The sequence below is a fragment of the Triticum aestivum genome, chromosome 2B (assembly GCF_018294505.1).
Source record: "Triticum aestivum cultivar Chinese Spring chromosome 2B, IWGSC CS RefSeq v2.1, whole genome shotgun sequence".
Classification (NCBI taxonomy): Eukaryota; Viridiplantae; Streptophyta; class Magnoliopsida; order Poales; family Poaceae; genus Triticum; species Triticum aestivum.
In genome coordinates, this window is record NC_057798.1 from 410,941,705 (window position 1) to 411,013,793 (window position 72,089).

The window sequence follows — 72,089 nt, forward strand, 5'->3', positions numbered from 1 at the left end:
ACACCCAAGGGCGTGGGCGGTTCCGAGCTTAACAGCTCAGGATCCGGAATATTACCCAATTTCTTTGGCCCAATGTCCGATTCTAAGCCCGGGGTCTGGGTCATGTTTTCCTTTGAGCAGGTTTTCGGCTCGAGGAGTTCGGCAATTCGAACATAATTCATCCTCAAAGTTGAGGGACAATCCGCATGTGGTTCCTCCACTATCGCTACCTCATGGGTGGCCGGCGGGGACCTGATGTCCCTTTGGTCAGGTTTAAGCCCAATCTGGTCATAGTTCGTAGCGTCTCCCAGAGTGGCGATGCGATCCAAGAGCTCATTAAGGGAGGAGAGCTCCATTGGATCCATCTGTTCGGCGAGTTCCGAACTAACGTGAAGGTTATGACTGATGATCCGAGAGGCCATCATCGGCGCCTCCGCCGATGGGGCGGCCATGATAAAGCCGCCGGGTCGGAGCGTCTGGTCTACAGCCAGAGCCCCCTCCGAGGTGATGTCGTCCTTGATGATGAGACGAGACATCGAGCCTTGCGGCAACGTCACAGAGGAACTCTCAATGAAAGCACCAATGTCGGCGTCAAAACCGGTGAATCTCGGGTAGGGGTCCCGATCTGTGCGTCAAGGCTGATGGTAACAAGAAGTAAGGGACACAGATGTTTACCCAGGTTCGGGACCTCTAGATGGAGGTAAAACCCTACTTCCTTCTTGATTAATATTGATGATATGGGTAGTACAAGAGTAGATCTACCACGAGATCGTAGAGGCTAAACCCTAGGAGCTAGCCTATGATGGTATGATTGTAATTGTGATCGGCCTTCTAAGGACCAACTTCTCTGGTTTATATAGGCACCGGAGAGGGCTAGGGTTTATATGGAGTCGGTTACAAGGAAGGAAACATAATATCCGGATCGCCAAGCTTGCCTTCCACATCAAGGAAAGTCCCATCCGGACACGGGCCAAAGTCTTGAGTCTTGTATCTTCACGCTTCAATAGTCCGGACGTTGTACACAGTCCGGCTGTCCGGACACCCCCTTATCCGGGACTCCCTCAGGGGGCGCCGCCCCCTCTCCTTGTCCTATTCGGACTAGGGGGAGGGGCGCGTGGCCCTGCCCTGTCCGCCTCTCCTCTTCTCCACTAAGGCCCACTATGGCCCATTAAGCCCCCGGGGGGTTCCGGTAACCCCTCGGTACTCCGGTAAAATCTTGATTTCACCCGGAACACTTCCGATATCCAAATATAGGCTTCCAATATATCATTCTTCATGTCTCGACCACTTCGAGACTCCTCGTCATGTCCGTGATCACATCCCGGACTCCGAACAACCTTCGGTACATCAAAACTCATAAACTCATAATATAACCATCATTGAAACTTTAAGCGTGCGGACCCTACGTGTTCAAGAACTATGTAGACATGACCGAGACACGTTTCCTGTCAATAACCAATAGCGGAACCTGGATGCTCATATTGGCTCCTACATATTCTACGAAGATCTTTATGGGTCAAACTGCATAACAACATACGTTGTTCCCTTTGTCATCGGTATGTTACTTGCTCGAGATTCGATCATCGGTATCTCAATACGTAGTTCAATCTCGTTACCGGCAAGTCTATTTACTCGTTATGTAATGCATCATTCTGTAAGTAACTCATTATCTACATTGCTTGCAAGGCTTATAGTGATGTGCATTATCGAGAGGGCCCAGAGATACCACTCTGACAATCAGAGTGAAAAAACTTAATCTCGAAATACGCCAACTCAACATGTACCTTTGGAGACACCTGTAGAGCTCCTTTATAATCAACCAGTTACGTTGTGACATTTGGTAGCACACAAAGTGTTCCTCTGGTAAACGGGAGTTGCATAATCTCATAGTTGTAGGAACATGTATAAGTCATGAAGAAAGCAATAGCAACATACTAAACGATCGAGTGCTAAGCTAACGGAATGGGTCAAGTCAATCACATCATTCTCCTAATGATGTGATCCTGTTAATCAAATGATAACTCATGTCTATGGTTAGGAAACATAACCATCTTTGATTAATGAGCTAGTCAAGTAGAGGCATACTAGTGACATTATGTTTGTCTATGTATTCACGCATGTATCATGTTTCTGGTTAATACAATTCTAGCATGAGTAATAAACATTTATCATGATATAAGGAAATAAATAATAACTTTATTATTGCCTCTAGGGCATATTTCCTTCAGTTCTCATACCAAAGGTTAAATATCCTACTTCCCTAACTCAATTTCGTCCAATTAGCTTATGCAATGTCCTGTACAAAATTGCTTCAAAAGTTGTTGCTAACCATCTCAAGGAGATACTGCCAGAGATTATTTCACAAGAGCAGTTAGCTTTTGTGCCAGGGCGCATGATCACGGATAACATTATTATGGCCTATGAGTGCCTCCATTTTATGAAACGAAATAAAGTGTTGAAGCATAGGAGTTGTGCCTTGAAACTAGATATGATGAAAGCATTTGACAGAGTGGAGTGGGATTATTTGGAGGCCATAATGCTCAAGCTGGGTTACTCCGAGTTATGGGTACACAGGGTTATTAGTATGGTAAAATCAGTCTCCTTATCTATTCTTTTTAATGGGAAAAAACTTGAGGAATTTAAACCTACCAGAGGCATTCGGCAGGGAGACCCAATATCGCCCTACCTTTTCTTGTTAGCAGCGGAGGGCCTTTCAGGCCTCCTCAAATCCAGATATCAGTCGTCGCAAGTTGGTGGAATTCAGGTGGCTCCTTCGGCGCCCCCGGTTAACCACCTCTTATTTGCTGATGGTAGCCTGTTGTTTTTCAAGGCAAATGGTGCAGGGGCGAGAGAGGTGTCAAACTTACTGAATTCTTACTATCAAGATTCAGGCCAAAGGATCAACAATAATAAGTCCTTGGTCCTTTTCAGTAAAGGTTGTCCAGAGTCTACTCGGCAGGAGGTCAAAGGTATACTCAATGTGCAAACTAAAACTCTAAATGAAAAGTATCTTGGCATGCCATCGGATATTGGAACTAGTAAAACTAGGGCTTTCAAGTATCTAAAGGATAGGCTTTGGGGCAAGGTGAAGGGGTGGATTGAGAAAGCAATCTCTGCTGCGGGCAAAGAGATTTTGATCAAGTTAGTGGCGCAGGTGGTTCCAGTATTTTCTATGCCATGTTTTAAGCTCCCGAGGGGGTAGTGTGAACACCTAAACAAGCCCATCCGAGAGTTCTTTGGGGGGGGGCAAAGATGGCAAGCGAAAGCCTCACTGGGTCTCTTGGCACACAATGACACAACCAAAGAAGTATGGAGGTTTGGGCTTCAGAGATCTCGAGCTCTTCAACCTTGCGTTATTAGCCCGTCAGGCATGGCGTTTGTTGATTACGCCTGACTATCTATGTGCAAAGTTACTCAAGGCGATTTATTATCCGGAGGCGAGCTTCTTGGATGCCGCTGTGGGCTCTCACCCCTCTCAAGTATGGCGATCTTTAATTGATGGGAGAGATATGCTAACTCAAGGCTTAATAAGAAGGATAGGAGATGGGGGTTCCACGCATATTTGGTTACACAATTGGATTCCCAGAGAAACTTCAATGAAGCCAATTGCCTGCTTGTCACCGAACCCACCAACTTTGGTGGCGGAATTGATTGATATCACAACTATAACATGGCGAGCTGATATGCTTCAGCAATATTTTTTGCCGATTGATGTTGAGGCTATCAAGAATATACTGTTATGCACCATCCCCATGTCAGACTTTTGGGCTTGGCAGTATGAAAAGAAAGGATCTTCCTCAGTGAAATCAGCCTATAAACTGCTCGCAGAAACTAAGAGAAGAGGAGAGGATTTGCTTGGAGGGCGAACGTCAGTTTCAAATATGTCACAAGAGGAGAAGGGATGGAGCTCACTCTGGAATATTAGGATCCCTTCAAAAATCAAAACTTTCCTGTGGAGACTCGCTAGACAATCCTTGCCAACAGAAGATGTGAGAAAGCATAGGCATATGAGTGTTGTTGAGAACTGCCAACTGTGTGGTTGCATTGATTCCTGGAAACATTCATTAACAGAGTGCTCGATGGCACGCTGTGTATGGGCTTTGGCTGATGAGGAGATAGTGGAAGTAATGGTTGATATTTGTGAACCAAGTGCGAAATACTGGTTATTCCATGCTCAGGAATCTCTATCGCAAGCACAATTTGTGGAGTTGGCAGTCACCCCTGTGGGCGATTTGGACAGCCAGGCGCAAGGCAATCCACGAAGATGTCTATCAAAGTCCGATGGCAATGCACAAGTTTGTACAACACTTCTTGACTGAGTTGGAAACAATCAATGAACTGAACCATAGGACGAGGAGGAGACCACTAGTTCGATTGGTTGCGCAGCCGAGGCCGTCTTGGATGCCCCCGCCCAATGGACATATGAAAATCAATGTAGATGTAGGCCTATCTGACATAGGTACAGCAGCAGTAGGAGTTTGCCAAGACCGTACAGGATTGTATTTGGGCTCTTCGGCTCTGGTGTTCTCAGGAGTTGCTGACCCTGCAGTGGTCGAAGCCATAGCTTGCCGCGAAGCACTTGCACTTGCAGAAGACCTCTCGCTTCAGAATTTGGTGGTGGCAAGTGATTGCAAAACGGTAGTTGACGACATACATGAAGGATAGGGCGGTGCTTATATAACAGTCATCAAGGAGATTTCCATGCGTAGATCATCTTTTAATTCTTGTAACTTTATTTTCGAAGGTAGAGCATCGAACTTTGATGCGCACAATCTTGCCAAACACTCTTTATCACTCAATCAGGGTCGCCATCTGTGGCTCATTCACCCCCATGACCCTTCTTGTATCCGGCTTAATTCCTAGCTAGATGAATAAAGTGATGGCAATTCTAAAAAAAACAGACTCAGCCTGCTCGTGACACAAACGACAGGAAAGAGGAAACATGCATCGTGGGACCCACACACAATGTATCCCCACCTTGTCTCTTCCTCCTCTCTCCCTTCCTCCTCCCAATTTCCTCGTTCTGCTCATCCCGATCCCCTGCCACCGCGTCGCTGTGCTCCTCCCGACAACCTTTTTATCCATGGCAAGAGGAGGGCGAGATGTTCTAGGGCGACGACAGGGTGTGCACCCCGAGCAGATGAGGGGGGTGCTGCTAAATAGGCATTGGACGACGGCGCATGGTGAGCGCGAGCGACGCCATGGCCGATAAGTGAGAGCGATGCGGCCGTCGACTATGATGGGTGCGATGGTGCTGCAACCGCAGTTCGCCGGGGCTGCAACCGTGGCCGGGGAAAGCTGGAATCATGGTCTGGCGAGCTGTGAGGCTCCTACATGCTGGAGAGGGCATGTGCTACAACTGCAGCCAAAAAAGCTGGAAGCACTGTCCGGCTGTGCTGGAACCATCGCCCGGTGGAGCTGCAAGGCGATGCCCTTGCTGGCTGCATGCTACAACCATGTTTTGTCAGTGCTAGATCCATAGACTAGCGGAGCTGCAACCACAATCCAGCGAAGCTATGAGGCGACGCCCCATTGGATGGAATGCATCGGTGGAAGAATAAGAGCGTGAGTTGTTTGCAAAAAATTTTGTGTTTTGTTGCTGGAAACAACATTGATTTTTGCTGGAATCAACCAGCTACTCCCTCCGTCCCAAAATAAGTGTCTTGAGCTTAGTACAAATTTGTACTAGAGCTAGTACAAAATTGAGACACTTATTTTGAGATAGAGGGAGTATTTTGTTTCAACCCGTGAGATGGTGCTGGGCAGCGACGGCAATGACCGCGTGATTTTTTGCAGCAATCCTTTTGTGTTTTGCTGGAAATAGCATTTGATTTTGCTGGAACCGGCTAGGCGATTTGCTTCAACCGGTGAGATGTGCTGGGCGGCGATTTTTGCTGGAACCATGGCTTTTGCTGCAACCTTTGTGTTTTTTGCTGGAAATAGCTTTTGATTTTGTTGGAACCAGTGAAAGCAGAGATCTTGCTGCAACTGTCCAGCGGGATCAGCGGCCACGGCGAGCTGCGCCTGCGAGCCGGCGAGCGGCCACAGCGTGCTATGCCTGCGAGTCGAGGGGCGGCGACGGTGTGCCGGCGAGCGGTGCAAAGGGCTCAGGGCGACAATCAAAATACATGGAGTACGCTGGATCTGACACGAGGAAGGAGGAGATGCGCGTGGGGGATAGCTCGCTAATCGGGCGGTTAAGGATGCGCTAATCTTGTGGCTGCGCGGTGACCGGCTGAATTTAAGCCGGTCGACCGGCGCCTATCAGCCGCCTTTCCGCAAGGACATTACCTAAAACTAAAGATGATCCTAATTCCTACCATACTAAAAACACATGATCCATTAAACATGAATGTTTGGGTTTACTACTGGTGCTACCACGTGTTATAATTTTAGGTCTTCTTTGGTTCATAAGGTAGAAATATCATAAGAATGGGAAAATTATGGGAAGCTGGGTCGCATGTACCTCCATTCTTGTATGGAAATAAATGTCATTACATGCATAGAATAGGAATTTTTCCAGGCTAATGTCTTTCTTTTCCTTTGAAATGAGAAGATTGGTTCCTGTCCTAGATAGAAATAGGAACCATTTCTACAAACCAAAGGTCTCCGAAGAAATTTTTTCTTTCAAAATCCTATCATATAGAATTCCTACAAACCAAAGAAGCCTAAACATGTGTGTAAAATCATTAGTATGTCTAGAGAGAGGTAAATAGAATACATGAAAGACTCTTTTCTTACTTTTAAGCAGTGGTGGAGCTACAAAGAATTTGTTGGGCAGGCCATGCTAAAGGAGAAAGCATTAATTGTCAAAATCTAAACCATACTTCTTCAATAGGTTTTAGTGATAAGTTTTCTGAAAGAAAAAAATATGAACCATACAAGTTACATACTTCGTTTTGAACCATACTTCTTCAATAGACTACTCATAACTTAAAAAAACTAATCTGAACCATAGAAGTTACATACTTCAGTAGTCAGTACTTGCAGTTGCAGTTGCTCGTCACTGGCTTCCCACTACTAGCTGTCTGTGCCCTGTACCATGACCATGGAATGGGGGATGGCTCGCCTGGTGGCCTGTCGCTGCTACTCGTTGCGACCGGCTGCCCCATCAGCGCTCAGTGGGCGCTGGGCGCTAGACCTTTGCTACTTCATCGGGAGAGTATAGGGGCAAATCGTGACGTTTTGGTCTAGTGGCCTTTGCTGATGGTCTGCTGTAGACTAGGCTTATGCACCTTGGGCTAGACGTGCTACGGTCATGTTTTGCCCTCGTGTAGTTTCGTCAGTGCTTTAAGGTTTTGGTAACTTTAACCTTTTCTTGGGTAGCTCAAGAACATCCTACACAAGCAAGTCTACAAGAGTATAACAATGAAAGACGCCAATTTGCATATATAAAAAGTAAAGGTTAGGAGCACGCAAACACAGGGAGGCTCGACAAAGATTTTTCCTATAGTTGGGATAGTTGGCTTTATCATACTCCACATCGATGAAGGATTCAAACCACGAAGGTTCTAGGGTCACTTAATTAAGTTTCCGATTGCAAGATCCACGAAGGAGCATCCAACCTATGTCATCGTGGCATACAACGACAAAGCGCTATCCTCACTAGTGGTAGATTGGAAGTGCATCTCCATTCCATCATAATTGTTTTGATGATTTGTGACAAATCTGTGGGGAGGATTAATGTTTTATTCATGTTATTTTAGATATAGTTATTGTATACCTGGCTTCGCTACAAGTGGAAGATCATTTGTCACCCCCACAAACAAATTTCTAGTTGTTGTCCTCCTCGAGCTCTTAGTTTGTAAATTCTACATGTTTTAGGAGTCCAGGATAACCGTATTATGAATAGGGTCACATGAAAATACTTTGGTTTGAATTCCAAGAATAGATCCTAAGCAAAGTTTCCCAAAAATCCACTCCCTAATCAATCTTTGTATGAGCTTCTCCAAGCTACGATACTTCAAAAGAATTTCTTCTAGTACTACTGAGCTAGTTAGAGTTATTCATTCACATAGAACAAGCCATGATTGACGATGCCATGCCCCTAAGGTATAGCCACAAAGGATAGAAGAGGACCAACAACCGAGAAGCTCGCTTTGGCGATATAGGGTGCATCGCCACCTTGGGGGAAAGACAAAGCCTCTACTACATATCTAGCTAGGTCCTATGTATTAGGCATGTAGCAACCAACTTGGGATTGCAAACCTAGCCAAGGCCGACTAGGTAAGGCATTGTACCCCCCCTCCCCTGCTAGACATCTCTATAACATGTCTTAGGATGTAGTCATGTGAAGCAAACACCACTATACGATCTTATGATCACGCACTTGTAGACCAATCTCTTGTAAGTGCATAGGACTATGTAGCACAATTCACGGGAAGTAAGTGTCAAACCCATAGAAAGATGAAGGAAGGCTATATTAACCCTGCAACTACATTTCACATACATAGCTACGTCCGCACACCGTAGTTTGAAAATAATATATCCTAATGGTTGCTAGGAAAACGGTAAACGATGGAACTAAACTAAGTACTACTCCCTCCGCCCGGAAATACTTGTCATAAAAATGGATACAAATGGACGTATCTAGAACTAAAATACATCTAGATACATCCATTCCTCGAACAAGTATTTCCGGACGAAGGGAGTACCAGACATAAAATAGATACTAAGCTAAAAACATTAAATTAAGTGAAGGAGAATTAATGTGATGTTTTATACAAGCAAAGGTGTCATCTAAGCATGGGTTACTAGTACTTCAATGCCGTTGAATGACGTTAATCTATCGACTACCAGTAATAGCTAGATCACTGCCATGTATTTATAGAATCATTAACTTATTTATGGTGAGTGGTTCGTCACATAATATTGTCTCTCAAGTAGTGCCTTGTGGGGACAACTCAATTTTCATGCATCACTATTGTCATATGCAAGGGCGTTTCAACAATTATGGTCGTTAGACCAGAGCAAAGGCATTAATTTCTACGGATAATGGTTACTACTAGGTAACCTATGCTTCCCTCAAGATACTAATGCATGTAACTTCAAAGGTCTATCGGATCGCATAAAATATCTATTGACTCCATGCATGCACGACCTAGGGAGTTACATGTCTCCAAGTGCACCGGTGCATTCGACATCTGCAACCACTAAATTAACACAAGGTAAATAATAACATCAAGAAAGCACACATAAATAAACGACATCTAACAAATAACATGTGTACTATATTACAACACCTGAAAGATCGAGGATGTCGCCTAGAGGGGGTGAATAGGCGCTTTAAAATAATTATGGTTTAGGCTTGAACAAATGCAGAATAAACGTAGCGGTTAATTTGTCAAGCACAAAACCTACAACAACTAGGCTCACCTATGTGCACCAACAACTTATGCTAAGCAAGATAAACTACAAGGTGATAGCAACATATATGACAAGAAACAATATGTCTATCACAAAGTAAAGTGCATAAGTAAAGGGCTCGGGTAAGAGATAACCGAGGCACGCGAAGACGATGATGTATCCCTAAGTTCACACCCTTGTGGATGCTAATCTCTGTTTGGAGCGGTGTGGAGGCACAATGCTCCCCAAGAAGCCACTAGGGCCACCGTAATCTCCTCACGCCCTCGCACAATGCAAGATGCCGTGATTCCACTAAGGGACCCTTGAGGGCGGTCACCAAACCCGTACAAATGGCAACCCTTGGGGGCGGTCACCGAACCTGTACACTTTGGCAACTCTTGGGGGCGGTCACTGGTACCCGTCAAATTGCTCGGGGCGATCTCCACAACCTAATTGGAGACCCCGACGCTTGCCCGGAGCTTTACACCCCAATGATTGAGCTCTGAACACCACCAACTGTCTAGGGCGCCCAAGCACCCAAGAGGAACAAGCTCAAGGGTACCAAGCACCCAAGAGTAATAAGCTTGTCAACTTGTAACTTCCACGTATCACCGTGGAGAACTCAAACCTATGCACCAAATGCAATGGCAAGGGCACACGGAGTGCCCGAGTCCTTCTCTCCCAAATCCCACCAAAGCAACTAATGCTAGGGAGGAAAATGAGAGGAAGAACAAGAAGGAGAACACCAAGAACTTCAAGATCTAGATCCAAGGGGTTTCCCTCACATAGAGGAGAAAGTGATTGGTGGAAATGTGGATCTAGATCTCCTCTCTCCTTTCCCCCGAAAACTAGCAAGAATCCATGGAGGGATTGAGAGATAGCAAGCTCGAAGAAGGTCAACAATGGGGAAGAAGACCCCATTTTATAGGGGGGAGAAAAATCCAACCATTATCCCCATTCTCAGCCCGCAGCGAGCGGTACTACCGCTCTAGGGAGTGGTACTACTGCTGGCCGCAGCGGTACTGCCGCTTGGCCCAGCGGTACTACTGTTGGGACCTTGCACAACGCCTAAGGGAGAAGGAACAGAGGAGAGGGCCACTGAGCGGCACTAGCAGCGATAGTATGGGCGGTACTACCACTCACAAGTGGTACTACCGCTCCTACTGCCGCTGAACCCGACACGAGACACGCAGGTCTCGAGTCGAGGCGGTACTGGCACGGAACCGGAGCTGTACTACCGCTTGTGGCCATGGGCGGTACTACCGCTGTGAAGCAGCGGTACTACCGCTTGTGACTATAAGCGGTACTGCCGCTCTGACCCAGCGGTACTACCGCTGGCGCCTCCCTTAAGTTACTTCCAAGCAAAACAGATGCACAGGAAAACCTGAACTGCCACAATTTCTGCAAATGAGCTTAGAATTTAGCAAACTCAAGCTTGTTGGATAGAAGACGACATATACTATCCAACAGCGAAGATATAATAGAGTAAAAACTCCAACAGAGAAGAACCGGCATAACCTCCAACATCAAAAACATCATAGAAGATGCAAGTGAACTCCGATTTCGATGAACTCGAGCTTGCCATCAAGATGACCATAAGATCAAAGACTCACAAAGAGAAGAACCAAACAAGTACCAATAAATATGATGCAAGGATGCAATGGTTTGAGCTCTCTACGAGCGATACGATCAAGATACTCATCAAGAGCCCCCCTTGATAGTACGGCAATCGATCCTATAACCCGGTCTCCCACAACTACCATGAGACTGGTAAAACCTATCAAGGGAAAACCTTTGCCTTGCATATAGTCCACTTGAGCTAGATGATGATGATCTTGACTCCCTCAAGTTGGACCACCTTTCTTGATTGCGTTGGCTCGATGAAGACTAGTTGATTGCTCCCCCATACTCCACTATGGGTGAGCCACTCTTTGGCACATCTTCACAAGTCCATTGACACCATATGGATGGCAAGCTTCAAGGATGATCTCTTTGTGATGCTCCACTTGAACTTGCACACCACAATCTTGATGACGATCACCACTTGATGTCATCCTCCATGGGTTGTATGAGGTCTTCCTCTTGATGCAAACCCATGGAAACAAACCTAACCCCACATATAACTCACACGTAGATCATGGGTTGGTACACAAAGCATAATGGACAATGCTTACCATACCATGGGATCACTTGATCCTTCTCAGTACATCTTCTATGCTTTTTGTGTTGATCAACTTGATACACTCTTTGACTTAGTCTTGATCAACCTTGAATCTTTCCAACTCTCTTCATTTGGATGATGTCTTGAAGGTAAACATGAATGATCACACACTCTTCTTCTTCAAGACATGTTTGCAATAAGCTCAACACTCACATGACCAATCTTTGGATAATTCCTTAAGGACACCTTGGTCATCACAAACTCTCCTTGAAACCAACAAATGGACTCCATGAAAAGCCTATGGACAAACCATGACCAATCTTTGGATAATTCCTTAATAGCACCTAGGTCATCACAAACTCTCCTTGAAACCAACAAATGGACTCCAAGAAAAGCCTATGGACAAACCCTTCAAATATAACTCAAGGCAATCATTGTCCATAGAGATTATCGTCAATTACCAAAACCAAACATGGGGCACCGCATGTTCTTTCAACACCTATAGCCAACAAATTACTCAAATAACATCAATGATAACGGGGTTCAAGAGTGATTACAATCCATCAGGGAGAACGTGATAGGGAAGGAAGAAGGAGTGGTGGTGATGAAGTTGGTGGCGTGGCAGCGGTGGCAAAGGCTCCTTCGATGGCTTCCTTCCCGATCTTTGAGGTTGCAAAGGATGGAGTTCAAACTTGGTAAATCCCCTTAATGCTTCTTAACATCATGTGAATGATGGGTTGAACTTGTGAGAGATGAGATGCATGATGATGGATGATCGATGATGATGGCCAATGGCTAGAGTTGAAGGGGTATAAATAGCTGCCTCCACGAGTCTCCACCATGGATGTATCTTCTCTCATTTGACCCACGTGATGTAGATGAGCCTAAACCTCTCCCAATACCTTCCTTGATGTCCAAGAATCGCATAGGAACAAACTGGGGTGAAATCCACAAGTAGAGAAACCACAATAGGTTGAGATAATTAGTGGTATCAACCATAAACAGTATGTCGCTGGTAATTTAGCAAAATACCAGCAGCGTGCAGCATAAAGAGGGTGCTACAACTAAGACTCTATTAGTGGTGTCCCTTTTAGGCGGACCGCCACTAGTTTGCGAGACCCTGTTGTCTGAGCGTCCAAGGGTAACTAGCGGCATCTAGGTGAGTCATATGCCACTAGTACTGCTTTCACATAGTCTGGGCCCACCTGTGGGGTCGACATACTAATGGCGTTGGGCATTTCTCCCATGCCACTAGTTTTTTGAGCACTAGTGGCATGTGTTGTTGTTTAGCTAGCGGTGCTAGAGATCCTGGGCCCGACATGCCGATGTTCACTTTTGCTGCCCCTTTATTGGTGGTGTTGGATATAGTGCCACAGCCACAACCGTTTTGACTATTGGTGGCGAAGAATTTTCTTCGGAGGCCACTAATATATAAAATCAACCCGGGCTCACCCAACATGCACAGAGCATCACGTGAGATGGCGCACCAGGGCGGGTCTGAAAACACGAAAGAAGGTGACCCGGGTCACGATTGTGGCGCATGCGTCATGGAACTCGGGAGAAAGCGGCCGGGCGCGGATGGGCAACGCAGATTGGATGGTCGGGAGCGTGCTAGGGATCCATCGGCACGAGGAGCATGGAAATAGATGACACGGAGGGCACTCTCACATGCTAAAGCCCCTAGTAGGTGGGTACTTAATATGTCTCCAACGTATCTATAATTTTTGATTGCTTCGTGCTATTATATTACCAATCTTGGATGCTTTATATGCATTTTTATGCTATTTTATATCATTTTGGGAACTAACCTATTAACCCAATGCCTAGTGCCAGTTGTTGTTTTCTGCTTGTTTTTGGTTTTCCAGATAATCAGTACCAAATGGAGTCCAAACGCTACGAAACTTTTTGACGATGTTTTTTCTGGACATAAGAGACCCTAGAAGTTTCAAGAGGATACCAGAGGACGAACGAGGAGATGACAAGGCAATAGGGCGCGCCCTATTACCTTGAGGGCCCCTCAAGGCCACATCTAACCTAATTCCACTTCTATAAATTCTCAAATATTGGGAAACCCCCAGAGAGCCACCTGAAACACTTTTTCCGCTGCCGCTAGCTTATGTTCTTCCACGATCCCATCTGGAGGCCTTTTCAGGTACTCTGCCAAAGGGGGGGGGTCAATAACGGAAGGCTTCTACATCATCCTTGCTGCCTTCTGATGATGCGTGGGTAGTGAACCACACACCTACGGGTCCACAGCTAGTAGCTAGATGGCTTCTTCTCTCTCTTTGGTCTTCAACACCATGTTCTGCTTGATCGTCTTGGAGTTCTATCCAATGTAATATTCTTTTGCGGTGTGTTTGTTGGGGTTCGATGAACTGTGGGTTTATGATCAGATTATTCATTGAAAGTAATTGAGTCTTTTCTGAACTTTATTATTCATGATTGTTATAGCTTTGTATTTCTCTCCGATCTATCCATTTCGGTTTGGCCAACTAGATTGATTTATCTTCAGTGGGAGAGGTGCTTTGTAATGGTTTCAATCTTGTGGTGCTCTATATCCTAGTGACATAATAGGGGACAAGACATGTATTTGTATTCTTGCCATTAAGGATAAAACGAGGGGCTTATTCATATTGATTGGGTTTACTTTTTCTACATCAAGTCATCTTGCTTAAGGCGTTACTCCATTTTTCATGAACTTAATACCATAGATGCATGATCTATAGCAGTCGGTTGGTGGAGTAGTAGTAGTAGATCCACGCAGGAGTTGGTCTACTTGTCTCGGATATGATGCCTATATACATGATCATTTCCATGAATACGTCATAACTATGTGCTTCTCTATCAATTTCCCAATAGTAATTTGTTCACCAAGCGTATGCTATGTGTTCGAGAGAGCAGTCTCTAGTGAAAACTCTGGCCCCCGGGTCTACTTTAATCATATTATAAAAAACAAAAATACTTTGCTGCAATTTATTTACTTTTATTTTACTTTGCCATATACCCATCTACCTATACAAGATTTATTCCTTGCAAGTAACGAGTTCAAGGGGATTGACAACCCTCTTGCCCGCGTTGGGTGCAAGTATTTGCTTTTGTGTGTGCAGGTGCTAAAGACAGTAATTTGTGTGGTTCTCCTATTGGTTCGACAACCTTGGTTCTCACCGAGGAAATACTTATCTCTACTATGTTGCATCTCGTATCTTCTTCGGGGAAAATCCCAACGCAACTCACAAGCAGTAGTACTCTAGCATCAAATGAAAACAACTGTCGGACACCATCGGTCTCCTGCCACCCTTGCTTACTTTGAGCATGTAATAATAGATGTCTGGGTAAAAAATGCATGGACCGCTCACACCTGCCAGAAGGAGTATCGAGAAGAATCTCATGGAACCCCTTCCATTCGAGGGGAGCGAAGCGAGAGGAAGCTGGTGTGCTTTGGCAAGAACAAAAGGATATGGCAGACAGTACCAAATAGCCGATCACATGACACACTTTTATGTAAGCACCAGGATGGGGAACCAACATTACATGTCCCATCTCAAGTCATCCCACTGAGCACAGAGTGAACAACCAGCCATCCGATCACACTCAGTGCAAAAAAATGCCCTCCTCAGCCATCAGAACTGGCCGCCCAAAATTCCCCTAGCAGACGCATGGTCGTGTTGGAAATATGACCTACAAGCAATAATAAATTGGTTATTATCATATTTCCCGTTCATGATAAATTTTTATTATTCATGCTAGAATTGTATCGACCAGAAACTTAAATACATGTGTGAATACATAAACTACACCGTGTCCCTAGTAAGCCTCTACTAGACTAGCTCGTTGATCAAAGATGGTTACGGTTTTCTGATCATAGACATGAGTTGTCATTTGATAACGGGATCACATCATTAGGAGAATGATCTGATGGACAGACCCAACCGTAAGCTTAGCATCAGATTGTTTAGTTATTTATTATAGCTTCCTTCATGTCAAGTATCTATTCCTTCAACCATGAGATCATTCTACTCCCGGATATTGGAGGAATGCCTTGTGTGCTATCAAATGTCACTTCATAACTAGGTGATCATAAAGGTGCTCTACAGGTATTTCCGAAGGTGTCTGTTGAGTTGCATGGATCGAGACTGGGATTTGTCACTCCATGTGATAGAGAGATATCTTTGGGACCTCTCAGTAATACAACATCATAAGAAGCTTCATGTGACTAATGGGTTTAGTCATGGGATCTTGTATTACGAAACGAGTAAAGAGACTAGATATGGAGATACCGATGATCGAATCTCGGGCAAGTAACATATCGCCGGACAAAGGGAATTGAATACGGGATTGACTGAATCCTTGACAACGTGGTTCAACCGATGAAGATCTTCATAGAATATGTAGGAACCAATATGAGCATCCAGGTTCCGCTGTTGGTTATTGGCCAGAGAGGAGTCTCGGTCATGTCTGCATAGTTCTCGAACCCGCAGGGTCGCACGCTAAAGGTTTGATGTCGCTAGGGTAGTATTGAGATCATAATAGTGGAAAATCCGAAGGTTGTTCAAAGTCCCCGATGGGCTCCGGGACATCACGAGGAGCTCCAGAATGGTCCATAGGTAAATATTTATATATGGAAAGTCCTATTTTGGGTTCAAGAAAAAGATCGTTTTTTCGGTATTGTACCGAGAAGGTTCTAGAAGGTTCCGGGGGTTCCACCGCGGGGCCTAACGACCTAGGAAGGGATCACATGGACCGAGGGGTGGGGCTACAGCCCACATAGACTGGCTGCCCCATTCCCCAAGGAACATGTTGTTTAAATCTAGAGATAAGGTCTTATTTCTAAATATAAAGGGTTGAATCTAGAGATAAGATGTTATCTCCATGTTTAAAGGGATTTTAACCTTGTGGTAGGCCCTAGATGGGTTCTGGAAGCCCTCCCCTACCCCCTATATAGATGGGGGATGCGCATGGGGGAAACCACCCCTTCACCCTGTCCCGTTCCCGCTCCCAATTCCTCACACGTCCCTCAGGTACGCGCTTGGCGAAGCCCTGCCGGAATTCCGCTGCCACCACCTCGCCATTGGCTAGTTCCAATCTCATCTACACCTCTCCTTCGCTTGCTAGATCAAGAAGGAGAGGATGCTACCGAGCCGTACGTGTGCTAAGCTCGAAGGTGTCGTTCGTTCGGTGCAGATCGGTTTGGATCGTGATTGGATCGCGAAGAGTACGACTACATCAACCACGTTATATACGCTTCCGCTTTCAGTCTACAAGGGTATGTAGACACACTCACCACTCGTAGCTATGTATCTCCTAGATAGGATCTTGGGTGTTTTGTAGGAGTTTTTTTTGATTTTCATGCTTCGTTCGCCATCAGTGGCATTATGAGCTAGGTCTATGCGTAGATGTATATGCACAAGTAGAACACAAAGTAGTTGTGGGCGTTAACATTCAAATTTCTTACCTCCCTTGTCTTATTTGGATTCGGAAGTACTGTGGGATGAAGCATCACGGACCAACCTTGAAGGAAATATGCCCTAGAGGCAATAATAAAGTTATTATTTATTTCCTTATATCATGATAAATGTTTATTATTCATGCTAGAATTTTATTAACCGGAAACATAATACATGTGTGAATACATAGACAAACATAGTGTCACTAGTATGCCTCTACTTGACTAGCTCGTTAATCAAAGATGGTTAAGTTTCCTAACCATAGACATGAGTTGTCATTTGATTAACGGGATCACATCATTAGGAGAATAATGTGATTGACTTGACCCATTCCGTTAGCTTAGCACTTGATCGTTTAGTATGTTGCTATTGCTTTCTTCATGACTTATACATGTTCCTATGACTATGAGATTATGCAACTCCCGTTTACCGAAGGAACACTTTGTGGGCTACCAAACATCACAACGTAACTGGGTGATTATAAAGGAGCTCTACAGGTGTCTCCGAAGGTACATGTTGGGTTGGCGTATTTTGAGATTGGGATTTGTCACTCCGATTGTCGGAGAGGTATATCTGGGCCCTCTCACTAATGCACATCACTATAAGCCTTGCAAGCAATGTAGCTAATGAGTTAGTTACAGAATGATGCATTACGTAACGAGTAAAGAGACTTGCCGGTAACGAGATTGAACTAGGTATTGGATACCGACGATCGAATCTCGGGCAAGTAACATACCGATGACAAAGGGAACAACGTATGTTGTTATGCGGTTTGATCAATAAAGATCTTCGTAGATTATGTGGGAGCCATTATAAGCATCCAAGTTCCGCTATTGGTTATTGAACGGAAACGTGTCTCGGTCATGTCTACATTGTTCTCGAACCCGTAGGGTCCGCACGCTTAAGGTTTCGATGACAGTTATATTATGAGTTTATGAGTTTTGATGTACCGAAGGAGTTCGGAGTCTCGGATGAGATCGGGGACATGACGAGGAGTCTCGAAATGGTCGAGACGTAAAGATCGATATATTGGACGACTATATTCGGAGTTCGGAAAGGTTCCGAGTGATTCGGGTATTTTTCGGAGTACCGGAGAGTTACGGGAATTTGCCGGGGAGTATATGGACCTTATTGGGCCATACAGGAATAGAGGAGAGAGGCCAAAAGGAAGGAGGCATGCGCCCCCCCCCTCTGGTCCGAATTGGACAAGGGGCGCAACCCTCTTTTCCTTCTTCCTCTCCCCCTCTTTCCCCTTCTCCTACTCCAACAAGGAAGGAAGGAGTCCTACTCCCGGTGGGAGTAGGACTCCCCTTGGCGCGCCACCTCCTAGGACGGCCGCCCCCTCCCCCCTTACTCCTTTATATACGGGGGTAGGGGCACCTCTAGAGATAACAACAATTGATCCCTTGGATCTCTTAGCCATGTGCGGTGCCCCCCTCCACCATAATCCACCTCGATAATATCATAGCAGTGATTAGGCGAAGCCCTGCGTCGGTAGAACATCAAGATCATCAACACGTCGTCGTGCTGACGGAACTCTCCCTCGACACTCGGCTGGATCGGAGTTCGAGGGACGTCATCGAGCTGAACATGTGCTAGAACTCGGAGGTGCCGTAGTTTCGGTGCTTGATCGGTCGGGCCGTGAAGACGTACGACTACATCAACCGTGTTGTTCTAACGCTTCCGCTTTCGGTCTACGAGGGTACGTGGACACACTCTCCCCTCTCGTTGCTATGCATCACCATGATCTTGCGTGTACGTAGGAATTTTTTTAAAATTACTACATTTCCCAACAGTGGCATCCGAGCCTAGGTTTTATGCGTAGATGTTATATGCACAAGTAGAACACAAGTGAGTTGTGGGCGATACAACTCATACTGCTTACCAGCATGTCATACTTTGGTTCTGCGATATTGTTGGATGAAGCGGCCCGGACCGACATTACGCGTACGCTTATGCGAGACTGGTTCTACCGACGTGCTTTGCACACAGGTGGCTGGCGGGTGTCTGTTTCTCCAACTTTAGTTGAATCGAGTGTGGCTACGCCCGGTTCTTGCGAAGGTTAAAACAACACTAACTTGACGAACTATCGTTGTGGTTTTGATGCGTAGGTAAGAACGGTTCTTGCTCAGCCCGTAGCAGCCACGTAAAATTTGCAACAACAAAGTAGAGGACGTCTAACTTGTTTTTGCAGGGCATGTTGTGATGTGATATGGTCAAGACATGATGCTATATTTTATTGTATGAGATGATCATGTTTTGTACCCGAAGTTATCGGCAACTGGCAGGAGCCATATGGTTGTCGCTTTATTGTATGAAATGCAAACGCCCTGTAATTTCTTTACTTTATCACTAAGCGGTAGCGATAGTCGTAGAAGCAATAGATGGTGTAACGACGACGATGCTACGATGGAGATCAAGGTGTCGTGCTGGTGACAATGGTGATCACGATGGTGCTTCGGAGATGGAGATCACAAGCACATGATGATGATGGCCATATCATATCACTTATATTGATTGCATGTGATGTTTATCCTTTATGCATCTTATCTTGCTTTGATTGACGGTAGCATTTTAAGATGATCTGTCACTAAATTATCAAGAAGTGTTCTCCCTGAGTATGCACCGTTGCGAAACTTCTTCGTGCTAAGACACCACGTGATGATCGGGTGTGATAGGCTCTACGTTCAAATACAACGGGTGCAAAACAGTTGCACACGCGGAATACTCAGGTTAAACTTGACGAGCCTAGCATATACAGATATGGCCTCGGAACACGGAGACCGAAAGGTCGAACGTGAATCATATAGTAGATATGATCAACATAGTGATGTTCACCATTGAAAACTACTCCATCTCACGTGATGATCGGACATGGTTTAGTTGATTTGGATCACGTGATCACTTAGATGACTAGAGAGATGTCTGTCTAAGTGGGAGTTCTTAAGTAATATGATTAATTGAACTTAAATTTATCATGAACTTAGTCCTGGTTGTATTTTGCAAATTATGTTGTAGATCAATAGCTCGCGTTATTGCTTTCATATGTTTATTTTGATATGTTCCTAGAGAAATTTGTGTTGAAAGATGTTAGTAGCAATGATGCGGATTGGATCCGTGATCTAAGGTTTATCCTCATTGCTGCACAGAAGAATTGTGTTCTTGATGCACCGCTAGGTGACAGACCTATTGCAGGAGCAGATGCAGACGTTATGAACGTTTGGCTAGCTCAATATGATGACTACTTGATAGTTTAGTGCACCATGCTTAACGGCTTAGAATCGGGACTTCAAAGATGTTTTGAACGTCATGGACCATATGAGATGTTCCAGGAGTTGAATATAATATTTCAAGAAAATACCCGAGTTGAGAGTTATGAAGTCTCCAACAAGTTCTATAGCTAAAAGATGGAGTAGAATCGCTCAACTAGTGAGCATGTGCTCAGATTGTCTGGGTACTTCAATCGCTTGAATCAAGTGGGAGTAGATAAGATAGTGATTGACAGAATTCTCTAGTCACCATCACTAAGTTACTAGAACTTTGTGATGAACTATAGTATGCAAGGGATGACAAAAACGATTCCTGAGCTCTTCGTGATGTTGAAATCGACGAAGATAGAAATCAAGAAAGAGCATCAAGTGTTGATGATTGACAAGACCGCTAGTTTCAAAAGAGGGGCAAAGGGAAAGAAAGGGAACTTCAACTGGAAAGACAAGTAAGTTGTCACTCCCACGAAGAAGCCCAAAGCTGGACCAAAGCCTGAAACTGAGTGCTTACACTACAAAGGAAATGGTCACTGGAAGCGGAAATGCCCTGAATATTTAATGGATAAGAAGGATGGCAAAGTGAACAAGGGTATATTTGATATACAGGTTATTGATGTGTACCTTACTAGTGTTTATAGTGGCCCCTGAGTCTTTGATACTTGTTCGGTTGCTAAAAATTAGTAACACGAAACATGAGTTACAGAATAAACAGAGACTAGTTGAAGGGGAAGTGACGATGAGTGTTGGAAGTGGTTCCAAGATTGATATGATCATCATCGCACACTCCCTATACTTTCGGGATTAGTGTTGAACCTAAATAAATGTTATTTGGCATTTGCGTTGAGCATGAATATGATTTGATCATGTTTATTGCAATACAGTTATTCATTTAAAATCAGAGAATAATTGTTGTTCTATTTAAATGAATAAAACCTTTGATGGTCATACACCCAATGAAAATAGTTTGTTGGATCTTGATCGTAGTGATACACATATTCATAATATTGATTCCAAAAGATGCAAAGTTGATAATGATAGTGCAACTTATTTGTGGCACTGCCATTTGGGTCATGTCGGTGTCAAAACCGGCGGATCTCGGGTAGGGGGTCCCGAACTGTGCGTCTAGGCGGATGGTAACAGGAGACAAGGGACACAATGTTTTTACCCAGGTTCGGGCCCTCTTGATGGAGGTAAAACCCTACTCCTGCTTGATTAATATTGATGATATGGGTAGTACAAGAGTAGATCTACCACGAGATCAAAGAGGCTAAACCCTAGAAGCTAGCCTATGGTATGATTGTTGTTCGTCCTACGGACTAAAACCCTCCGGTTTATATAGACACCGAAGAGGGTTAGGGTTACACAGAGTCGGTTACAATGGTAGGAGATCTACATATCCGTATTGCCAAGCTTGCCTTCCATGCCAAGGAAAGTCCCATCCGGACACGAGACGAAGTCTTCAATCTTGTATCTTCATAGTCTAGGAGTCCGACCAATGGTGATAGTCCGGCCATCCGGACACCCCCTAATCCAGGACTCCCTCAGTAGCCCCTGAACTAGGCTTCAACGACGATGAGTCCGGTGCGCTTATTGTCTTCGGCATTGCAAGGCGGGTTCCTCCTCCGAATACTTCGTAGAAGATTTTGAACACAAGGATAGTGTCCGGCTGTAACACCCACGATGCGGCTATATCTCCCACGTGTCGAAGCAGGACTTAGAGGCATAATCGCCTGACTCCCATCATTGCGTTCCGGATTCTGACGTGTTGGCGGAGCCATCCTGAAGAGGGTGACATCCGTTAGCATCTTGATAGACAGATAGACAAGTTGAATCAACGGATAGAAATTGCAACATATAGTCTTCACAATAAACATTTGAATAAGGATGAACGAATGAATTCCAAAGTAAACATCACACGTCCATTAAGGTGAGAAGCCACTTGATAAGAGATTGATGAATGAAATAAACAAGGTACAACTGGAACAAATAAGTGGTAAGGATTACCCAATCACAAACCAAATATCTGCGGAAGAAATGCTAGAGCTACTTGAATACCACCTATAAACTCCCGAAACTTTCCGGTTATGCAATCAGGTGTTGGGGATACAGGGGAAGCAATATATCTCACCCAAACTAACAATCCCTACATCCAGCTGTATCCATCCGTCAACACATAACCAAGAAACCTTCGGAAATCATGTACCTCAACCTTCGAAAAGCATCCATTATACGAGTTATGGCAATACTCCCGAGCTCGCCCCAGTACTGGGTTATCGGGGTTATCTCACCAACAACTGTACAAAAGAGATTTTCGATGTCGGCAAAGCTCAGGTATTCCAGAACTACAACGATAAAATTGTGACGACAACACCTCGGAGCTCAACTCCCCGGGACACTGGCACAACCCCTAAATGTCAGGAGGCACCAAGAACAATGTTCTCATCACAAAACCATCGGAACGATTCCAAGATACCCGCGTGATCCTAAATTTTTTTAGTGAAATTTGAGAAGAGGAAAGTCAAAACATCTGTGTCAGGAGACCTCACCAGAGCGACGAAGGGACTGAGGAGTAAAAAGAATCCTACTCTCCGATATATATAATCCTAAGACTCAAAACATTTTTGTTCTAGACTCAACATCGCCAGCAAACAATCAAGCAGGGGGCTCCTAAGTCGGGGATGGCTCTGATTACCAACTTGTAACACCCACGATGCGGCTATATCTCCCACGTGTCGAAGCACGACTTAGAGGCATAACCGCATGGTGGTTTTGTCGCAAGAAGGGTCATCTTCACACAATCCCATGTAATGAACAAGAATGGGATAAAGAGAGTTGGCTTACAATCGCCACTTCACACAATACATAATTAAGATCATACATCATTCAAATACACTCATAGACCGGCTACGGTCAAATTCAAATGAAAACAAGACAACCCCAATGCTAGATCCCCGATCGCCCCGACTGGGCTCCACTACTGATCATCTGGAAACGATACATAGTAACGACCAAGGGCCTCATCAAATTCCCACTTCAGCTCAGTTGCGCCATCTGCGCTGGTATCCTTGGCACCTGCATCTGTTTTGGTAGAATCTGTGAGCCACGGGGACTCAGCAATCTCACACCCGTGAGATCAAGACTATTTAAGCTCATAGGTAGGAAAAGGGGTAATATGGTGGAGCTGCGGCAAGCACTAAGCATATATGGTGGCTAACATACGCAAGTGAGAGCGAGAAGAGAAGCAACACAACGGTCGAGAAGCTAGAAGTGATCAAGAAGTGATCCTGAAACTACTTACATCAAGCATAACTCAAACCGTGTTCACTTCCCGGACTCCGCCGAGAAGAGACCATCACGGCTACACACACGGTTGATGCATTTTAATGAAGTCAAGTGTCAAGTTATCTACAACCGGACATTAACAAATTCCCATCTGCCTCATAACCGCGGGCACGGCTTCCGAAAGATAATATACCCTGCAGGGGTGTCCCAACTTAGCCCATCATAAGCTCTCACGGTCAACGAAGGATAAACCTTCTCCCGGGAAGACCCGATCAGTCTCGGAATCCTGGTTCACAAAACATTTCGACAATGGTAAAACAAGACCAGCAAAGCCGCCCGAAGTGCCGACAAATCCCGATAGGAGCTGCACATATCTCGTTCTCAGGGCACACCGGATGAGCCAGACGTCGGGTTGGCATAGACCCTGGTTGCCCAAGGGGCGCCGAACATCGCTCAGGTTGGACCAACACTCGAAGGAGCACTGGCCTGGGAGGGGGGGGGTAAATAATGATGACCCTTGGGCTCGCGAAAACCCAAGGGAAAAGGGCTTAGGTGGCAACTGGTAAAACCAAGTTTGGTACCATGCTGGAGGAGTTTTATTCAAAGCGAACTATTGAGGGGGTCCCATAAATCACCCAACCGTGTAAGGAATGCAAAAACAAGGAAGATAACACCGGTATGCCGGAAACTAGGGCGGCAAGAGTGGAACAAGTCACCAGGCATAAGGCCGAGCCTTCCACCCTTTACCAAGTATATAAGGTGCATTAATTAAACAGGAGATATTGTGATATCCCAAAATATCCATGTTCCGACCAGGAACAAACTTCATCTTCACCTGCAACTAACAATGCTATAAGAGGGGCTGAGCAAAAGCAGTGACATAGCCAATCAACGGTTGCTAGGACAGGATGGTTAGAGGTTTGACATAGCAATAGGTAGGCATGGTAAACAATGGCATGTAGAGCTAACATAGCGATAGAGCGAGTACTAGCAAGCAGAGATAGAAGTGATATCGAAGGTATGATCATCTTGCCTGCAAGGTTCTCAGAGTTGTCGAAGGCTTGATCCTCGTAAGCGTTCTCAACAGGTTCCTCGTGCACGTACTCGTCTCCCGGCTCTACCAAAAGCAAGAACACAAGCAAAGGAACCACAATAAATCACGGTGCAATGCACAAGCAACATGATGCAATACATGTCATGATATGCGAGATGTGATATGCAATGCATATGCGTGCTTCGGGAGGAAAAAGGATGAACAAGGCATCAACTTGGCAAACCAAGTATGCCGCTGGAAAGATGAGATGATTTCGGTTGAAATCGATATAAAGATCATCGGGAACGGATGCACGGTTTGCAAATGGCAAGCAAAACAAGAATGGCACAAAGCTGCGATTAACAGCACAATGCTACTTAGCATGCAACAAGAAACTATGCTACAGCACCCCAACATAAAAACAAAACATATGGCAGTGATCTACAGGAGATTCTTAACAAAAAAAGGAACACTGAGCTACGGCTAAATCACATCATAACAGGTTCAAACAAGCATGGTGAAAGTGCAAAAAAATATCAGGTTGGACATGGCATAAACAGCATCACGAAGCAATGTTCAGAGCAGGTTATCAACATGCTACAGGAACTTATAATAGAAAAATACAGGAATCTACTCAAAGAATAGATCAAAAGTCCCTTACTGACCATAAGCCAAAAAGGATCAGAAAATATGATGGCACCCACGTAAACATAGCAAGTTTTGTTAACAGATTCAGCAAACAAAGCATGGCATTGACATAATTATGAAGGCACCTTCGTGTGCTCGATGCACTCACTACAGAGCATCTCATGATAAACTAAGCATACATCCATCAAGAAGACATGGCATAGAAGCTATACATGGAAAGAACAACATCATAGCATACCCGGATCAACTACAACAACCTTGGTCAAATTGAATAACATGTAAACAATCTGCCAGGAAACATTTTGAAGCAAAAGTAGAGCTCGAAAATGACATGCTAGACTACTCCATAATTGCAACCAGGACCATGGATGGATAGAGCATAACCATATGTTCAAAACACCCTTACTGAAGTATCTCAAATTATGCATGGATTCTCTGTACCAACATGTTTACATGGCATCAAAATTACAACAGAACAGGGACTAAAATCAGCAATATCACGAAGACTAATTTGCATGCTTGTGCTAGTCACCATATTAATCACAAAAATACATGGTAAGCACCTCTGTAAAGAAGACATAGTATAGTTCAAAACACATTTAGGGATCAAGTCCATAGGATGCACACATCAATCATGGCAAAAATGACAAAAGTGCTCGTTCTGATAAGATTCTGAAACTAAGATTATGAAGCCCTCTTCCAACAGCATTTCGGGCATCAAGATGAGCTCAAATGAAAATGATGCAATGAGATGAAATGATGTACTCTTCGAGGCGAACGATTCGGTATGCTACACGCCCAAAACGGAGCAACGGCTGCAAAGTTGTGGGGTGATAAACATGCGACAAAATTATGACAGATTAAGGACTTAGTGGAAAACCGGGGCTCGGGGAAAGTCAACCTTCCGCGATTTTAGATCTCAGATCCCGCGAGATCACCGGAGCTCGTCGCCGGAGCTCAAGAGGGGGAGGGCGCCGGCCGGAGGAGGGCGCCGGAGAGGGAGAGGCCGACCGGATCTGGGCGCGCCGGCCTGGGTCCGGAGGAGGAGGGCGCGGGCGGCGACGGGAACGGGCGGCGGCCTACGCGGCGCGGCGGCGGAGCCCGCCAGAGGACGGCGCCGGCGATGGAGGGTGGCGGCAGAGGACGGTGGCGGCGCGCCGGGCGCGCGGGCGCTGGCTCGGGGACGGGGCGGCGACGGGCTTGGGAGGGCCCCGCACGGGCCTCGCGGGCCCGCGGGGTCGGCGGTGATCTGGGGACCGGCCCGGGGCACGTGGCGGCCGCTGATTGGCCGCGCGGTCAGCGGCGGACGTGTACGGCGCCGGCGGACGATGTCCGGCGCGCGGAGAGGGGATTTTTCTAGGGTTAGGGTGGAGTGATTCGAAAATTTCGGGGGAGGGGTGTTTTTATAGGTAGAAGGAGCTAGGAGTGTCCAAATGAGGTGCGGTTTTCGCCCACACGATCGTGATCCGACGGCGGAGAGCATGGAAGTGACTTAGATGGGTTATTGGGCTGTTTTGGAGGGGTGTTGGGCTGCAACTCAAAAGAGGCCTTTGCGGTTATGCGGATACCCGTTGGAGTATCAAACGAGCTCCAAATGACCCGAAACTTGATAGGTGGTCGACCGGTGCTATACCAGGGCCACTTGGCAAGCCTCGTCCCATTCCGAGAATGTTTTAACACCCGCACACGAAAAGAGACAAGACGGGTGCGCCGGTGCACGTGGAAGTGTCGGATTGCGAAACGGACAACGGGGAAAATGCTCGGATGCATGAGACGAACACGTATGCAAATGAGATGCACATCATGACATGATATGATATGCATGACATGAATAAAATGCAAAACAAAAGACAAAACCCAACCACGGAGGGAATATCATAACACATGGCCGATAATGGCAAGAGTTGGAGATACAAAGATGGAAAGTTACATCCAGGGTGTTACACCGGCTCTGCAAAATAAGTTCCACATACCACCATAGAGAGAATAATATTTACACAAGTTCAATCTGCTGACGTATTCCGTGGCGTGACATCACACCACGGCCAGGTCTTTATTCGAATCGTTTTTACTGTTCCACCTTAGCGCGTTTAGCGAAGCGGTTTTCTTGGCACGTCTTGTCAAAGCAGAGATCGTGTCCCCTTATTCCGGGATCCTCATCAATACGGGCGTGGGTAACCCAACCGTGCCTGTTGGCACGCCCCCTCTATCGAAGGCGAGTCCCAAACGGCCACGGGGAGGGCTCTTGGTATTCAACCTCTTTATAACGAGGCCAAGGCCTGCTCCTTTCTTTCAATCTCATTCGAATCCGCCCCTCGCCTCGAGTTCCAACACCCAAAGCTCCAGATTCAGGCGCTTCGGACCTTCGACGATGTCCGGCTCCGACCTGCAAGGCCAGTGGATTCCTTCTTCCGTCATGGAAGAAGACGTGCTAAAGCTGAGAGACGCCAGGTATCTAACCGGCGAAATTTCGCATAGGCTGCCTGCCCAAGGGCAGGTTATTCCTACTCCCGAGCCTGGTGAGAGCGTGGTGTTTGTGTCTCACTTCCTTCGGGGTTTAGGCTTCCCGACGGACCCCTTCATGCGGGGGCTCATGTTTTATTATGGGCTGGAATTCCACGACTTGGATCCGGAGTCCATCCTCCACATCTCATCGTTCATTGTCGTATGCGAAGCCTTCCTCCGCATTACCCCTCACTTCAGATTGTGGCTCAAGACCTTCAAAGTGGAGCCGAAGATGAACAAGGGGCAGCAGACAAAGTGCGGAGGGGCTGTTATAAGAAAAAATGCTGACGCTCCATCGCCCGAGGGCTCTTTTCAAGAGGTGCTCGGTTTATGGCAACAAGAGTGGTTTTACATCACCGCTCCCAGGGGCACCAAATGGGTGGTGCCACCTGCCTTCTGCCCGGGTCCTCCACAGCGGCTGGCGTCATGGGTCAACAAAGGGCTCGACTGGGGGCCGTCCAAGGACGTTCCTCTGTTGCAGGGCCGTATTCGAGACCTCCAAGAGAGAGAGATCAATCTGGTCATAGTGGCGCAGGTCATGCTGATTTGGCGCCTTCTGCCCTGCAAACGTCACCCCCTTCGCCTGTGGGAATTTAATCCGGAGGGACCATGAGCTCTCCAACACTTCATGGGCGCGACGCCCATGGAGATGTATAGACTGTTCTTTGGATCACAAGAGATGTGTCCGGACTTGACCGAGGACGCAAGTCTGAGCTGCATCGCCCGGATACTCAAGTAAGTAGTCCTGTGCCCGGACACACTATCCGTACATTTATCATAAACTTGCCCTTCAAAGAGATGTCCCTTGAACAGGAGTGGATAGCGAAAGCAAAACTAATAAGGTGTCCGGCCCCCCTCTCTGAGACCATGCCGGATCCTGTGTTAACCAAGATGCTGGAGGCTGCGCCTTTGGAAGAGGGCAAAGGGGGGAACAGGGAAGCTACTGCCTCCGCGAAGGAGGCTTTCAAGGAAGGGGGGATCGAGAATCCCTCCCTCCAGGGGGAGAAGAGGACCGCTTCTGAAGATCCAGAGGCCAAGGCCTCAAAGCGGGGGAAGAAATCTTCACCAGAGGGTCCTGCGCCAGGAGAAGCCCTGGCCGCACTATTTCCCCAAGGGAATCAGCCCTCTAGCGAGCCGTAAGTAGAAAGGGGAGTTTTGTAATAAGGGACATCCCTGTTTTTATTTCAAAAGATAACTGAAGTTTTACCTTATAGTTCGGATCTCAGCCCTTCTCAGCAGAGCTCATCTTTGGGGGATCTTCGTCCAGAGATGATGGAGAGGGAAACACCTCCATCTGCCATACCGTCCTGTGGGGCGGATGACCCTGAGGTGTCGTCGTGGAGGGTTTCCCTAAGTTCGGCGGGGCCGGGAGGTCCGGCACCAACTGGTGTACGGTCGGAGGAGCTGAAGGATCTGCTCGGGCGAGTGTCTATCTCAGAAGATCACCGTGCATTAATGGGTACGGTGATTGAAAGGATTTCATCCGCTGAGAGCGGATTGCATGATGCCGTCAGAAGTTTACTGACGGGGTTTGAGGTACGCGAACATGATATACCTTCTGACAGTTTTGCATATAGAATGCGCCCTGTATAGATAGTAGCCCCTGAGACTCGGTACGTTGTCGAAAGTGACAGCGCGCCGAGGATCATAATGTCAGTTGTAAGATGTCGCCTGTCCTATATATGTGGCGGAGCGTCCGGTGGCTAGCCGGACTGATCAATTTGCCGAACTGAAGCGGCAACTTGACGTGGCGGATGCGGACATCGCGCTTGTCAATAAGCGGCTTGACGAGTCACAAGGTATGCAACTTTTCCGCGGACACCTTGTAAGGGAGCTTGACGCCCATGCCTTAAAACATGTATGCTTTATGCAGATGGTGCCGCTGCTATGGAGAACCTTCGGGCGGAGCTAGCCCGAGTCAAGGAGCAAGCCAAAAAAAGTGATGCGGCTGCCTTGAGGGTGGCCGAGGAGCAAAAAGCCGAACAGGCTGCACACTGCCGAAGCAGGGAGGAAATGGCCGAGATGGCCGGGAAGTTGAAGAATGCTACCGACCGCTGCGAGTTTCTTGAAAAAGAACGCCGAGAGGAGCAAGAGGACCTGAAGAAGGCCACCGCCAAAGCCAAGGATGCCCGCTCCGCGATGAGAGTGATAAAGGAGGAGCTACATCAAGCCGGGGATATCGCGGCTGGAAAGTCCTTTCTGCTGCGGAGGAAGTTCACGGATCCGAAGTATGCTCAGTTGGGCCAGCTGTGGGTTGTGGAGGATGCTTATCTGGATTTGGCGGCGAGTGCCGCAGACGCGGTCGCACACTTCCGAGGCCAAAAGGATCACGGAATGGAAGAGCTTTTTTGGTCGCAGTTCCATAGTCCAGAGCGTCTGCTTTCATTGACCGATCGTTTGGCCGAATGGGCTGAGCTAAATAGGTTGCCCGGACTTGCCATGAAGGATGTCGTGACTCATTTGTGGCTGAAAAGGCCCAAGCCGAAGAGTTATTTTGGCTTGGTGCAACAGTTCCTTGGTGCGGTGCCGCATATCGATGCAATGAAGCGGTCGGCATGCATAGAGGGTGCGCGGATGGCTCTTGCCCGTGTCAGAACATACTGGGCAGAGATGAAGGCCACCGACATTGCATCCCAGGATTCGGACAGAAGCCGAGTACCTGCCGAGCACTATTTTGAGGAAGTCCTGCAGGGCGCTCGTTTAATAGAGATGCAGTGCTCGAAGGATATTATGTTCTAATGACATGTATGATTTGTGAAACGATGTTTCAATATAATATAAGGGCTTTTTATACTTGTGCGTTCAAGTATTGAAATACCTCCTGTGCGTCCGTTAATGTATATGTGTATATAACCTGAAAGATGGCAGTCTTTGGCTTCAGCCCCCACGCACATAGCGGGGGTGTTTGCAAAAAAAGCGCATTTTCACACTTAATCCAACGTCTTGGTCCTGTGAAGGAGGTAATAGCATAGCAAACTAGGCAACCGGACTATAATGCTTTATCACTTTCACTTAGCCATAGGAGTTCGATGGTGGGGCTACTATATAGCCCCTAGGGGCACCGCGCTCTCCAAATTCGGGGCGCGTATGTGCCTGACCGGGAAACGGTCCTTCGTTAATGCGGAGGAAGTCTAAACATTCCGGTGGGTCATCGAGTGGTTGACCAGTCTCACGCTATATCATGACAGTCAGTTTTCGGCTTTCTCTACTGAGGTGCTCACCAGGCCGAACCGGGGCACAATCGTAGTAGTTCTCCTGGTGTCGCATTAGCCGATAGAGCGGAATGTAAGGCAGCAAAACACAGGAGCCGGGCAAACCCAACATTTGACCAAAGACATGATTCGGAGCTGATGCATATAAGACCTAACTCGAGACGCCGAACACTCCCTAAGGTATTCAGTCTTTATGAAAACAGGCAGAACAATGCCCTAAGCCCCTAGTGTCCAGGTACGCGCAAAAATTTCTGACGCGGCCGATGCCAAAACGCCAGCCTCCTCCTCGGTTATAGCAAGAAACCGGGGGATGTGTATCAACAAGAGACAGTAAAAAAGGTTTACGCAGGGTCTTAATCTGAAAAGAATCCTTGCAACGGGTCCCTACTGCACGTCTGCGCCTGTGTCTACGTTGTGCCGTATCCTGGACGGGTGTAGCACGGTGTTCATTTGTAAAAGAGAAGAACTTAGTTGGAAAAAAAAGATCGTGCGAAAAATGTATTTTAAAATAAACAGAGTATGATTCAAAAATGAATAAAATTAAGCTTTATTGTCTCTTGTTGTACATGCGTGGAGCACCTTGTAAGGGGGTACGCGGCTAGTAAGCCCCTTGTTTATTTATGCCGGACTCGCCTAACCGTGTCCGGGGTCTGAATGACCTGTTTAGGTGCTTTGATTAGCAAAGCTGGATTAGTGTGTGGCTGTCAAGGCAGTCTCACGTTCTTCCGTATTCAAGGAACACTCGAAGTTTCCCTTTAATGTGATGATGTCGCGTGGACCGGGCATTTTAAGTGTAAGAGATGCGTAATGCGGTATTGCGTTAAAGCGGGCGAAAGCTTCACGTCCCAATAGTGCTTGATAGCTACTTTTAAATGGGGCGATGTGGAAGACTAACTGATGCGGAGCATCCTACGGACATCACCATGTCAAGAGTCCATTTGGCAAGTGACACGTGCGACATCTACTTCACATACACAAAGGTGAATCATCTCCTTTACACGTGCTCACTTGACACTCTCGAGGATGGTATACTACTTGACACTTCTCCCGTGTGCATGCATAGGTATTGTCGGAACCTCACGGATGTCGAGGAGGAGTGCAAGCACAAGTGTATGTCTACACCATCCGCGAGGGAAGCATGGAAGAGAAGACGAAAGAAAGGAGAAGAAGATGGAGCAGCGGCTGAAGCTAGCCTGGACATCCGGACCGCCGTCCGGATCATCCGGACCCAGCCGGATCATCCGGGTCCCCCTTCGGATCATCCGGATAACCGCGCTGAGGATACCCGAAGGTTTCTCCTGAAGCCGGATCATCCGGGCCACCTCCCGGATCATCTGGACGACGGCCGGATCATCCGGACCCCCATCCGGATCATCCGGGCCTTGCCTGCGTGCAACGTTTCAGGCCGAGGCCCATGTACCCATCCGCCCCCTCACTTACCCCTTCGCCCACTAGACTATAAATAGACCTCCTCCTCCCCAATTTTAGGGTTAGCAAATATGATAGCTCATTCTTAGGTGAGCTTTGCTCCTACCTCTACTCTTGAGAGAGAGAGAGACTACCACTCCCATGGAGTTCAAGACCTCCATGTGAGAAGATCCTGCGGGATATCATCAAGACCCCCTTGTGGGAAGATCCATCTAGGATATCATCAAGACCTCCTCTTGGAGATGAACCTTACCTTGTATCTTTCCCTTTGTTGTTCATGTACCTTGTGATCTTGTGTGTTTGATTGTCTAGTGGATGTGTGATTTGGACTTGTTCTTGAGTGTTCCCCCTTGTGATTTCTCCCCGTTCTTCCCCGTGTTCATCGTGTTCTTCGAGGGATCCCACTCCAAACGTGAAAGATCGTCGCTATAGGGTTCCACCCTACATCATCATGGTATCATGAGCCACGTTGATCACGTTTTTGGAGCCCCTACCCCGTTTTTTCTAGCTTGATTTTGTTGTTTTCGTCCTAAATCCGAAAATCCCCACCAAAAATAGCCCCAAAATTTTTTGTGATTTGTTGGTTTGATGATGTTTTGTTGATTTTGATCTGTGGATTTGCTTGGTTTCAAGTGGATCTAGCATTTCCCCAAGTTTCCCCACCTTCCATCCACGAAATCCCTCAAATTTTGCCCCGAAAATCATCCATTTCCGCCCAAAAATTCGTCCCCGAGAGGAAATCCCGAGCAGTTTGACCTGCCCGGATCATCCGGACCTTCTCCCGGATCATCCGGACATCTCCCGGATCAGCTGGACCCTCTCCCGGACGTCCGGATACCCCATGCACCCAGAAAACAGAACCGGAGCTGACGAACCCGGATCATCCGGATGTACACCCGGATCATCCGGACCTAGCCCGGATCATCCGGACCTCCTCCCGGATGTCCGGTTAACCCTGACACTGACTCGGCTGAAATTTTGTTTTGGTCATAATTAATTCATCCGGAGTCCGATTTTGACATTCTTTAGCTCGTTTTGAAGCTATTGACATCCCCCATCCCACAAAAATACCACCAACATCATTTGACTCCATCATATTTTCTGAAATTTGGCAACTTTGCCTAGGCCCTCCACCATACCATCTGCATTACCACCACCAACTTCCGCAACCTAACCCATTTTGTTCCCCATTGCATATGTGGTTGTTTGAGTTGTGGCTTGTGTCTCCTAAGGTGTTTCGGCTACTTAGGGACGGCAAATTCAACTCCGACTCGTGTATAGCCCATCATTCCACTTCCGCATTGCCTAGTGCAACACCACCACCGCTTTCCGCTACCACCATTTGACATTTGTCATTTGAGATTTTGAGTTTGCGGTTTTTCCGTTTCCTAAGGTGTTTTGGCTACTTAGGGACGAGTCTCCATCATCTTGGTATCTACACCAAGAACACCGACACTCATCATCGCAAAGGACGGTAACCTCGACGACACCTTTGTATATTCCCTTGCAATTGCATTGTTAACCCCTAGCCCATTTTGCGTTACTTGCCTATCGAGACTAGCCATTTGAGTATTGCCGGCAACGTGACTTGTGCACATTAGCGGTCTACACCATCCATTGCATACATACCATATCATCTTGGTATCATACCATCCATTGAGCCTCAAGTTTGTTCTCGCATATACACAATTGCTATCTTGGTTTGTGCATTGTGCAAAAGTGGCCATAGAAAAAAAAGAGAATAAAGCTTTTAAGCAAAAGAAAGAGACCAAAGAGCTTGTAAGCAATAGCCATAGCATCACAATATATCATACGGTATCATATTTGATCATCTTGGATCATTGTGTGAGAAACACCGGGAACCATACATATATAGCATACTTGGGATAGAAAGTTTATCCATTTTGCATCTTATAGGTTGTGCACAAGTGTCGTATCCGCCTATTGAGCAATCGTGCTAGCGTCTCTCTTGAGTTGTGCAACACGAGCGTTTTCCGTGGATTCCACATTTTGTGCTCATTCCTTGGTTGCACGACCCCATTTATCTATCCGTGTGTGTGTTTCCGTGAGCCACATATTGCTATTGGTCTACTTGTTTCGCTTGCGAATTTGTGAATCTCTTTCAACATTATTGACTCTTGCTAACATTTTGCATCAAATTTTTGTGCCACTATCCTCACCGAGCTCTACCATAAGCTTTACTTGATAGGTGTGAGTGAACAAGTCCGGTACCAATTCCACTATTCTTTCATCTCACATTGAGTGAAACGAGATACATCCTCAACTTTGGGAAAAGGTAACTTGGTATTGTTTATCTCATTTCCTACTCACCTCTACTCGAGTCTTGTGATGGATAGGCAAGGCATTTCACCTTCGGTCTACAACAACAACGGCGAGTTCGATGCCACGAACAACAACTCCGACGCCAAGATGCAAGCTCAAATGGAGGAGATCAAAGCCCTCATCAAGTCCTACAAGCGATCTTCCTCATCTTCGAGAAGACGCTCAAGAGCACATGCTTCCGAGCTACCATCTCCGGCAAGATCACATCGGCATCGACACCATCACCACCAAGAATGTGAAGGTCAAGAGCTCAACACCAACAACCGCTCAACGACTTCACCATCTCCCTTGGCATCTTGGCCAAGCGACTTCAAGGCATCTTCGCCTACGGACATATGGCATCTTCGCCAACAAAAACCCCAAGACTACACTCAAGAGAAGCTCCCCAAGCTCAAGTCCGCGACTTCCACGAGCTACTACGACCTCGACACCGACAATGAGATTCCTTTCTATGGGACTCAAGAACCCGAGGAGTATCTCGAGTGGGAGCGTTTGATGGACGACTACCTCAAGCTACATCAAGTTCCTCCTGAAGATCAAGTGAAGTGCGCCACAAGAAACTTCCATGACTACGCCTTGTCTTGGTGGCTTCACACACCTTCGGAGTACTACGACATGAGTTGGCCCAAGACGAAGAGAGCTTTGCGGCAAGAGTTTGTGCCTCCAACCTACACGGAACAACTTCGACGCCAATTGGAGAACACCATCCAAGGATCCAAGTCCATCGACAAGTACTTCAAGGAGATGATGATTGCCTTGCGACGAGCCGGCGTGGACGACCCCATTTCGATGAAGTTCCACTTCATGATGGGATTACACAACGACATCTCAAAGACCATCTTCCTCGAGAACTACAAGTCCATCGACGACTACTACATTGGTGCTCTCAAGGCGGAACAAGAACTCATGAAGGCCAAGGCTTCTCTCCCCCAAGCAAACTTCGCGGCGACCAAGCTCTACGACAAGCATGAGGCTAGTACCACCAAGATGTCCAAGCCCGACGAGCTCCAAGACGATGCTCCCAAGTTTGACTTCACCGCCATCCCTCTTTGTGGCATTGATGGTGCCGAGTCTACTTCGACTCTTTTTCAAGACGGTGCGGCGACGAGTACGACTACGGAGACCCTCAAGGACCAAGCTTTGGAGGCGAGCGACAAGGTGGCGAGCAAGGATGATGCTTCCATCTTTGGAGGCGAGAGTGATGATGTGCCATCTTCGGCCTTCATCTACGGCGACGGTGACGAGATGATCGAGCATGGGATTTTCCCTTCGGTCATGGAGGAGAGTGATGATGTGCCATCTTCGGCCTTCATCCACGGCGACGATGATGAGATGGTTGAGCATGGGATCTTCCCTTCGACCACGGCGACGTATGATGACTTGAGTGACTTGTGCCACCATATTGAGAGTGAGAGTGACTTCACCACTAGCCCCATATATGATGAGTTACCACAATTCCCATGTGAGGAGAGCCACAACCCCCACCACTTGAGTGAGATGAGTGACTCCACCATACGTGAGTTTGAGTGCACCTATTTTGAGGGAGTGAGTGAACCACCACATAGAGAGAGTGAGATAGTTGATAGGTCTCGTGAGGCCATTTGCATTTCTAACAACTTGACCTCTACCTCTATTGTGTCTTCTCGTTTGGTGCTAGGTCCCATTTATGATGACGCGCCGATCCTCAACGACTTCGTCCTCCCTTTGGACAAGACGATGGCCATGGTGGATTATGATGCACCGCCCACATGGTTCCATCAATATGATGATGATGACCACCATTTGGTCTTTCCCACCTCACCTACACCACTTGAGTGGAATGACAAAGGTAACAAAGGTGACGGTGATGCTCTAGTCCCACTAGTGGACATTCTTGACATTGATTGCTTGCATGATGTTGATCCACCTATTGCCATGCTTCATGCTAGTATGATTTCCCCATGCGATGATTTGCCCATTTATGATGAGTATGATGATTCTATTGTGGAGTCTATTAGTTGTGATGCCATGTTACATAGGATTTCTTGTGACAATTCTTTAGGTCACATCATGTTTGATAATCCGCTTGACTTGTCATATGCTATGCATGAGATCAACCATATGTCTTATTTGCAATCTCTTCATAGTGACTATGCATATGCCATTAAAATAAACCCAATTTGCACATATGGCATAGATGACAAGCCCATGGTTATTGGCATTTGTTTCTCTTGTGATCATATTGATATGCTCCCTTTACATCATTTATCTCATATGCCATGCCATGACCACCTAGCTTCGGATATGCATTGTTTTGGATGTTGTCCCTTTTCTCCATATGATGTTTCCGATATTGCTCATGAGGAGACCCCCATAGTTTCCTCATACATTTTAGGAGATTTTGACCCATCCCATCCATTACATGATCCCAATACTTGTGTGCACCATATGCTCCCCATGAATAAACATGCTTTTGATGTGCCATATACTTGTTTGCTCAATTTGTGTCCCCATCGTGTCATACATAATAACTATTCTTTCATGATGGATGACATGTTCTTATACCATGCATCAAATTTCTTTGAGCGATGCTTATCTTGTGCTAACTCACACGTGCACATACACATCATGATGGATGATGTGTACATTTACCACACACACAATTTCTTTCGTTTGTGTCTCTTTTGTGTAGGTACCCATGAATACTTGTCAACTTCGCAATCCCACGAGTTGACAAAACGAGCTCTTGAGAGCAATGACGATTTGGGATCCCGTGGACTATCCTTACCACCGTTCCCTTCGCGCAAGGACTACGCGCAACTCCTCTACTTGGCTCTCACACGGCTATGGGCCATTTACCACTTCTCACATTATGCTCATTTTACCGTGTTCACTTTGCATGCTATGCTTGCTTCTATGCCTTTGCCATGCAATTGTGACCCTTGTTTGCATCTACCCATGATTCTCCATTATGATATTCCTATGTGTATTTGCATGCTTGGTGGAGATCCTTGTTGCTTTTGCCATGTTTATCATGTGCCCCATTCTATTGATGCTTGTTGTGTTGGGAGAGTCATGATGACCCATTGCTATTCACATATGGCCTCTCGCCAATACATTCATGATATTGTACTCATATCTTGCTTTCATGCTTGTGCTATGACTTGTGAATTATTCATGCCCACTATTTGCACCAATGACATGTTTTCCATGATTCCTCCTAGTATGTTGCATCTTCGCACTACTAGATTGCTTGATTTGATAGCTATGAATGCTCGCTATATTGCATCACCCATGTTCCACTACTTGCTTTCTTGGGTTGATGACATATATGCTCATGCCTCTCACATGATATATCTTGATCATTGTCTCTTGTGTTATAAGTGCTCATCTCATGCGGTTGATGACAACCATCTATATGCTTTGCACATGATTCATATTGCTTCGTGTCATATATCTCCATGTGTTGCCTCTCTCATGCTAGATTTGCCATGTATTGAGTGCAACAATGATTCTCTTCTTGCTCATGAGATTGCCCCCATAGCATTCTTGCATATATTTGGAGATTTTGACATAATTCTTGTGAAGCATGCTTGTCTTACTTCTTTGCACCATATACCTAGTGCCATGAATATTGCCATTGTTGCATCATATTATTCATGCACTTGTGCTTCTAATGGTTATGTGCAAAAGATGAGAACCATCATGATGGATGATGTGTTTATCTACCATGTGCATACGTTCTTTCTTTTGTTTTGTGCATGTGTAGGATACTTGGACTTCGTGTCGACTTCCACTTCACGTGAGTTGACCATTCGAGCTCTTGAGAGCGAGCCTCATACACTCGATCACGACACGCTTCTACACCATACTTCCTACCACTTCAAGGACATTGTGAAGAATGCACAAGGACATGCCTTCAAGGTGACATCTTTCTTGAGCATGGATATTGCGGATAATACTACTTGTGTTGCTTGCACCGTGAGACTTATTGGTCATCTTGGACCACTTGATTGCGCACTTGCTAGAGATCTTGCTTTGACTTGCCATTATCACATTCCCATGCATCATGATATATATGCCTTGTGTGTTGCATCCAATTCTTGGACTACTTGCTACTATCATATGGTTGGTTGCACCAATATCATTTCTTCACATATGTCATGTCCCTTTGCATGTCACATGCTTGACTTGATTGCCTCACACATGATGAACAATTGCTCTTTCTATTGTGTTGAGTGCCACACTATATTCACTACACCTTATGCACATTATGTTTCGATTGTCTTGCACTTGACCCATGTGTTTAGACATCTTATCTTATTTGGTGTTGTGAATGATTCCTATGCCTACCATAGACCTTTCATTGAGCGCTTTGCCCATGTTTGCTATGAACTTGAGGTGGATGCTTATGCTCTTGTCACACATATTTGCATCTCTACCTCACATTTACATGCTTGTCCCCATGATATCTTTCCTTGTGCTCAATTTATGTGCTTACATGCCATGTCACAATCCTTTGTCAAACAATACGCTATGCTTGATGACAACACTTGTTTGGTGAGTCACCTCTTGAATGCTTGGTTTTGCACTAACGCTAACCACATTTGTTTTTCCAAGTGTTTGTTGTTCTTGATCATTTTGAAGGAATCCCAAGACGGTGCGACATTGGAGAGTGCCCATTGCGAGCTTGAAGATGACGAGTACTTGGTGAACGTCCACTTCCTCACGGCGAAGCCATCTCTTTCCCATGGTGATTTGGTTTTCGATCCGAGGTCGGATCTTTCCCAAGGGGGAGGGGATGATGCGGAGCATCCTACGGACATCACCATGTCAAGAGTCCATTTGGCAAGTGACACGTGCGACATCTACTTCACATACACAAAGGTGAATCATCTCCTTTACACGTGCTCACTTGACACTCTCGAGGATGGTATACTACTTGACACTTCTCCCGTGTGCATGCATAGGTATTGTCGGAACCTCACGGATGTCGAGGAGGAGTGCGAGCGCAAGTGTACGTCTACACCATCCGCGAGGGAAGCATGGAAGAGAAGACGAAAGAAAGGAGAAGAAGACGGAGCAGCGGCTGAAGCTAGCCCGGACATCCGGACCGCCGTCCGGATCATCCGGACCCAGCTGGATCATCCGGGTCCCCCTCCGGATCATCCGGATAACCGCGCTGAGGATACCCGAAGGTTTCTCCTGAAGCCGGATCATCCGGGCCACCTCCCGGATCATCTGGACGACGACCGGATCATCCGAACCCCCATCCGGATCATCCGGGCCTTGCCTGCGTGCAACGTTTCGGGCCGAGGCCCATGTACCCATTCGCCCCCTCACTTACCCCTTCGCCCACTAGACTATAAATAGACCTCCTCCTCCCCATTTTTAGGGTTAGCAAATATGATAGCTCATTCTTAGGTGAGCTTTGCTCCTACCTCTACTCTTGAGAGAGAGAGACTACCACTTACATGGAGTTCAAGACCTCCATTTGAGAAGATCCTACGGGATATCATCAAGACCCCCTTGTGGGAAGATCCATCTAGGATATCATCAAGACCTCCTCTTGGAGATGAACCTTACCTTGTATCTTTCCCTTTGTTGTTCATGTACCTTGTGATCTTGTGTGTTTGATTGTCTAGTGGATGTGTGATGTGGACTTGTTCTTGAGTGTTTCCCCTTGTGATTTCTCCCCGTTCTTCCCCGTGTTCATCGTGTTCTTCGAGGGATCCCACTCCAAACGTGAAAGATCGTCGCTATAGGGTTCCACCCTACATCACTAACTTTTTGCGACGAAAGTTGTCGAATGAGCCGAACACAACTTCTAGTGGTAGAGAGCCCGTGTCATGGGCATATGGGCCTGGCATCACTCCTTTAAAGGAAGTGTTGCTATGGCGAATTTTGGCTGGGTCTATCCCCATTCTGCGGATTGTGTCCTGATATAGCAGGTTTAGATCACTGCCGCCTTCCATTAGGACTTGTGTAAATTATAGTCCGTCGATTATAGGATCTAATATCAAAGCAGTCCATCCTGCGTTCCGGATACTTCTGGAGTAATCCTGATGGTCGAAGGTGATTGGTTTTGACATCCAGTGTCGGGACTCCGCTGGGGTGGACCGTGCGGCGCGTATTTCAGTCGGCGCCACTCTGTTTTTCCCTTTTGTCACTTGAAGTGAGTTTACTGTTTTGACCTCTTGTGGGAAATTCTTTTGTTTTCCGGTCCTCTACTTGTGGGGTTCGTCGTCGTCCTCACTTGGTGTGTCGAGCCCCTTGTGTTCGGCGTTAAGTCGGCCGGACTGCTTGAAGACCCAACAATCTCTGTGGGTATGGTTTGCAGGCTTCCCGGGAGTACTGTGGATTTGGCATATCTTGTCCAAGATTTTGTTTAGGTTGGATAGCTCGTCGCTGTTGTCCTTAAGAGGCAGTTTTTTATTGTTCTGCCGAGAGGTTTTGAATCCAGCGTTGACTGTCGTGCTCTTCGGACTGTTTCCCCTGGTCCGGCACTGGTCCTTGTTGCCGTGGTTTCCCATTTCCATCCCTGACCTCGGATGTACTTGGGTCGCTGGTGCTGCATCTTGCCAGCCAGCTATCCTCTCCCGCGCAAAAGCGGGTCATGAGGCTTGTTAGTGCGGCCATTGTTCTCGGCTTTTCTTGGCCAAGGTGTCTGGCGAGCCATTCGTCTCGGACGTTGTGTTTGAAAGCTGCTAAGGCTTCGGCATCCGGACAGTCGACTATTTGGTTCTTTTTGGTGAGGAACCTGTTCCAGAACTTGCGGGCTGACTCTCCGGGCTGTTGAGTTATGTGACTTAAATCGTCTGCATCCGGAGGGCGGACATAAGTCCCCTGAAAATTTGCCCGAAACGCATCCTCGAGCTCTTCCCAACTTCCAATGGTATTTTCTGGGAGGCTTCTGAGCCAATGCCGAGCTGGCCCTTTGAGCTTGAGGGGTAAGTATTTTATGGTGTGGAGGTCATCTCCTCTAGCCATGTGTATGTGCAGGATATAATCCTCAATCCAGACTCCAGGGTCTGTTGTTCCGTCGTATGCTTCTATGTTTACGGGCTTGAATCCCACTGGAAATTCATGATCCAGCACCTCATCGGTGAAACATAGGGGGTGTGAGGCGCCCCTGTATTTGGGTGTGCCGTGGTGTTCGAATACTCGACGTGTTGCATTGCTTTCTAGAGCTTGCTTTCTTGGCCCATAGATAGACCTGACTCGGCCATCCTTTTGGTGCGGATCCTTATGCGGATCGCGTGCCGGCTTGTGTGCGGCGCCGCTTGCCGCTCTATGTTTTCCATGTGGTCGTCTATCCGACCGGGCGGCCTCTTTATTCTTTGATTGTGGGGGCTCTACGGCCTCCTCGTCAAATTCGGGCAGTAGTTTGCGCTTCGGGTAGCTCTTTGTTTGGCGACTATCGCCGTATTTGTCTGCGGAGTTGAGTACTTTGCTCCATCTCATTTTGAGTGCGTCTTCCGCTGTTTTGAGCTTCCGCTTCTACTTTTTCAGGCTACGTGCAGTGGCGACGAGCCTTTTGTGGAGGTTCTTCTGCTCCAACGATGTGTCCAGCGTGAGATCGTCCGGACTGTTATCTTCGCCGGGGACGGATTGTTTATCCAAGTTATCCTGTTCGGATGGTTACTCGATGGCATGTTCGTCGTCCACCGGTTCGCCCTGCTCTATGGCTGGGTCTGTATGGGTGCTGTCTTTGTCGAGGCGGGACTTTGAGCGGCGCTTATGTCACTGTTTTGACTGCTTTTCGATGGAATTATCCTTCGCAGCGTCCCGTTGTTCCTCGTTATCGCTTCCTTTAGGTGTATCCACCATATATACATCGTGAGTTGAGGTGGCCTTCAAGTGCCCTGTAGGCGCTGGTTCTTGGTCGTTTCTGGCATTGTCGTCCATACCTTCGATGTCTTCGGAGTTAAAGTCGGGCATGTTGGTTAAATCATCGACAGCGGCGACAAAGTGGGTGGTGGGTGGGTGTAGAATTTCTTCGTCGTCCGCATCCCAACCTTCCTGACCATAGTCCGGCCAGGGCTCTTCTGATAAAGAGAGAGACTTTAGTGAATTTAGGATGTCACCAAAGAGCAAGTGCTAAAAGATGTCTGCAGCAATGAACTCCACAACCGGTGCCCAATCGGATTTGATAGGCAGGGGCACGGGAGGTTCGGAGTCCGGAGAGGAGTCCGGCGCCTCGGAGTCACGGGCTTTGCGAAGGACAGGGATGGTGTTCGGCTCAATCGCCATAGAGATCATAGCCCCCGAGGCGGTGTCCAGCCACTCGTCCTCGACCGGCAAAGTCGGCTCCGAGCTAGGGGTCGGAGCGGACGCTGGTGCGGCCTCCAGGGTACTGTTCGGCGGCAGAGCTAGATCATACCCATCGAGACAGTGCGGCACGCTTGGCTGTGGCTCGAATCCGTCGAAGATCAAGTCTCCACGAATGTCAGCCGTGTAGTTCAAACTCCCAAATCTGACCTGATGGCCAGGGGCGTAGCTTTCAATCTGCTCCAGGTGGCCAAGTGAATTGGCCCGCAGTGCAAAGACGCCGAATACGAAGATATGTCCGGGGAGAAAAGTCTCACCCTGGACCGCGTCGTTGTTGATGATCGAAGGAGCCATCGGGCCTAAAGGTGACGACACAGAGGAACTCTCAATGAAAGCACCAATATCGGTGTCAAAACCGGCGGATCTCGGGTAGGGGGTCCCGAACTGTGCGTCTAGGCGGATGGTAACAGGAGACAAGGGACATGATGCTTTTATCTAGGTTCGGGCCCTCTCGATGGAGGTAAAACCCTACTCCTGCTTGATTAATATTGATGATATGGGTAGTACAAGAGTAGATCTACCACGAGATCAAAGAGGTTAAACCCTAGAAGCTAGCCTATGGTATGATTGTTGTTCGTCCTACGGACTAAAACCCTCCGGTTTATATAGACACCAAAGAGGGTTAGGGTTACACAGAGTCGGTTACAATGGTAGGAGATCTACATATCCGTATTGCCAAGCTTGCCTTCCACGCCAAGGAAAGTCCCATCCGGACACAGGACGAAGTCTTCAATCTTGTATCTTCATAGTCTAGGAGTCCGGCCAATGGTGATAGTCCGGCCATCCGGACACCCCCTAATCCAGGACTCCCTCAGGTCATATCGGTGTAAAGCGCATGAAGAGACTCCATAAAGATGGATTTTCGGAATCACTTTGTTATGAATCATTTGATGCTTGCGAACCGTGCCTTTTGGGCAAGATGACTAAAACTCCATTCTCCGGAACAATGGAACGAGCTACTAACTTATTGGAAATAATACATACCGATGCATGTGATCCAATGAGTGTTGATGCTCGTGGCAAGTATCGTTATTTTTTCTGACCTTCACAAAATGATTTGAGCAGATATGGGTATATCTACTTGATGAAACATAAGTATGAAATAATTGAAAGGTTCAAAGAATTTCAGAGTGAAGTGGAAAAATCATCATAACAAGAAAATAAAGTTTATGTGATCTGATCGCGGAGACGAATATTTGAGTTATGAGTTTGGTCTTCAATTAAAACAATGTGGAATAGTTTCACAGCTCACGCCACCTGGAACACCACAACGTTATGGTGTGTCCGAACTTCATAAACGCACTTTATTGGATATGGTGCGATCTATGATGTCTCTTATTGATTTACCATTATCGTTTTGGGGTTATGCATTAGAGACAGCTGCATTCACGTTAAAAGGGCACCATCTAAATCCGTTGAGACGACACCATATGAACTGTGGTTTAGCAAGAAACCCAAGTTGTCATTTCTTAAAGTTTGGGGCTACGATGCTTATGTGAAAAGGTTTCATCCTGATAAGCTCAAACCCAAATCAGAGAAGTGCGTCTTCATAGAATACCCAAAGGAAACTATTGGGTACACCTTCTATCACAGATCCGAAGGCAAGATATTCATTGCTAAAAATGGATCCTTTCTAGAGAAGGAGTTTCTCTCAAAAGAAGTGAGTGGGAGGAAAGTAGAACTTGATGAGGTAACTGTACCTTCTCCCAAATTTGAAAATAGTTCATCACTGAAATCAGTTCCAGTGATTCCTACAGCAATTAGTGAGGAAGCTAATGATGATGATCATGAAACTTCAGATCAAGTTACTATAGAACCTCATAGGTCTTCCAGAGTAAGATCCGCACCAGAGTGGTACGGTAATCCTGTTCTAGAAGTCATGTTACTAGACCATGATGAACCTACGAACTATGAGGAAGCGATGATGAGCCCAGATTCCGCGAAATAGCTGGAGGCCATGAAATCTAAGATGGGACCCATGTATGAAAACAAAGTGTGGACTTTGATTAACTTGCCCGATGATCAGCAAGCCATTGAAAATAAATGGATCTTCAAGAGGAAGACGGACACTGATAGTAGTGTTACTATCTACAAAGCTCGACTTGTTGTGAAAGGTTTTTCGACAAGTTCAAGGTGTTGAATATGATGAGATTTTCTCACTCGTAACGATGCTCGAGTCTATCCAAATCATGTTAGCAATTGCCACATTTTATGAAATCTGGCAAATGGATATCAAAACTGTGTTCTTGAATGATTTCTGGAAGAAGAGTTGTATATGATGCAACCAGAAGGTTTTGTCAATCCTAAAGGTGCTGACAAAGTGTGCAAGCTCCAGCGATCCATTTATGGACTGGTGCAAGCCTCTTGGAGTTGGAATATACGCTTTGATGAGTTGATCAAAGCATATGGTTTTATACAGACTTTTTGAGAAGCCTGTATTTACAAGAAAGTGAGTGGGAGCTCTGTAGCATTTCTAATATTATATGTGAATGACATATTGTTGATTGGAAATGATATAGAAATTCTGGATAGCATGAAAGGATACTTGAATGAGAGTTTTTTAAAGAAAGACCTCGGTGAAGCTGCTTACACATTGAGCATCAAGATCTATATAGATAGATCAAGACGCTTGATAAGATTTTTCAATGAGTACATACCTTGATAAATTTTTGAAATAGTTCAAAATGGAACAATCAAAGAAGGAGTTCTTGCCTGTGTTGCAAGGTGTGAAGTTGAGTAAGACTCCAGACCCGATCATGGCAGAAAATAGAAAGAGAATGAAAAGTCATTCCCTATGCCTCAGTCATAGGTTCTATAAAGTATGCTATGCTGTGAACCAGACATATTGTATACCTTGCTCTGAGTTTGGCAAAGGAATACAATTTTGATCTAATAGTAGATCACTGGACAGCGGTCAAGAATATCCTTAGTGAGGACTAAGGAGATGTTTCTCGATTATGGAGGTGATAAAAGAGTTCGTTGTAAAAGTTACATCGGTGCAAACTTTTACACTGATCCAGATGAATCTAAGTATCAATCTGGATACATATTGAAAGTGAGAGCAATTAGCTAGAGTAGCTCCGCACAGAGCATTGTAAACATAGAATATTTGCAAAATACATACGGCTCTGAATGTGACAGACCCGTTGATTAAACTTCTCTCACGAGCAAAACATGATCATACTCTAGTAAACCCTTTGGGTGTTGATCACATGACGATGTGAACTATGGGTATTAATCACATACAGATGTGAATATTGGTGTTAAATCACATGGTGATGTGAACTAGATTATTGACTCTAGTGCAAGTGGGAGACTGAAGGAAATATGCCCTAGAGGCAATAATAAAGTTATTATTTATTTCCTTATATCATGATAAATGTTTATTATTCATGCTAGAATTGTATTAACCGGAAACATAATACATGTGTGAATACATAGACCAACATAGTGTCACTAGTATGCCTCTACTTGACTAGCTCGTTAATCAAAGATGGTTAAGTTTCCTAACCATAGACATGAGTTATCATGTGATTAACGGGATCACATCATTTTGAGAATAATGTGATTGACTTGACCCATTCCGTTAGCTTAGCACTTGATCGTTTAGTATGTTGCTATTGCTTTCTTCATGACTTATACATGTTCCTATGACTATGAGATTATGCAACTCCCGTTTACCGGAGGAACACTTTGTGTGCTACCAAACATCACAACGTAACTGGGTGATTATAAAGGAGCTCTACAGGTGTCTCCGAAGGTACATGTTGGGTTGGCGTATTTCGAGATTAGGATTTGTCACTCCGATTGTCGGAGAGGTATCTCTGGGCCCTCTCGGTAATGCACATCACTATAAGCCTTGCAAGCAATGTAGCTAATGAGTTAGTTACGGAATGATGCATTACATAACGAGTAAAGATACTTGCCGGTAACGAGATTGAACTAGGTATTGGATACCGATGATTGAATCTCGGGCAAGTAACATACCGATGACAAAGGGGACAACGTATGTTGTTATGCGGTTTGACCGATAAAGATCTTCGTAGAATATGTGGGAGCCAATATGAGCATCCAGGTTCCGCTATTGGTTATTGACCAGAAACGTGTCTTGGTCATGTCTACATTGTTCTCGAACCCGTAGGGTCCGCACGCTTAAGGTTTCGATGACAGTTATATTATGAGTTTATGAGTTTTGATGTACCGAAGGAGTTCGGAGTCCCGGATGAGATCGGGGACATGACGAGGAGTCTCGAAATGGTCGAGACGTAAAGATCGATATATTCGACGACTATATTTGGAGTTCGGAAAGGTTCCGAGTGATTCGGGTATTTTTCGGAGTACCGGAGAGTTACGTGAATTCGCCGGGGAGTATATGGGCCTTATTGGGCCATACGGGAATAGAGGAGAGAGGCCAAAAGGAAGGAGGCCTGCGCCCCCCCTCTGGTCCGAATTGGACAAGGGGCGCAGCCCTCTTTTCCTTCTTCCTATCCCCCTCTTTCCCCTTCTCCTACTCCAACAAGGAAGGAGGGAGTCCTACTCCCGGTGGGAGTAGGACTCCCCTTGGTGCGCCACCTCCTAGGCCGGCCGCCCCCTCCCCCCTTACTTCTTTATATACGGGGGCAGCGGGCACCTCTAGAGATAACAATAATTGATCCCTTGGATCTCTTAGCCATGTGCGGTGCCCCCCGCCACCATAATCCACCTCGATAATATCGTAGCGGTGCTTAGACGAAGCCCTGCGTCGGTAGAACATCAAGATCGTCAACACGCCGTCGTGCTGACGGAACTCTCCTTTGACACTCGGATGGATCGGAGTTCAAGGGACGTCATCGAGCTGAACGTGTGCTAGAACTCGGAGGTGCCATAGTTTCGGTGCTTGATCGGTCGGGCCGTGAAGACGTATGGCTACATCAATCGCGTTGTTCTAATGCTTCCGCTTTCGGTCTACGAGGGTACGTGGACACACTCTCCCCTCTCGTTTCTATGCATCACCATGATCTTGCGTGTACGTAGGAATTTTTTTAAAATTACTACGTTTCCCAACAAACCTTACATGTCCTCACACATGTGACCGGTTCGCCCGACTAAAATGCAACTTGTATTGCATAAGGTGGCTGGCGGGTGTCTGTCTCTCCTACTTTATTTGGATCTGATTTAACAAAGGCGGTCCTTGTTGAAGGTTAAAAGGCAACTTGATTATCACCGTTGTGGCTTTGCGTAGGTAAGAATGGTTCTTGCTAGTTGCCCATAGCAGCCACGACGTCGTCTGATCCCCGGGCACGCCGTGACCAACGTCAAGTTCTCCGTGAACGGCTCAAGGAGGACGCTCGGACCACCATCGAGCGACGATGAGAAGCACATCATCAATCCGATAGGCATGCAGGGCCCATCACGTACAGGCCTGTGCCGAGGGATGCTGGTAACTTGCCTTACGCAATGACCTGTCCAGCATTCACCCGTGAGTTGCGGCAGTTTGAGTGGCCCACAACCCGCAAGCTCAAACCAAAGGTCCCAGAGAAGTACGATGGCAAGACCCATCCGTCTGAGTTCCTGAGCATTTACACCATTGTGATGCAAGTCGCCGGGGCTCGGGATAGCAAGGTGCTCGCCAACTATTTCCCGTTGGTGCTCAAGCCCAACGTCAGGTCATGGCTGATGCACCTGCCAATAGATTCCATCTCCTCTTGGTCGGATTTGTGCTACGAGTTCGTTGGCGCCTTTACTGGTGGCCATGTAGCTCCTGTCCACGCAAGTGATTTGCATGTGATCCATCAGAGGGACGGTGACTGCCTGCGCAAATACATAAAAAGGTTCAGCCGTGTGCAATACAACATCCCCGATGTTCATCCCGCCGCCATCATCAGCGCGTTCCATCAGAACATGCACAACCGTAAGATGCGTGAAGAACTGGCGATGAACAAGGTTGCGGATGTTGCCGGAGTATACGTTCTGGCCGAAAGGTGTGCGCGAGCTAGGGAAGGAAGGAAGTACCCCGGCAAAGACACCCATGCAGGAAGTGACTTTGAAGATGAAGATGTCGCCGCCCCAGCAAAGAAGGGCCGATGATGCAACGGGAAGCGTAAGGGCAAGACCGTGCTTGCCGTCGAGGAATCCGGTGACCCCAGTACTGCTAAGAAGGCCAAGGTTGACAACCCCGGCAAGGAGATTGCCAGGTGTGATGCCTCCCGGGCCTTGGCGGCTGCCGGCAAGCCAGAGGGCTCCGACAAGCAGTATTGCAAGATTCACTGTACCAAAGGCTATGACCTCCAAAACAGCCATCAAGTCGAGCAGCTGATGGAGAAGCAGAGGGCTGAGTACGAGATACGAGACACGGATAAGGACCAAGATGGCACTGAGGGATCCGGCAAGAAGCGCGGCGGCCGGGGAGGTCGCCGCGACAAGGAGAAGCAACAAGAGAGGCCTGCTCGAGGCTATGATAGGAAAGAGGAAGATGACGATCATGATGATGATGACGAGTCCACCAAGCATGAGTTTCAGAAAGCGACGGAGGTCATGTGTGTTGATGGAGGTGCCTCGTTGCATTCTTCGCAGTGCCAACTTAAACAGTGGGCATGTGAGATTAATGCAATGAAACTGATGGTCGACGCCCAGAAGCCACTGAAATGGTCCAACACGCCTATCATTTTTGACACCGAGGATCACCCTGATCGCACAACCGCAGTCGGGTGTTTGCCATTGTTGGTCTCACCAACAATACGCAACCTCAAGGTGACGAAAATGCTAGTTAACGGTGGGGTCGGTCTGAACCTGATCTCGCCCAACGTGATCAAGAGGTTTTTTTGACTGGGAACTGTAGGGCTAAACCCCCACAACGTATCAAAAGCTTTATTAAAGACAGGAAACAGTTACAAGTGGAGGATTACAAGGGGTAATCTAGCTAAACTAAAGAAAAGAAAAAAGGAAACAAAAAGACCTCAAGGAGGCAGAAAAGAAATCCATCTTAGGAGTTCATCCTTTTAGGCAGCTTTCACTCTGTATTGCATAAGGCCTATATCATGAATGAAAGCACATATCCACTTATTAAACCTAGCTCTCTCATGCCTGAACACTTTTTCATTTCTGATGATCCAAATATTCCAACAGGCAATAAACACCACTTCAATGAAGAAGGGTTTCCCAAAGATTCTCTTAGCATGCAAAACCAAATCAGACATGGAATCACCAGAAGACCAATCAATTTGCAAATAATTCCAAACTCTGATACTAAAATCGTAGTTGAAAAAGAAGTGGTCTCTGGTTTCCCTAGTCTGCAAAGGGAAAAGAACATAGTTGACTCCATCATCCAAATTCTATTGCCTCCTCTCCACCATGTCCTTAGTGTTCAATCTGTCCATGATGAGCATCCAGGCAAACATCTTGAATTTCATGGTACAAGAGGACTTCCAAATCCAAGAGGTCAAAGGGTTAAAGGACTCAGATGCAAAAGCATGGGAGTAGAACATCTTTGGTTTGTACCCTTTTGAAGTGCCTTGCCAAAACCAAATATCCTTGGACCTAGGGTTTCTATGTTGGCTCTCCATCAGGATCTGCAGAAGGACCATATAATCAAAAGCTTGGGCAGACAATGGGAGATGGAAGTGATGGAACAAGTCTTGGGAATCAAAGAACTCTTTGACAATGATCCAAGGGTCCTTGGCATAAGAGAACAGCCTGGGAAATCTGGTTTGAAGAGAAGAAGCTTCTTGGCCAAGCTGCCAGTTGTCAGACCACATAAGAACTGTGTCACCTTCATTTATCTGAACCCAAGTGCAATCTCTGAAGCTGAGCATAACCTTGCAAATTTCTTTCCACCAAAAGGAACCACAAACAAAGGTTCCCTGGGGCACTCTATCATGATAATAAGTATCCCAGATGAAGGAGACCCAAGGAAGATCTTTCTTATTAAGAAAGTTGTTTGCATGCTTGAGTAGTAGAGCCACATTTTGCACACCAAGGTTAAGAATGCCAAGGCCTCCCCTGTTTTTAGGTCTGCAAATAAGATCCCAAGCAGGAAGGGAACAAGGAGGCTCATCTCTATGTTTCCTCCAGAGGCATTGCCTCTGAATTCTTTCCAACTGCTTTACGATTCCTACAGGAACAGCCAAACTGCAAAGGAAGAAAATGGGCATTGATGACAGGGCAGAGTTTAAAAACTATAATCTTTCTCCCTGGTTTAAGAAGGAGGAGCTAGCAGTCATTCTCCTCTCCATACAGTCCACCAAAGGCATGAAATCAATCATTTTTGGCCTTGTAGTTCCTACAGGCAGCCCCAGATAAGTAAATGGCATTTTCCCAATTTGGCATCCAAAATCAGCAGCTAAATCAATCATATGAGCAGAGTCCACATTGATTGGTATAATAAAAGATTTATGATAGTTCACATCCAGACTAGTGGACATGGAAAAAACCCTCAACATGTCCTTCAGGGCAACAAGTTGGTCCCTATTAGCAGGTAGAATGATGAGTGTATCATCAGCATACTGAATGAGAGGGTAATCCTGATCATGGCATGGAATAGGCAAATGAAGGATGCCTTTTCTGAACATGCCATTAATGACAGTCTGAAGCAGGTCAGCAGCCAAGACAAACAGGAGAGGCGAGGTTGTAGATCCCGACGAAGATCTCGAAGAAATAGGTACGTTCCAAGGGATCAATCCAGGGAGAAGCCAACCCAAGGGAAAGGTCACGTTACCTGACACATTTGGTGGCTGAAAGCACAAGTGCTCCCTAGGTGATTTTGGTAATTAATGTCAACATATCTCTTGTTGGACTAACACTTTTACCTAGTATGTTTCAGATGAGTTCAACAATGAAGTGGCATGGACTAGAGGATGTGGAACCCCTTCAAGATGCTACGGACAAAAGGATTGGCTCAAGCTCAAAGCTCAAGACTCTACATTTTCTATTTTAGTGATCCAAGATCATATTGAGTCTATAGGAAGAGCCAATACTATCAAGAGGGGATGAGGTGTTGCTTAATGGCATGCTTTCTCAATGTGCTTAGTGATATGCTCCAAAGCCCTCAACTACTTTCTCACATCCACATACGACCTAAACCAAAAGTCCAACTCGACCTCACCGATTCTTTCTATCCGGCGCCACCGAGTTCAGATGTCATAGCCACTGCCACAAACCCTAGGCAAATCGGTCTCACCGAGATGGGATTGTAATCTCTCTGTATGTATCTATTACCAAAATCGGTCTCACCGAGTTTGCGTAATCGGTCCTACCGAGATTGCAATGTAAACTCTCTGTCTCCTTTTCGTAACATTCCGGTCTCACCAAGATGAGCGAATCGGCCCCACTGAGTTTACCTGACCAACTCTCTGGTTAGCTTATTACCAAAATTGGTCTCACCGAGTTTGTGTAATCGGTCTCACCGAGATTATGTTATGCCCTAACCCTAACCATATCGGTCCTACCGAGTTGCATGTCGGTCCCACCGAAAATCCTAACGATCTCTAGATTTGCTGAATCGGTCCGACCGAGTTTCTCAATTCGGTCCCACCGAGATTGGCAAGTTGTGTGTAATGGTTCGATTTTGTGTGGAGGCTATATATACCCCTCCACCTCCTCTTCATTCATGGAGAGAGCCATCAGAACGTGCCTACACTTCCAGCATACATTTTCTGAGAGAGAACCACCTACACTTGTGTTGAGGCCAAGATATTCCATTCCTACGATATGAATCTTGATATCTAGCCTTTCCCTAAGTTTCTTTCCACTCAAATCTTCTTTCCACCAAATCCAAATCCTGTGAGAGAGAGTTGAGTGTTGGGGAGACTATCATTTGAAGCACAAGAGCAAGGAGTTTATCATCCACACACCATTTGTTACTTCTTGGAGAGTGGTGTCTCCTAGATTTGCTAGGTGTCACTTGGGAGCCTCCAACAAGACTGTGGAGTTGAACCAAGGAGTTTGTAAGGGCAAGGAGATCGCTTACTTCGTGAAGATCTACCGCTAGTGAGGCAAGTCCTTCGTGGGCGATGGCCATGGTGGGATAGACAAGGTTGCCTCTTCGTGGACCCTTCGTGGGTGGAGCCCTCCGTGGACTCGCGCAACCGTTACCCTTCGTGGGTTGAAGTCTCCATCAACGTGGATGTACGATAGCACCACCTATCGGAACCATGACAAAAACATCCGTGTCTCCAATCGCGTTTGCACACTCCAATCCCATCCCTTTACATTCTTGCAAGTTGCATGCTTTACTTTCCGCTGCTCATATACTCTTTGCATGCTTGCTTATTATGTATTGTGAGTGTTAAACTTGTGCCAAAACTCCACTTAAACTTAAAGAAGTTAAAAACTGCAACTTTTGGTACTTAGTGTCTAATCACCCCCCTCTAGACACCTCTTCTCGATCCTTTCAATTGGTATCAGAGCTCTAGTCTCCATTGCTTTGGTTTAAACCCCATTGGAGGAAGATGGATGAGTCTACTATTGGGAGTATTAGACATAGAGTGCCTATACTTGATGGAGAGTATTTTCATGAGTGGAAAAATGATATGCTGGTGATTTTCAATGAATATCATTTGAACCAGTACAATGCTAGCCCTTGTGCACCTCATGTTGATCTTATGCATCCTACCCTTGATGAGTCAATTGACATGATTCACAATCTTAGAACTGTTGAACTTATCACTAGAGGCTTGCCTAGAAACTTGATTGGATGTTTGCCTACTCTTAAGTGTGCCTACACCATATGGAAATTTCTTGAGGAACGTTTTCCAAATTATTCCTTGAAAAATCTAGATGAAATTATCCATAAGTGTATTGCCTTGAGTAAGATGAATTCCAATGATCCTATGTTTGGTGATTGTCTATTTGAGCTTACATACCTTATGCGTGCCAAAGGAGATGTTGGAATTATTAGTGATATTATTTCCGAAGCTATAAAAATTCATAAAGAAGATCATTGTCAAACTCACTCTAACGAATCACCCTCTCTAGGATTTGATCCACCACATGACGATGTTGAACATGGATACTATGACGAGGATGATGATAGTGACTTTGATCTTCATGATGCAATGAGACACTTTGGTCTTATGGCAAATCTTCGGGGATATATGGCAGGAGGAAAGGAATGGGTTCTTGATAGTGGATGTACCGATCACATGACCGGAGATAAAGATATGTTTTGTGAGCTTGCTAAAAACGATGGTCCTCGAAAGTATGTCACTTTCGGTGACAACTCAAAGGGTAAGGTGGTTGGCCTCAGTAAGGTGGCCATATCACATGATAGCTCCATACAAAATGTCATGCTCGTTGAATCTCTTGGCTACAACTTACTTTCAATATTTAGACTTGCTGATTTTGGTTTCAGTGTCCTATTTACTGAAGTAGATTGCCAAGTGTTTCATAGAGATAATCATAAAATGGTCTTTACCGGTGTACGTAGAGGTGATCTATACATTGTTGATTTCACTAAAAAGGCTCAACCTAGAACTTGCTTTATTGCTAAATCTTCTAAAGGTTGGTTGTGGCATAGACAATTAGGTCATGTTGGCATGCGAAACCTTGACAAGCTTATTGAATGAAATCATATCCTTGGCGTTAACGATGTCATATTTGATAAGGATAGACTTTGCAGTGCTAGTCAAGCAGGTAAACAGGTTGGAGGAAGGCATCCCGTGAAGAACATCATGACCACAAGGAGGCCACTCGAGCTACTTCACATGGATCTTTTTGGTCCCAATGCCTACAAAAGTCTTGGTGGAAATTCTTTTGGTCTAGTCATAGTTGATGATTTTTCAAGATTTACGTGGGTGTTCTTTCTCGATGATAAATCGCAGGTCCAAAAGATCTTCAAAAACTTCGCTAGGAAGGCCCAAAATCAATTTGAAGTGAAGATCAAGAAGGTTCGCAATGACAACGGAACGGAGTTCAAGAACGCAAATGTGGATACATTTCTTGAAGAAGAAGGTATTTCACATGAGTTCTCGGCTACGTACACACCTCAACAAAATGGAGTTGTTGAGAGGAAGAACCAGACGCTCATCAAAATGGCGAGAACGATGCTTGATGAGTACAAGACGCCGAAGCACTTTTGGGCGGAAGCGGTTGAGACAACTTGTCATGCAACAAATCGCTTGTATCTTCACAAGCTACTCGGCAAGACGGCATACGAGCTCCTCACCGTTAACAAACCCCAAGTTGGATACTTTCGAGTATTCGGCTCAAAGTGCTACATTCTTGATAAGCATCATTGTTCTAAATTTGCTCCTAAGTCTCATGAAGGTTTCCTACTTGGTTATGGCTCAAACTCTCACACATACCGTGTCTACAACAATTTCACCCGAAAGGTTGAAGAAACGGTAGATGTGAAGTTTGATGAATCTAATGGCTCGCAAGTAGAGAAATTGCCAATTGATGTAGGAGACAAAGACCCCTCAGAAGCAATCCAAGACTTGTCTATTGGCAATATTCGTCCAACGGAGGTGAAGGAGAGTACCTCGTCCGTCCAAGTGGAAGCTTCTACCTCACGACAAGGTGAACCAAGAGTTGATACGGAAGCATCCACAAGTGGGACACACCAAGATGAAGAAAACAAGGAAGTGCACCAAGATGAACGCCAACAACCTCCTTCTCCACCATGACAAGAGAACGACAACGTCAACAATGAAGACAACCAAGAAGAAGAAGAAGATGAAGAAGATGTTCAACCAAGACCCAAGCAAAAGCTTTCACGAGTTCGAGCAAGAATTGCTAAAGACCATCCCGCCGAGCAAATCTACAATGATATCCAAACCGGGAGAATCACTCGCTCTAAAACTCGTTTATCTAACTTTTGTGAACACTGTTCATTCATCTCTAGCATTGAACCTATGAAGTTTGAAGAAGCATTGGAAGATCCAAATTGGATAAACGCTATGCATGAAGAGCTACACAACTTTAAGAGAAATCAAGTGTGGACATTGGTCGAGAAGCCCGATAACAACCACAACATCATCGGTACCAAATGGGTGTTTCGCAACAAGCAAGATGAAGATGGACAAGTAGTTCGCAACAAAGCACATCTCGTCGCCCAAGGCTACACACAAGTTGAAGGTATGGACTATGGTGAGACTTATGCTCCCGTTGCTAGACTTGAGTCCATTCACATCTTACTTGCCTATGCTAATCACCATGATATCACCTTATACCAAATGGACATTAAAAGTGCTTTTCTAAATGGTGAAATAGAGGAGGAAGTTTATGTTAAGCAACCTCCTGGCTTTGTTAATCCTAAGAAACCTGATCATGTTTACAAACTTCACAAAGCTCTTTATGGTCTTAAACAAGCTCCTAGAGCATGGTATAAATGTTTGACCAAGTTCCTTATTGAAAAAGGCTTTGAAATTGGAAAAATAGATTCTACTCTTTTTACTAAAAGGGTTAATGGAGAACTATTTGTATGCCAAATCTATGTTGATGATATTATATTTGGATCAACTAACCCTCATTTTAGTGAAAAGTTTGGAAAGCTAATGTCGGAGAAGTTCGAGATGTCTATGATGAGTGAACTCAAATTCTTTCTTGGTTTGCAAATCAAGCAAACTAAGGAAGGTACCTTTGTCTCTCGAACGAATTACACCAAGGACTTATTCAAGAAGTTCAATATGCAAGAATGCAAAGGTATGACTACACCCATGCCTACTAGTGGAGATCTTGATTTGACCAAAGATGGTGAACCGGTTGATCAAAAGGTTTATCGCTCTATGACTGGTTCACTGTTATATCTATGTGCTTCACGTCCCGATATTATGCTAAGTGTGTGCATGTGTGCACAATATCAAGCTGCTCCTAAAGAAGCTCATCTTAAGGCCGTGAAAAGGATAGTGAGATACTTAATCCATACACCAAACTTTGGTATTTGGTATCCAAAGAGGGCTTCTTTCAATCTTGTTAGCTACTCCGACTCGGACTATGTCGGTGACAAGGTTGATAGAAAGTCCACTTCGGGTACTTGTCAATTTCTTGGTAGATCTCTTGTATCCTGGTCTTCCAAGAAACAAAACTCGGTATCCTTATCCACCGCCGAAGCGGAATACATTGCCGCTGGTCCATGTTGTGCTCAATTACATTGGATGACCCAAACTCTTAAAGATTATGGGATATATGTGAAACATGTTCCATTAGTTTGTGACAATGAAAGTGCTATCAAGATTGCTCACAATCCCGTGCAACATTCTCGAACTAAGCATATTGAAGTTCATCATCATTTCATTCGAGATCATGTTGCCAAAGGGGACATTAATCTTAAGCATGTTCGCACTGAAAAGCAATTAGCTGATATATTCACTAAACCACTTGATGAAAAAGTGTTTTGCAGATTAAGAGGTGAATTGAACATCATTGATGCCTCAAACTTGGAGTAGGAACTCCATTTGATACATGCAAGGCATGAGCCTATGACCAACCCTTGATATTTCTCTTATGAAGACTATCTTATGTCTTGGGTACATTTGCACCTTGCATGTTATCTAACCCTTGTAGGTATTTGGATGAACCAAAATCTATGAGATTGCACCTCATTCATATCTTGAGCAATCTCTACATCACCAAGTCCCTACACAATGGTGGTTGAAGACAAGGAAGCACGAAACCATTCAAACATATCCTTTGACAAATTCTATGTTGAGTTTCATGATTGTCATTTTGGATACACAAGTGCTCTTCCTTGCAAGAACTAACCCATGTAGGTAGATGAACTCAAATTCCAAGTGGTGCTCCCAACTCTTGATGAGCTACATCAACCTTGAGCAACCCACACGAGTTCAACTACATGATCATGATCAACACCACCACCCAAGGTATGTTATTCCATCTTAGAGAAGCTTTACTCCAAGTCATGAGTCAAAGCAACTCGACAAGATGTGAATACGTCAATATGCTTAAACGAAAAATGGTAACCCCATTTTGAGCTTAAACGATGAGTTTGACCTATGATCAAGTGATCTCACTTGACTCCTAAGTCAATATACTCTAACATAGGTGACTTTGTCGCCGACCAATTCTAGATGAAGTCCTCTTGTGTTCTTTTCTGTGCTCTTGCATTTGTGTCATGCACATTTGTTTCCCCTTTATTTAAAAAAAATTCGTCTAGATTTCTTTTCTTTTCTATTTGCTCTGCATTTCTTGCATCCAATTCATTGCAAATCTTTCAGTTAATTCCTTGCAAATCCTTGTGAGATCTTACTTGTCTAGTGAGCGGTGACAAGTGTTTTCCTTGTGATGAACTTGGTCACACTGGACTGTTGTTTTCGACCTAACCAAATCCTTTCGGTACAACCGAAACATAGAATTCAGTGCCGCCCGATGTCACTACAGGAAAGACATTTTGCCACTTGTTCCTGCATTTCTTTTGATCCAGCTCCACTCAATGAATCTTGTCCTCTACCAGCATCACATTTAACTTGCTGCTTTCTTCTATGACTCAAGGACCAAACCCATCGTGACAAATATCCAGAAGAACCCTTCTTGGAAATTGATGTCAAAGGGGGAGAGAGAGATCACATCAAAGCTTAATCATATCTATAGGGGGAGAGAATACTCAAGGGGAGAGAGAGTAATCATCAAGGACCCCAGATGCTTGATGTTCAAGAGGAGAGAAGTCACATGACTTTAAGAGGGGAAAGACATGTTCATATTTGTTTGCATTAGCTCTGTTTATTTTCTTTGAGCTCTGATTTTGCTCTGATTTTTTGTTCCCTATCTTCTCCCAATATCCCATGCTAGATTCAGGGGGAGCAAGACATCTAAGGGAAGGAAATCCTAGAATTCATTGCACATCTTTACCTTTGGGGACATGTCTGTATCCAATGTGGTACTCAGTACTCACTCCCTACATGTCATCCCAGTCTTGGTACTCTTGTGGTTTCTTGTGTTTGCTCTGGCCAGTAGGTGTATGTGTGTTATCTAACCTTGTTTACGCAGGTTCATTCCATCCTAAGCCAACTCAAGACCACAAGGTAAGTATATGCATCACAGTCATGTGTATGAGAAATTCTTGATTATGTACATACTGTTTGCAAGAAGGACTCATGAGCATGAAGGTACATTTCCCATATTTACATCTTTTGCCCTGATCCATATAGCCAAGATACATGTAACACATTTCTTACTCTGTCATGTTTATGCATTCACATGCTCCTATATTCCATATTCACATGATTGCATACATGTACGGGGAGCCTATGCATGTTACATGCACTACTAAGGAAAACCCTAGCAGTAGCGCATGTTTTGTGCCCACTAGTAGCGCGGGTGGCCGCGCTACTAATAAGGCGCTACAGCTATTGCTTAGCAGTAACGCGTGCCAGCACGCGCTACTGCTAGGACAAATAGCTGTAGCGTTTGTTCAATACCACGCTACTGCTAAGGTATCTACTTGCAGCGTGTTTTCTTTCCATCGCTACTAGTATTTTTTTAGTGTATTTATGCGCCATCATACAAATATTGGTACAATACCAGCTACTATGAGGTTTACATCATTATGTCCATAACAGTGTATTAAATGAAGGTGGATTAGGTTCAAGTGGAGGCAATATGTGCTGCATGTCAAAAGTATACTACTAATCCAAACTTGATCTAGTTTGGACTAGTAGTACTTTCGATGTGCACCACATGTTGCCTCCACTTGAATCTAATCCGCCAGCACAAGCTATTTAATCATCATCATAGTCATTACCACCAACAGTATTTATTTAATCAGCACTAACACTTGTTGGGGAACGTTGTAGAAAATTAAAAATTTTCCTACGGTTTCACCAAGATCCATCTATGAGTTCATCTAGCAACGAGTCATGGGAGAGTGATTGCATCTACATACCACTTGTAGATCGCGTGCGGAAGCGTTCAATGGAACGGGGTTGATGGAGTCGTACTCGCCGTGATTCAGATCACCGATGACCTAGTGCCGAACGGACAGCACCTCCGTGTTCAACGCACGTATGGAGCGCATGACGTCTCCTCCTTCTTGATCCAGCAAGGGGGAAGGAGAGGTTGATGAAGATCCAGCAGCACGACGGCGTGGTGGTGGATGCAGCAGAACTCCGGCAGGGCTTCACTAAGCAACTACGGGAGGAGGAGGAGGTGTTGCAGGGAGGAGGGAGGCGCCAGGGCTTATGGTTGCGGCCACCCCTCCCTCCCCTCCCTTTATATAGGCTCATGAGAGGGGGGAGGGCGCAGCCTTCCCCCTTCCTCCAAGGAAGGGGTGCGGCCAAGAGGGGGGGAGGAGTCCATCCTCCCCAAGGCACCTCGGAGGTGCCTTCCCCTCTTTGGACTCTCCACTCTCCAAGTCTTCTTGGCGCATGGGCCTCTTGGGGCTGGTGCCCTTGGCCCATATAGGCCAAGGCGCACCCCCTACAGCCCATGTGGCCCCCCGGGGCAGGTGGACCCCCCCCCGGTGGACCCCCGGACCCCTTTCGGCACTCCCGGTACAATACTGATAAAGTGCGAAACTTTTCCGGCGACCAAAATAAGACTTCCTATATATAAATATTTACCTCCGGACCATTCCGGAACTCCTCGTGATGTCCGGGATCTCATCCGGGACTCCGAACACCATTCGGTATGCTGCATACTCATATTCATACAACCCTAGCGTCACCGAGCCTTAAGTGTGTAGACCCTATGGGTTCGGGAGACACGTAGACATGACCGAGACGGCTCTCGGGCAATAACCAACAGCGGGATCTGGATACCCATGTTGGCTCCCACATGCTCCTCGATGATGTCATCGAATGAACCACGATGTCGAGGATTCGATCAAACCCCGTATACAATTCCCTTTGTCAATCGGTACGTTACATGCCCAAGACTCGATCGTCGGTATCCCAATACCTCGTTCAGTCTTGTTACCGGCAAGTCACTTTACTCGTACCGTAATGCATGATCCCGTGACCAAACACTTGGTCACTTTGAGCTCATTATGATGATGCATTACCGAGTGGGCCCAGAGATACCTCTCCGTCATACGGAGTGACAAATCCCAGTCTCGAGCCGTGTCAACCCAACAGACACTTTCGGAGATACCTGTAGTGCACCTTTATAGTCACCCAGTTACGTTGTGACGTTTGGTACACCCAAAGCACTCTTACGGTATCCGGGAGTTACACGATCTCATGGTCTAAGGAAGAGATACTTGACATTGAAAAAGCTCTAGCAAAATGAACTACACGATCTTGTGCTATGCTAAAGATTGGGTCTTGTCCATCACATCATTCTCCTAATGATGTGATCCCGTTGTCAATGACATCTAATGTCCATAGTCAGGAAACCATGACTATGTGTTGACCAACGAGCTAGTCAAATAAAGGCTCACTAGGGACATGCTATGGTCTATGTATTCACATGTGTATTACGATTTCCGGATAATACAATTATAGCATGAATAAAAGATAATTATCATGAACAAGGAAATATAATAATAATGCTTTTATTATTGCCTCTAGGGCATATTTCCAACAGTCTCCCACTTGCACTAGAGTCAATAATCTAGTTACATTGTGATGAATCGAACACCCATAGAGTTCTGGTGTTGATCATGTTTTGCTCGCGAGAGAGGTTTAGTCAACGGATCTGCGACATTCAGATCCGTATGTACTTTGCAAATATCTATGTCTCCATCTTGAACATTTTCACGGATGGAGTTGAAACGACGCTTGATGTGCCTGGTCTTCTTGTGAAACCTGGGCTCCTTGGCAAGGGCAATAGCTCTAGTGTTGTCACAGAAGAGTTTGATCGGCCCCGACGCATTGGGTATGACTCCTAGGTCGGTGATGAACTCCTTCACCCAAATTGCTTCATGCGCTGCCTCCGAGGCTTCCATGTATTCTGCTTCACATGTAGATCCCGCCACGATGCTCTGCTTGCAGCTGCACCAGCTTACTGCTCCACCATTCAACATATACACGTATCCGGTTTGTGACTTAGAGTCATCCAGATCTGTGTCGAAGCTAGCGTCGACGTAACCCTTTACGACGAGCTCTTCGTCACCTCCATAAACGAGAAACATGTCCTTTGTCCTTTTCAGGTACTTTAGGATATTCTTGACCGCTGTCCAGTGTTCCTTGCCGGGATTACTTTGGTATCTTCCTACCAAACTTACGGCAAGGTTTACATCAGGTCTGGTACACAGCATGGCATACATAATAGATCCTATGCTGAGGCATAGGGGATGACGCTCATCTCTTCTTTATCTTTTGCCGTGGTCGGGCATTGAGCCGAGCTCAATCTCACACCTTGCAATACAGGCAAGAACCCCTTCTTGGACTGATCCATTTTGAACTTCTTCAAAATCTTATCAAGGTATGTGCTTTGTGAAAGACCTATGAGGCGTCTTGATCTATCTCTATAGATCTTGATGCCTAATATATAAGCAGCTTCTCCAAGGTCCTTCATTGAAAAACACTTATTCAAGTAGGCCTTAATGCTGTCCAAGAATTCTATATCATTTCCCATCAAAAGTATGTCATCTACATATAATATGAGAAATGCTACAGAGCTCCCACTCACTTTCTTGTAAACGCAGGCTTCTCCATAAGTCTGCATAAACCCAAACGCTTTGATCATTTCATCAAAGCGAATGTTCCAACTCCGAGATGCTTGCACCAGCCCATAAATGGATCGCTGGAGCTTGCATACTTTGTTAGCATTCTTAGGATCGACAAAACCCTCCGGCTGCATCATATACAGTTCTTCCTTAAGATGCCCGTTAAGGAATGTCGTTTTGACGTCCATCTGCCATATCTCATAATCATAGTATGCGGCAATTGCTAACATGATTCGGACGGACTTCAGCTTCGCTACGGGAGAGAAAGTCTCATCATAGTCAATCCCTTGAACTTGCCGATAACCCTTAGCGACAAGTCGAGCTTTATAGATGGTGACATTACCATCCGCGTCCGTCTTCTTCTTAAAGATCCATTTGTTATCTATCGCTCGCCGATCATTGGGCAAGTCAGTCAAAGTCCATACTTTGTTTTCATACATGGATTCTATCTCGGATTTCATGGCTTCTAGCCATTTGTTGGAATCTGGGCCCGCCATCGCTTCTTCATAGTTCGAAGGTTCACCGTTGTCTAACAACATGATTTCCAAGACAGGGTTGCCGTACCACTCTGGTGGGGAACGTGTCCTTGTGGACCTACGAAGTTCAATAGCAACTTGATCCGAAGTATCTTGATCATCATCATTATTTTCCTCTTCAGTTGGTGTAGGCATCACAGGAACATTTTCTTGAGCTGCACTACCATCCTGTTCAAGAGGTAGTACTTCATCGAGTTCTACTTTCCTCCCACTTACTTCTTTCGAGAGAAACTCCTTTTTCCAGAAAGGATCCGTTCTTGGCAACAAAGATCTTGCCCTCGGATCTTAAGTAGAAGGTATACCCAATGGTTTCCTTGGGGTATCCTATGAAGACGCATTTTTCCGACTTGGGTTCGAGCTTTTCAGGTTGAAGTTTCTTGACATAAGCATCACATCCCCAAACTTTTAAAAACGACAGCTTAGGTTTCTTCCCAAACCATAATTCATACGGTGTCGTCTCAACGGATTTAGATGGTGCCCTATTTAAAGTGAATGTAGCTGTCTCTAGAGCGTATCCCCAAAATGATAGCGGTAAATCGGTAAGAGACATCATAGATCGCACCATATCCAATAGAGTGTGATTACGACGTTCGGACACACCGTTTCGCTGAAGTGTTCCAGGCGGCGTGAGTTGTGAAACGATTCCACATTTCCTTAAGTGTGTACCAAATTCGTGACTTAAATATTCTCCTCCATGATCCGATCGTAAGAATTTTATCTTTCGGTCACGTTGATTCTCTACTTCATTCTGAAATTCCTTGAACTTTTCAAAGGTCTCAGACTTGTGTTTCATCAAGTAGACATACCCATATCTACTCAAGTCATCTGTGAGAGTGAGAACATAACGATATCCTCCGCGAGCCTCAACACTCATTGGACCGCACACATCGGTATGTATGATTTCCAACAAGTTGGTTGCTCGCTCCATTGTTCCGGAGAACGGAGTCTTGGTCATTTTTCCCATGAGGCATGGTTCGCATGTGTCAAATGATTCATAATCGAGAGACTCTAAAAGTCCATCAGCATGGAGCTTCTTCATGCGCTTGACACCAATGTGACCAAGGCGGCAGTGCCACAAGTATGTGGGACTATCGTTATCAACTTTACATCTTTTGGTATTCACGCTATGAATATGTGTAACACTACGTTCGAGATTCATTAAGAATAAACCATTGACCATCGGGGCATGACCATAAAACATATCTCTCATATAAATAGAACAACCATTATTCTCGGATTTAAATGAGTAGCCATCTCGTATTAAACGAGATCCAGATACAATGTTCATGCTCAAACTTGGCACTAAATAACAATTATTGAGGTTCAAAACTAATCCCGTAGGTAAATGTAGAGGTAGCGTGCCGACGGCGATCACATCGACCCTGAAACCATTCCCGACGCGCATTGTCACCTCGTCCTTCGCCAGTCTCCGCTTATTCCGCAGCTCCTGCTGTGAGTTACAAATATGAGCAACGGCACCGGTATCAAATACCCAGGAGTTACTACGAGTACTGGTAAGGTACACATCAATTACATGTATATCAAATATACCTTTAGTGTTGCCGGCCTTCTTATCCGTTAAGTATTTGGGGCAGTTCCGCTTCCAATGACCCTTCCCCTTGCAATAAAAGCACTCAGTCTCAGGCTTGGGTCTATTCTTTGACTTCTTCCCGGTAACTGGCTTACCAGGTGCGGCAACCTCCTTGCCGTCCTTCTTGAAGTTCTTCTTACCGTTGCCCTTCTTGAACTTAGTGGACTTATTGACCATCAACACTTGATGTTCTTTCTTGATTTCAACCTCTGCTGACTTCAGCATAGAAAATACTTCAGGAATGGTCTTTACCATCCCCCGCATATTGTAGTTCATCACAAAGCTCTTGTAGCTTGTTGGGAGCGACTGAAGGATTCTGTCAATGACCGCCTCATCAGGGAGGTTAATATTCAGCTGGGTCATACGGTTGTGCAACCCAGACATCTTGAGTACGTGCTCACTGACAGAACTATTTTCCTCCATCTTACAACTATAGAACTTGTCGGAGATGTCATATCTCTCGACCCGGGCGTGAGCTTGGAAAACTAGTTTCAGCTCATCGAACATCTCATATGCTCCGTGATGCTCAAAACGCTTTTGGAGCCCCGGTTCTAAGCTCTAAAGCATGCCGCACTGAACGACGGAGTAATCATCAGCACGTGTCTGCCAAACGTTCAAATCGTCTTGCAGTGCTGGGAGAGCAGGTGGGTCACCTAACGATGCTTCAAGGACATATGCTTTCTTGGCAACTATGAGGATGATCCTAAGGTTCCGGACCCAGTCTGTATAGTTGTTGCCATCATCTTTCAGGTTGGTTTTCTCTAGGAACGCGTTGAAGTTCATGTTGACATGAGCGTTGGCCATTTGATCTACAAGACATATTTTGCAAAGATTTTAGACTAAGTTCATGATAATTAAGTTCATCTAATCAAATTATTTAATGAACTCCCACTCAGATTTGACATCCCCTTAGTCATCTAAGTGTTACACGATCCGAGTCGACTAGGCCGTGTCTGATCATCACGTGAGATGGACTAGTCATCGTCGGTGAACATTCTCATGTTGATCGTATCTTCCATACGACTCGTGTTCGACCTTTCGGTCTCCGTGTTCCGAGGCCATGTCTGTACATGCTAGGCTCGTCAAGTTAACCCTAAGTGTTTTGCATGTGTAAAACTGTCTTACACCCGTTGTATGTGAATGTAAGGATCTATCACACCCGATCATCACGTGGTGCTTCGAAACGACGAACTTTAGCAACGGTGCACAGTTAGGGGAGAACACTTCTTGAAATTGTTGTAAGGGATCATCTTATTTACTACCGTCGTTCTAAGTAAACAAGATGCATAAAACATAATAAACATCACATGCAATTATATAAAGTAGTGACATGATATGGCCAATATCATATAGCTCCTTTGATCTTCATCTTCGGGGCTCCATGATCATCTTGTCACCGGCATGACACCATGATCTCCATCATCATGATCTCCATCATCGTGTCTTCATGAAGTTGTCACGCCAACGACTACTTCTACTTCTATGACTAACGCGTTTAGTAATAAAGTAAAGTAGTTTACATGGCGTTCTTCAATGACACGCAGGTCATACAAAAAAATAAAGACAACTCCTATTGCTCCTGCCGGTTGTCATACTCATCGACATGCAAGTCGTGATTCCTATTACAAGAACATGATCTCATACATCACAATATATCATTCATCATTCATCACAACGTCTGGCCATATCACATCACTTGACAATTGCTGCAAAAACAAGTTAGACGTCCTCTAATTGTTGTTGCATCTTTTACGTGGCTGCAATTAGGTTCTAGCAAGAACGTTTTCTTACCTACGAATAACCACAACGTGATTTTGTCAACTTCTATTTACCCTTCATAAGGACCCTTTTCATCGAATCCGCTCCAACTAAAGTGGGAGAGACAGACACCCGCCAGCCACCTTATGCAACTAGTGCATGTTAGTCGGTGGAACCGGTCTCACGTAAGCGTATGTGTAAGGTTGGTCCGGGCCGCTACATCCCACAATACCGCTGAAGCAAGATAAGACTAGTAGCGGCAAGCAAGTTGACAAGATCTACGCCCACAACAAAATTGTGTTCTACTCGTGCAATAGAGAACTACGTATAGACCTAGCTCATGATGCCACTGTTGGGGAACGTTGCAGAAAATTAAAAAATTTCCTACGGTTTCACCAGGATCCATCTATGAGTTCATCTAGCAACGAGTCATGGGAGATTGATTGCATCTACATACCACTTGTAGATCGCGTGCGGAAGCGTTCAATGGAACGGGGTTGATGGAGTCGTACTCGCCGTGATTCAGATCACCGATGACCTAGTGCCGAACGGACAGCACCTCCGCGTTCAACACACGTACGGAGTGGATGACGTCTCCTCCTTCTTGATCCAGCAAGGGGGAAGGAGAGGTTGATGAAGATCCAGCAGCACGACGGCGTGGTGGTGGATGCAGCAGAACTCCGGCAGGGCTTCGCTAAGCAACTACGGGAGGAGGAGGAGGTGTTGCAGGGAGGAGGGAGGCGCCAGGGCTTATGGTTGCGGCCACCCCTCCCTCCCCTCCCTTTATATAGGCGCATGAGAGGGGGGAGGGCGCAGCCTTGCCCCTTCCTCCAAGGAAGGGGTGCAGCCAAGAGGGGGGGAGGAGTCCATCCTCCCCAAGGCACCTCGGAGGTGCCTTCCCCTCTTTGGACTCTCCACTCTCCAAGTCTTCTTGGCACATGGGCCTCTTGGGGCTGGTGCCCTTGGCCCATATAGGCCAAGGCGCACCCCCTACAGCCCATGTGGCCCCCCGGGGCAGGTGGACCCCCCCGGTGGACCCCCGGACCCCTTTCGGCACTCCCGGTACAATACCGATAAAGTGCGAAACTTTTCCGACGACCAAAATAAGACTTCCTATATATAAATCTTTACCTCCGGACCATTCCGGAACTCCTCGTGATGTCCGGGATCTCATCCGGGACTCCGAACAACATTCGGTACGCTGCATACTCATATTCATACAACCCTAGCGTCACCGAACCTTAAGTGTGTAGACCCTACGGGTTCGGGAGACACGTAGACATGACCGAGACGGCTCTCGGGCAATAACCAACAGCGGGATCTGGATACCCATGTTGGCTCCCACATGCTCCTCGATGATGTCATCGGATGAACCACGATGTCGAGGATTCGATCAAACCCCGTATACAATTCCCTTTGTCAATCGGTACGTTACATGCCCAAGACTCGATCGTCGGTATCCCAATACCTCGGTCAGTCTTGTTACCGGCAAGTCACTTTACTCGTACCATGATGCATGATCCCGTGACCAAACACTTGGTTACTTTGAGCTCATTATGATGATGCATTACCGAGTGGGCCCAGAGATACCTCTCCGTCATACGGAGTGACAAATCCCAGTCTCGATCCGTGTCAACCCAACAGACACTTTTGGAGATACCTGTAGTGCACCTTTATAGTCACCCAGTTACGTTGTGACGTTTGGTACACCCAAAGCACTCTTACAGTATCCGGGAGTTACACGATCTCATGGTCTAAGGAAGAGATACTTGACATTGAAAAAGCTCTAGCAAAACGAACTACACGATCTTGTGCTATGCTAAAGATTGGGTCTTGTCCATCACATCATTCTCCTAATGATGTGATCCCGTTGTCAATGACATCTAATGTCCATAGTCAGGAAACCATGACTATTTGTTGACCAAGGAGCTAGTCAACTAGAGGCTCACTAGGGACATGCTATGGTCTATGTATTCACACGTGTATTACGATTTCCGGATAATACAATTATAGCATGAATAAAAGACAATTATCATGAACAAGGAAATATAATAATAATGCTTTTATTATTTCCTCTAGGGCATATTTCCAACAACACTAGCTAATAATAATCATCATAGTCATTGCCACCAACACTAGCTATTTTATCATCATAGTAATAGTGTAGCACATCATCATCCTCAAACTCATTTCTAGCTAGCTAATCACTCCTGCTGCTCTCTCTTAGGTAAAATAACATAAAAAATATATAGCTCTCCTCCTCGATCAAACTGGAGCATGCAGATGAACCTGTCTCCTAATCATGGGTAGCGCATCTGTTTGCTGCCCCCTAGTACTTCTCTGCACTCCCCCATCACATATTTGCTCCAGTCTTGCACTATTAAGCATCCGTCGCTAATCTTGAATGCACTAAAGTAATCTTTAGGATATCTTGGCCGTAAGCTGATAATACTCATGGTACCTTTAGTCTCGATCCCATAAGGCACAACATTCATCGGGAGTCCCTGTTGAAGAACATCGTACGGTAACATACTTAGCAATGAAGTTTAGCTTCAAAAATAATGTATGGAAAAGATGCACCGATGACAAATAGTAAAAATCTTACCATCCTTCCTAAATAGATGTGACCGTAGTTCAGTACGAACACTATTGGTCGCACATTTTCAGTACTAACATTTCTAAATGCAGGAAGAAAATTTGTCTTGACAGTATCAAGATCCTCAAGCCATGAAACATAATGACTGAGCTCCACGCAGTTGAGTTCAGCCCCAGGACAGTATACGGTCCTGTCTACCAAGCGCTGTACATGTTTGCTTGCACGGAAATAAGCTGACAATACAAATTAGTTGTCAACTATTTTTGAATAAACAATATCAAAGACATAAATATGGTTGAGAAACTTACATAATGGTATAACTGGAGGCATTTGCACATCAACCCAGATGTCGGTATTACCTTCAATATCATCTTCGGGACGAATATCAAAGGTGATAACCATATCAGGCTCAAATGCATAAGTCTTGCATAGTGCTCGCCATGTTTTGCATCCAAAATAGGTGTAGTCGTCTGAATTGTATAACTTTGCATGGAAAATATAACCATGCTCGGTCTTCAAGTAAAGTTTCTTTTCCTCCATACTATGACTGAAACCTATCTTATCCAATACAAAAACTCTTGCATGGCAGGGGATACACTAGTAGAATAATAATAAAAATATAAGTTGAAGCAAATGAAGCAGATGTCATGCTTAATTACGAAAAAAGACTTGTCATTGTGACTTACTGTATCCACTTCGAAGTTCTCGTCCAGCTTGATGTTGAAGCGCCTATCATCATCTAGGAAGATTCCGTTGCACAGGCCGCGCTCGTCTTCGCAGTATTTGCAAATACCGAAATCCTTCTCGTCGTCAGACATTTCCTATGTTCATAGTTAAAACATTAATTGAAAATCGATCGAAGACAACTACCAAGATACTCAACACACAAATCCGGGGCACTCGATATTTCCTACATATTCTAGCACAAGTCATGCCAAAATTCACGGAAAAATCCGGCATGACCTTTGCTAAAATAGGACATATCGAGCGCCTGAAATTTGCCGGAACGGAAATGAATCAACACTCCGGCAAAACATAGGCCACTCGAGGTGTAACCTGCAAACATGACCGGCCACTTGGATATTGAGCAACACAAGATATACATTTCAAAATATCTTATAGGACTCAAATTAGCATGCATTCAATAAGCAAAAGTAAATCATCTCATGCGTCAGTACATCGTCGAATATTATCACTAATACATCACGAATAGTGTCATACATATAACATCACTAATACAACTAAAACTCTAGCACACGACGGGTATCGGCGCGGGCGGTGGACACCCACAGAGAAGGCACCATCACGGGATCATAGCTCCAGTGAGATCCCCGGAGAACCTGCCAGGTATTGGAGAACGGCCTGTGCTCCAACGCAAACAAGTAGCGACGGACGTGCGCGTCCTCCTCACTGACACGGTGACGCACCACCTCCGCGGAGTCCTCGAGCCTCTGGATCGTCACTGGCCCACGCGACCGCCACCAAAGAAGGTTCGGGTCAACGACAGGCTGGCTCCTCACCAACCTGCGCCCCCCCCCGGTAGGTAGCGCCTCCCAGTACCACCCCGGCGGAGCCCAGTCCCGGACATGGCCGATCTGGTCAAGCAGGTGTCTTCCTCCGCCGACTCGGCGACAAGGATGCCGGCTAGGCATCGTCCACGACGAGGCGGGAAAAATTGCTTTAACTAAAAAATCACCTAATTAGTACCTAGTTCTTACTAACTAGTTCTTACTAACTAAATAGAAGAAGGTCAAATTTTACTCGTTTTATTATGCATTACACTAGTGTTTATTCATCATCTAAGAAAACATCACCTAAGAAAAAATCCCAGCCGCATCTGTATCCAATTCATTTCCACCCATAGATGAACCCTAACTATTTGATGCAACTAAAATTTGAAGAACCCTATCTAGGCAGAGGTAGGGGAGGGGGAGGAGCAGGCGTGCTCACCTCGATCAGGAGCCTGCGGCGAGAGAGGGGCAGGCGGCGTCGAGGTCGGGCTTGGGGCCGGGCGGCGTCCGGGGCGGCGTTGAGGTCGGGGGCGGCGTCCGGGGCGGTGTTGAGGTCGGGGGCGGGGGTGGCGTTGAATGCGGGGTCGGGGGCGGCGTAGAGGGTGTGCGGAGAGCGCGCGGCGACCGACGGGCGACGGCGCCGGCGAGAGCGGAGGAGTTCGTTTTGGGGGAAGTGGCCGTGGGGAAGGACGAACGCGGTGGTTAAGTCAGAAGTAGCAGTAGCGCTTTCCTGAAAGCGCGCTGCTGCTACGTTAGCTACAGCGCATTCTGGGATACGCGCTACTGCTACTACTTTCTCCTTTTTCCCTTTTTCATTTATTTTTCTTCACATTTTATTTTTTTCCTTTCACCTTCTTCTATTTATTTCATTTTCAATTACCTTTCTATTTGCTTTTCATTTAATTTTATATCCTTTAGTAGTAGTGAGTTTAGAGCAAAACGCGCTGCTACAAAGAAAGTAGCAGTAGCGCAGTTCCATATAGATCGCTACTACTATGTGTACCATATCGGCTAAGCCGTGAGAATTTTAGTAGTAACGTGTATTCACCGAGACGCGCTACTGCTACGACACTATCTGCAGCGCGGTTTCGGCAGGCGCGCTGCTGCTATTTAGCACCAGCGTGCATTTTTGACCCACGCTACTGTTAAAGTTCTGTGTATAAGGTTTTCCCTAGTAGTGATGTCTTACCAAAGCTTTACTTTCTATTCTCTATATCTTTATCTAAAGCTTTGATCTATGTTGCCATCAATTACCAAAAAGGGGGAGTATGAAAGCACAAGTGCTCCCTAGGTGATTTTGGTAATTAATGTCAACATATCTCTTGTTGGACTAATACTTTTACCTAGTATGTTTCAAATGAGTTCAACAATGAAGTGGCATGGACTAGAGGATGTGGAACCCCTTCAAGATGCTAAGGACAAAAGGATTGGCTCAAGCTCAAAGCTCAAGACTCTAAATTTTCTATTTTAGTGATCCAAGATCACATTGAGTCTATAGGAAAAGCCAATACTATCAAGAGAGGATGAGGTGTTGCTGAATGGCTTGCTTTCTCAATGTGCTTAGTGATATGCTCCAAAGCCCTCAACTACTTTCTCACATCCAC